Below are 72,089 nucleotides of genomic sequence, written 5' to 3'. Positions count from 1 at the left end.
TTATTATTCTGATCATATTATTCTAAAGAGACATAATCAAATTTTGTCTCTATGGCTCTCAAAATCACGTTTCTGCTCCATATATAGGATTGCAAATTGATGGTAAGATTTTTTTTTTTTTTAACCAAAACGGTGCCGTTTTTAGTCCCCGGGTCCTTGAAAACCGAAGGCAAAGTGGAGATTATTCCAAAAGGTAGAGGGTATGGTTGTCTTTTTGGCATGGCTGGATTCCAAAATGGAAAAATGGGAATTGGAAAAGCTCCTATTACCAGATTCTGCCTTTTATTTTAGAAACAAGAAAAAATCCATTTTACCCAAAACCCATTTTCCCTTTTCCTGCTAAACACCCAAAACCCAAAAATGAAAATTTGAAAATGTAAAAAAATGTAAAAAGGGGTCATCCAAACACCCCTGAGCTTTTTGCATTTTCCTCTTCTACTTCTCTTTTTGGTTGGAAATGAAAAGAGTCAAAAGATCAATTGCCCTTGACATATTGCGAAAATTATAACCACCGTACCGTTTCACCACTACGTTACACCAAATTGTTTTTCTTGTCGTTCAAAACTTTAGGGTGAATTAAATTATCTATTTTTTTTGTCCGTTGTACTATGATTGTTTATTATATGATCTTATGTAGCAATTTGATCTTTGCTGTAACGTTTCGAATTTCGGAAACGTTAAGTAAATACTAAAAGACCAATTTCTTAAAAGATAAATCCGATTTACTACGTCAGACGTTCCAAAAGCATACGTCATAATATTACAACCATATCGAATTTAGTTTAACGTTTTCAAACGAGTCAAGTTATTACACTTTCCAAATTTAAACATTTAAGCTTTCAAAATATGACCAAATGACTGTCAGAGCATCTAAGCGTACGGCAACCAAGGTTCCTCGCCTCCATTTGTAGCAAGGTTGAAGTCGGTCTGCTCGAATGGCTCTTCTGTTCCGTCTTTAGTACCTGGCGTTTGAGTTACCAGGGCAACATAGTACCGTAAGCGATGACGCTCAGCAGCCAAAACCCACCCGAACCCATAACTTACGAGCAATAAGATATATCAATGAAATGCATTAAGAATAACATAAAAAGAGAACAATTAACTTTTCTTTCGTTACTATCCTTCAACCTATGTGAGATCTCGGATCTTATCCACAGATCCGTTCCCACCCTTAACCTCTGGCACAAGCCACTGGTGTGGTCCGACTACCCTTTTCCAAATCCGGATGAAAAATACCTAAGTTATGTACTCGGGTATCCCATTCGCGACCATAAGTTCGAATAAAACTTCACCGGTAACACTCAAGCGCCGTCTAGCCCGAGTTGAACTTCACTGGCAATGCTCAAGCTCCATCTAGCCTGGGTTGTGACGCAAGCACAATGCCACCCTTATGTCCCGTCCCAGCATCTGAGAGCCGACCACCACCATGCTGTACCCAGGGTTTCGTAAACCAACAATACACAAATTCACTACCAATCAATCTCCAATCAATACATCACTACGGGTTCCAAACCCAGAATCCAAATCTCAGCCTCTCACTTTATTATCTTTTCCATTAATCCTACTTTTCACGTCTAACAAGTTAAATCCGCACATCGCAACCAACCCGAGAACCTATTTGTCCAATCTATCAATACAATAAAATATCACACAATTCCACATTTTTATGAAATATACTAACAGGCTAGCAACAATTAATCGTGCGATAAAACAATCATGCAATAAAATTAATTATTCGGTACAACTAATCAGGTGATAAAACTTAGAACCGGGACTAATTAGTTTCGGGGCATAAAATATCATTTTAACATTCTTAAGTTGAACTTATAACATGATCAAACTCTAGGGGCCAACTATGATTATTCCCACAATATTCCAAGCAAAATGCAGTAGCTACTACTTCCGAAATAAAACAGTGGGTCTCGGACCGAACTCGATCGGCGACGTCGGGTTCAAATACAATAAACGCGAAACAATCAATACGGAACATAATATATAATTCCAAAACCTTTCTTTTTTCGGTATGCCGCTCCGCCAGCAAGGAGAATTTTTCTATTGTTATTTTTTTTGGGCCTTTGATTGCGTATTCAATATAGATCCATGTCTTTCTTGTTCCACTAGCTAGGAAAAAATTCTCACATGTCCGTTTCGTTATTACAACCTTATTTTTTGATGTCAAAGACCAGAAGCTACGCGCAAATTCTCATTGGATCTCGGTTGTTCTTAACAGCGATGGCTATTCATTTAAGTCTTCGGGTAGCACCACTAGATCTTCAACAAGGTGGAAATTCTCGTATTCTCGTTTGGCAAAAAGATTTTCGGAGAGGTTCCGTGGCAGTTCGGAGCGACGGCGGCGGGCTCAGTCGGAAGGTGGTAGTGCTACAGCTATGGTGACCCGGCTGGTGCGGTGGAGAGAGGAGAAGAAGAAGGTGGCTACGGTGGTGATGGTTGTTGAAAAATGTATGCATTATAATTTGTGAAAATTTATATGCATCTCTATTAATTATTTTGATGATTAATTCAATGATATTTTTATTCGGCAAATACAAAATTATCGAAAAGTCGATTCCCGAACTAAATATTTTCGTGACCTTGAAATATAGCATAAAGTCTCTTGGATTCATGATTTATATTTACAAAGACTTTATTGAGCTCAATACATGCTTTAACGGATTTATTTAGATGAAATTGTGAGCCACAGGTTGACCAACCGGCTGACAAGCCGGCTGTCTGAACAGAAAGCCGTGACAACCGGAAACCACCGGACGACCACCCGGATGACCACTCTGCCAACGGCTAGTTTCCAACGGCTAGTTTCCAACGGCTAGTTCCAACGGCTAGTTTCCAACGGCTAGTTCCAACGGCTAGTTTCCAACGGCTAGTTTCCAACGGCTAGTTCCAACGGCTAGTTCCAACGGCTAGGAAGCATATGGATGGCTATATAAGGCATCAAGAACTCATTAATGAGTAGACACACAAGCTACAACATTCCATATTATTGCAAGAGCAATTTCTCAAAAGATCAAAGCCAAAAATTCTCATTGTTCTTCCACTTTCATATTTTTCTTGAGAGAAAATTTGTACAAGTCGTGAGCGATAATTTTCATACCCTCTTCACATACTTGTAATTCCTAAGCGAGTGTTTGAGTCAAACACTTGAAAGCTTAGAAGACCAAATTCGGGTTGGAATTTGGGTGTTATTGTTTTTGAGCGGTTTTCGGAGAAAACTCTTGCGGTTGTGCTAGCTCCTCGGGAAAGCTAGAGGCATTCGGTTTTTGTAAGCACCCGCAAGACTTACAAGTTGTAATCTTTTAAAGATTAGTGGAACCTTCAAGTAATTGCTTGAGGAGAAGTGGAGTAGGGCCGGACCGTGGACAAATCCGGACCGAACCACTATAAACGGGTTCTATCTCTCTATCTCTCTATTTTAATTGCATACTTATTGTTTGCATATATTGTTAGAGATAAATTTTTATCGGTGATTATTACTAGCAATCCTATTCACCCCCCCCTCTAGGTTGCATAATTTGGGTAACAATTGGTATCAGAGCCTCGGCTCTTGTTTGTAGATTTAACCATCTAAGAGTTAAGATCCATGGCAACCACTAGTAATGTTTCTTGTATCGAAGGTCAATCGTCCAATAGACCTCCCTTGTTCACCGGAGAAAATTACTCTCATTGGAAAAATAGAATGATGATCTTTATTCAATCCACGGATTATGATCTATGGAAAATTATCAAAAATGGTCCCATTATTCCTACTAAGAAAGTTGGGGAAGAGACTATGCCTAAATCAGATAATGAGTGGAGTCATTTGGAAAAGGCTTCAATAGAAAAGAACTATAGAGCTATGAACCTTCTTTTTTGTGCTATTACTCCCAACGAATATGATTGTGTTTCCGCATGTGAATCGGCTAAAGAAATATGGGATAAGTTAGAAATGTCACATGAAGGAGATAGTCAAGTTAAGGAGTCCAAAATTGATATTCTTGTGCATAGCTATGAGCTCTTCAAAATGAAACCGGATGAATCTATATCTCAAATGTTTGCTAGATTTGCTAGTATTACTAACGGTTTAAAAGCTCTTGGAAAGATTTACAGTCAGTCCGAAATGACAAGGAAAGTGCTCCGTTCCATGCCAACCAATTGGGACACTACCACCTCTATCATCCTACAATCCAAAGATTTCTCAAAATACACGATGGACAAGCTCATGGGATCTCTCATGACGGAGGAAATGCATCACAACCTCAAGGGTGAAAAAGAGAAGAAAGTTAAGGATCTTGCCTTCAAAAGTACAACAAGCAAATCAAAAAGCAAGGAGGATTCAAGCAACGAAAGTGAGGATGATGAAATGGCGCTCATCACAAAAACGTTCAAGAAACTCCTCAAAAATAGAGCATCTCGCAAAGGTAGAGGATTTTCAAGAAAAGATGGAGGCAAAGAAGAAAGTAGCAAAAAGGATCCAATCATTTGCTACGAGTGCAAGAAGCCCGGCCACATCAAAAGTGAATGTCCATATGCCAAAAAATATTCAAAGAAGGACAAAAAGAGAGCTATGATGGCCGCATGGGACAATAGTGACGATAGTAGCTCCGATGAGGACGATGAGCAACAAGAGGTCGCTAACTTGTGTTTCATGGCCATCGAAGAAAACGAGGTAGATCTCGACTCATCCTATTCCTTTGATGAATTGTTTATTGCCTATAAAGAGTTGAAAGTAGAATTTGAAAAGGTTGTTTCTAAAAACAAATTTCTTAAAAAGGTTGCTAAAGATCTCTCACTAGAAATGGATGATTTAATTGAAGAGAAAGATATTTTGGAGGAAGAAAATGAAAGTTTAAGAACCTCTTTGGCAAAAGAAAAAGAGTATTTGAATGATACTTCCAAAAACGAATCTTTAGAAAAACAAATTGATGATTTAACTAATTCTCTTTCAAAACTCACTAATGGAAAAGAAAGTTTAGACATTCTTCTTGGAAAACAAATGGTTTCTTTTCACAAGGCCGGAATTGGTTATAATCCCACTCAACACAAAAATCTTTTTGGAAAAGATGTTCCTCCTTCTAGCCATTCTAAATTGACATGTCATTATTGTGGTAAAATTGGTCATATTTCTCCTACATGTCCTATGAAAGGATACTCATCTTCTAATGCAAAAAAGGTTTGGGTTCTTAAGAACCGTATCAATGCTAACCTTCAAGGACCCAAGATGATTTGGGTACCAAAAGTCAAGAATTGATGTGCTATTGTAGGTATGCTTCAAAAGTTCTCTCAAGGAAGGTAGTTGGTACCTTGATAGTGGATGTTCAAGACACATGACCGGTGACAAGAGGGCTTTCAATTCTCTTTCACCTAAAGATGGTGGACATGTCACATTTGGAGACAACAACAAAGGCAAAATCATAGGAATCGGTGATATAGGTAATTCTCCTATTATTGAAGATGTTTTACTTGTTAGTGGTTTAAAACACAATCTTCTTAGCATAAGTCAATTATGTGATAGAGGAAATCGTGTTATCTTTGAAAAATCCAAATGTATCATTGAAAATGTCAAAAGCAACAAGACACTCTTCGTTGGACAAAGACTTGAAAATGTATATGTTTTTAATCTCAATGATTTAAGTAATTGTGATATAAAATGTTTTTCCGCTTTGAGTGAAAATAGTTGGCTTTGGCATAGGCGCCTAGGACATGCAAGTATGGATGCTATTTCAAAACTCTCTAGAAAAAATTTGGTAAAAGGTCTTCCTAAAATCAAATTTGAAAAAGATAGACTTTGTGGTCCTTGCCAACAAGGAAAACAAACCAAGGTTTCTTTTAAGTCCAAAAATGTTGTTTCAACTACTAGACCTTTGCAATTACTTCATATGGATTTGTTTGGACCAACTCGCTCTCCAAGTCTTTGTGGAAACTATTATTGTCTTGTTGTTGTTGATGATTTCTCTAGATATACATGGGTGATGTTCCTAGCTCATAAGAATGAGGCTTATCCTAATTTCACTAAACTTTGTAGAAGAGTTCAAAATGAAAAAGGATTTGTTATTTCTAACATTCGTACGGATCATGGAAAAGAACCGGACAATTCTTTATATGAAAAGTTTTGTGATGAACATGGTATTGGTCATAACTTTTCTGTACCTCGTACTCCTCAACAAAATGGAGTAGTTGAGAGAAAGAATCGTACTTTGGAAGAAATGGCCCGCACTATGCTTTGTGAAAACTCTTTGCCAAAATATTTTTGGGCGGAAGCCGTTAATACCTCATGCTATATTTTGAATCGAGTTTTAATTAGGCCTATCCTCAAGAAAACTCCTTATGAGCTTTGGAATGGTAGAATACCCAACATTAATTACTTTCATGCCTTCGGTTGTAAATGTTATGTATTAAACAATGGAAAAGATGACTTGGGTAAATTTGATTCAAAATCGGATGAAGGCATCTTTATTGGTTACTCTCTTACTAGCAAAGCATATAGAATTTATAATAAGCGCACTAATCTTGTTGAAGAATCTATTCACGTTTCCTTTGATGAATCTAATCCTTGTGCTACTAAGGATGTTGTTGATAATGATGACTTAGAAATTACACATGAGATTCATGACTTGACAATTCAAGAAAAAGTTGATGGTGATACTCAAGTAGAAAGCTCTCAAATCAAAGAAGATGAAGTTATTAATCAACCTCAAGATGCCATGGGAGACAACCAAGATCTTTCCAAGGATTGGAGATTCGTGCAAAACCATCCAAAGGACTTGATTCTTGGAGAAGTTTCGAAAGGGGTAACCACTCGCTCGTCTCATAGAAATTTTTGTGAAAATCAAGCTTTTGTTTCTCAAATTGAGCCTAAAAACTTTCCGGAAGCTCAAGATGATGAAAATTGGATTTTGGCCATGCAAGATGAGTTAAATCAATTTGAAAGGAATAAAGTTTGGGCATTAGTACCTAAGCCTCTTGATCACTCTATTATAGGTACTAAATGGGTTTTTCGTAACAAGCTAGATGAATCCGGAAATATTGTTAGGAATAAAGCTAGACTTGTTGCTCAAGGTTATAATCAAGGAGAAGGTATTGATTTTGAAGAAACTTTTGCACCGGTAGCTAGATTAGAGGCTATTCGCATATTACTTGCCTTTGCATCTTTCAAAAATTTCAAGCTTTATCAAATGGATGTGAAAAGTGCATTTTTGAATGGGTTCATAAATGAGGAAGTTTATGTCAAACAACCTCCCGGCTTTGAAGATCATGTATACCCCGATCATGTTTTTAAACTCTCAAAAGCTCTATATGGTTTGAAGCAAGCACCACGTGCATGGTATGATAGACTTAGCTCATTCTTGCTTGACAATGGCTTTACTCGTGGAAAAATTGATACTACTCTTTTCATTAAAGCCAAAGGTAAAGATATGCTCATTATTCAAATATATGTTGATGATATTGTCTTTGGTGCCACTAATGATAATATGTGCAAAGAGTTTGCTAAGTGTATGCAAGGTGAGTTTGAAATGAGTATGATGGGGGAGCTTAACTTCTTCCTCGGACTTCAAATCAAGCAAACTAATGAGGGGATCATAATCAACCAAGCCAAGTATGCGAAAGAACTTATTAAGAAGTTTGGCATGGAAGGATCAAAGCCAATGAGCACACCAATGAGCATATCAACTAAGCTAGACAAAGATGAGAATGGTAAGGCCGTCAATGAAAAGATGTATCGAGGTATGATCGGCTCATTACTTTATCTCACGGCAAGTAGACCTGATATAATGTTTAGTGTCTGCATGTGTGCTAGATTTCAATCATGTCCTAAAGAATCGCATTTAAAAGCTATTAAACGTATTTTTAAATATGTTGCCGGTTCTCATGACTTAGGATTGTTTTATCCACGTGGAGTTGCATTTGATTTAATTGGTTATTCGGATGCGGATTTTGGAGGTTTCAAAGTTGATCGTAAAAGTACAAGTGGGACTTGCCAATTTCTAGGGCACTCTCTAGTGTCTTGGCATAGCAAGAAACAAAATTCCGTAGCTCTATCTACCGCCGAGGCGGAATATGTAGCGGCCGGAAGTTGTTGTGCCCAAATATTGTGGATCAAACAACAAATGGAGGATTTCAATTTGCAATATGATCATATTCCTATTAAATGTGATAATACTAGTGCAATTAGCTTAACCAAGAATCCGATTCAACATTCTCGAACAAAACATATTGAGGTTAGACATCATTTTATAAGAGATCATGTTCAAAAAGGGGATATTGAACTTAACTTTATTAGTACCGACAAGCAATTGGCGGACATTTTCACAAAACCCCTTGGTGAAGAACAATTTTGTTTCATTCGACGAGAACTCGGCATGTCTAATCATTTATGAAAAAGTTTTGTGTTCTTGATGTCAAAAGTTTTTTTTTGGATTCAATGTTGAGTTGATTGAATTCGTAAATATCATACTTGATGGAGAGTACAAATGATCTTGATAAAGAAATCACCCTTCAAACATTTTATCATATGTTTCATTTTCCTGTGTTTGGTATGCAGAAAAACAGTTTTATGGTCTTTAATGCTACTCCTCTTAAACGTTTTCTGGACTTAACCTGCATTTGTCAGCCGGATGTCCGAACACAATTTTCTTCCCCTATTCTTGTCCTAATCGGCGCCGCATCCCCTATCCTCAATCTCAAATTTCAAACAATTCGGCCGCATCCCCTATTCTTATCTCTTTCGGCGCCGCATCTCTACCGCATCCCCTATCCTATCTCTATCTCTTCATCTATCTCTCTTTCGGCGCAGCATTTCAAACAATTCGGCAATCTCATACTCTATAAATTCAACAACACAATCTCTATCTCTTCATCTATCTATCTCTCCTTCTCTCTCGGCCTAAATCTCTCCAAATCTCTATCCTTCCAAATCGAGCAATGGCAAACTTACCGCAAGGGTTACCGTTTGAGTTTTACGAAAGAGATGCCGAACGAGCAGAGTTCAGGTTGTTTATCCAAACCATTTGGATGCAACTCTTTATCTTCATTCTGCTGTGTGCGTTACTTACAATAAGAATACCACCATGGTTCGGGTGGAATGTAAATGTGGATACTCTGTGGTATTGGATTGGCATTGTAGCTGCCGCTGTAGCAGCCATTATTCGAGAATACGAAAATCAAAGACGCCAAGCTCTCAATGAACGAAGATAGAGTGCTTCAGGGCAAGAGCGGCATGGTGCTGGAACCATGGCCCTATTGTTTTTCTCTTTTTAGTTTTTTTTTGATAATGTCACAGGGGGAGAAAAAGCCAAGTTTTAATTGATCTATCTTGCCATTTTTAACCGTTGTCCGTTGTGGGCTAATTTAAAAAATTGCTCGCTATGATCTGTTGATTTAAAAAATTGCTTGCTATGATCTGTTGATTATTGCTATTACTCGTTGATCATAGATAACTGCTTTGGTGCATGTATTAAGGGGGAGATTGGCATAACTCCTACTTGCATAAAAACTATCATTTTGTGTCATCATCAAAAAGGGGGAGATTGTTGAAAAATGTATGCATTATAATTTGTGAAAATTTATATGCATCTCTATTAATTATTTTGATGATTAATTCAATGATATTTTTATTCGGCAAATACAAAATTATCGAAAAGTCGATTCCCGAACTAAATATTTTCGTGACCTTGAAATATAGCATAAAGTCTCTTGGATTCATGATTTATATTTACAAAGACTTTATTGAGCTCAATACATGCTTTAACGGATTTATTTAGATGAAATTGTGAGCCACAGGTTGACCAACCGGCTGACAAGCCGGCTGTCTGAACAGAAAGCCGTGACAACCGGAAACCACCGGACGACCACCCGGATGACCACTCTGCCAACGGCTAGTTTCCAACGGCTAGTTTCCAACGGCTAGTTCCAACGGCTAGTTCCAACGGCTAGTTTCCAACGGCTAGTTCCAACGGCTAGGAAGCATATGGATGGCTATATAAGGCATCAAGAACTCATTAATGAGTAGACACACAAGCTACAACATTCCATATTATTGCAAGAGCAATTTCTCAAAAGATCAAAGCCAAAAATTCTCATTGTTCTTCCACTTTCATATTTTTCTTGAGAGAAAATTTGTACAAGTCGTGAGCGATAATTTTCATACCCTCTTCACATACTTGTAATTCCTAAGCGAGTGTTTGAGTCAAACACTTGAAAGCTTAGAAGACCAAATTCGGGTTGGAATTTGGGTGTTATTGTTTTTGAGCGGTTTTCGGAGAAAACTCTTGCGGTTGTGCTAGCTCCTCGGGAAAGCTAGAGGCATTCGGTTTTTGTAAGCACCCGCAAGACTTACAAGTTGTAATCTTTTAAAGATTAGTGGAACCTTCAAGTAATTGCTTGAGGAGAAGTGGAGTAGGGCCGGACCGTGGACAAATCCGGACCGAACCACTATAAACGGGTTCTATCTCTCTATCTCTCTATTTTAATTGCATACTTATTGTTTGCATATATTGTTAGAGATAAATTTTTATCGGTGATTATTACTAGCAATCCTATTCACCCCCCCCCTCTAGGTTGCATAATTTGGGTAACAATGGTGATGACCGGAGGTGGTCCAGGTGGAGGAATTCGGTGGGGGTGGTGAACGGAGGAGATGGCAATGGTTTTAAATGGGTTTTGGGTAAAACCTAAGGGGTATTATCATGTGGTTAATTTTGTGGTGTCGAATGGTGAGGGAATTGGGGAGTAAAAGGTGGGATTTTGTTCCTTCTCTCAGCCGAACCAATTTTAAAAAAATGGGATTGGTCCGGATCAACACACGCACACAAGGAAAAATATTTGTCGAGTACGCGCGCGCACGATCGATTACGGGAATAAAATTGGTGTGACGACATAAATAATTTTTCGAACAAAATAATTATTATTTTTGTTTTGATAATTATTATTATTTATTTTAAAAAATATTGGGTCTTTACATCCGCCCTCTATTATTTTATTTTAAATTCGATAACAAAATAATGAAGAAAAAACAAGGTAATTTTTTTTATTTTTGTGAGGTGGAAAGATCAAATGATATTTTAATTAGAGAATATCTAAAAAGAAGTATAAAATGGTTATTGATGCAATAAAAAATAATATAGGGCAACATGGTAAAATATCAATCCAATTATCTATTTTGATGATTATACTCTCAAACACTACTACGGTAGTAAAATATATTCTGCACATATTTCCCAAACACTCTACAGTTCCAAAATACATTTTGACCAAAATCTAAAAATGAAGCTCTTAAACGCCTTCATTCTTTTGGATAAAAAAACACCTTCATTCTACTTCATAGAAAATGGTTCTTTCGGTCCTTGCGTCTAAAAGTTCTTATTCTCCTTAGTTTTTTGGGAGCTTTTTGGGCTTCTGATTTGTCTTCATTAAAAAAAAATCGCTTTGTTTGTCTTATGCCAAACTTTTGTGGATTATTGGTTCGTTCCGTCAAGAAAAATTAAAAAATTAGGAATTTTCCCAAATATTTCCTGAAATATCCAGGACCTGCTTTTTTAGCTTTATTTTGGATATTTTTATAAATACTTATGTGTAAAAGTAAAAAAAAATTACTTTTTCGATTCCTCATGATCTCGTCAAGACCAATCAATAATCCACAGAAATTTGGTGCAAAACTAACAAACCCGAAATTTTTGTAATAAGGACGAAATAAGAAAAAACTTAAAAAAACTAAGGGGACGCTACTTTGTAATATTTGCACCATTAATAATTCTCCCTAGGGCGTGCACAAAAGATCAAGGCCCCGTTAACTTTGCATGGAAAAGATGAAAAATGATGAGAATTTTTTATTTTTTTTTAACTTTCTGTTTGTTAATTTATTTATCAAGAAAGTTTAATTTTTCTACTGAGAAACACTTTCCTGCAAATTAGGTCTTTCCAAAAAGAAGAAATTCTTGTTTTTCTGCAAATTTCTTGTCAAGAAAATACACAAGAAACTACATTTCATTTTCCTTTATTTTACCTCACTTCATTTTTCCTGGGAACCAATTTCTCGTATAACATTCCTGAAAATTAAACGGAACCCAAGAAAAAAGAGAACCCTTCGTGGGAGTACTGGCAAGATAAAGATTTCGTAGGACGTCGATTTTTCGGTGAAAAAAAAATATTAAACGACGCTGTCTTCATTCCTTAATTGGAACGCAGGCTCTCTTTGTTTGTGGTGAAAATATCTTCCCAAAAAGTATATTCCTAGTTTTTGGTGTTTATTAGCACATAAATGAAAAAATCTTTTTTCGCGGTAAAAGATTTTGGCCTAAAGCCCCAATTCGAATTAATTTTTTTTTAGAAATATCTAGTTGGCTAACTTTTCAATTTTCCATTACTAATCATTTTTGTATCTTCGTGTTTCTAACCATCCACTCTTTTTGATGAATCATCTGTTATGGTAGTACAGATAAACCAGCGTTAAAATTGCGTTTTCATTGTGGTCTTACAAAACGACAATTACTTAAATACGTTCATATCGCCGGAAAAGCCAAGGGGCCAACCGGTCAAGTTTTACAGTATTACAATTACTTGAAATGCGTTTGGATAACATCATTTTCCGATTGAGTATGGCTTTGACTATTCCCGGAGCCTGATAATTAATTTACGGCTGCAATCTTGGTAAGTCATTTTCCTGCCGAATCACCGATGATTCCACCATTGCAAATCAAGAGCACTTGGCAGGAACTGAATCCCATTCTCATTCTCTCTCTCTCTCTCTCTCTCTCTCTCTCTCTCTCTCTCTCTCTCTCTCTCTCTCTCATATTTCCTACCACGTGACATTCCTCTCTTCCCCTCCTTAATTTCTCTCTGCCCCCATGCATCAATTTCTCCAATCACCTTCGAAGTTCTATATCCGCATTGCATGCGACATAATTTTTATGATAAAATATTTTACGTCGAAATAAACAGAAATTCTTGAGTAAATTGTTAATTTATTGTTTACACATTTCCATGAGTTAGGGATTCATTTGAATGAGCCTAGACTTATTTTTAAGGTTCTGTTTGTTTTGATGTAAAATATTTTCCTGAAAAATGTTTTTCCCATTTTCTGATGTTTGGTTAGACAAAAGAAAGTTAAATATTTTCCGAAGCATGCAAAACATTTTTCATCATTAGAGCACAAATATTTTCATCCCAAATTCTTTGTAAGTCGTTTTCCCCAAGAGCACCATCCTTAGACGGAATTGGACTGAAGGATGTTTCGTGTTCGGTTTCGAAATCTCACATCGTGCCATACAAAAATAATGTTGGAGAGAGAGAGAGAGAGCAATTTGGAGTCTTACATTCAACCTGATTGAATTTCTGGAAGTTAAGTATATATACATAAAATAAGTAAAAAAAAAGACTGTCTTTTTTACTTATATATTTTTGTTTTTTGAATTATGGGTTTCGATCATAATTTTTTATTTTTCCGATTCCTCTCATTGAAACGAATAATAAAATCATAAAAGTTTGACACAAAACAAACAAATGCGGAAAAAAAGTCAACTTTACTTTGTAATCCAATTAAACCACCCTAAAACTTGATCAGCTAAATCGGCTCAAGCCATGAATTCTGACTACAATAGAAAAGCAGATTAATTTGTAATTCAAAGACAGGTTTAGTTGTATTTCGAAAAAGGAAAAAATACTACCGATAATTTTTCATTCAAACCACTACAAATTAATTGGGAACATGGGAGAACCCATAATTCAGAATCAAAAAAGCAGTCAGATTCAAACCCCAAACAAGGAGGATTTTTGCTAAATAATTCTTCCCAAATAGACTCTTGGGTCTGTTTAATTAAAAAGAAATTTGTGCTGGAAAGTAAAAATAAGAGAAAATAAAATAAATAAAGTGTAATTTTTTTTATTTTCTTACATGTATCGGTTAAATGAATTTTTTTTAAGAATATTGTAAGAAAAGAATGTAACTACTAGCTTACCCTTAACATAGATCATGGATCATGATAGAAAATAAAAGGTTATGAACATAATAGAAAGTGCTATAAAATGGGGCAACTTTCAAAAGAAAATAAAATTTCCTTGTGTTTTTCACAAGAAAGTGGAAGCTATATACTTTCATGCTTTAATGAGTTGTACAAAAAATTCACTTTCTTGCATTTTAATTTCATGCTAATCAAACAACAAAAGAGTGTTAGTATTTTCTCTTTCTTACATTTTCTATCACTTTGGCTCTATGCAAATGGACCCTTTAAGAAGCCATCATCTTGGCATTTCCAAGTCACCATTCAGTGGCGGAGGTATGTAGGGGCCAAGGGAGCCCCGGCCACCCGAATTCAAAATTTAATTTCAAAAATATATAGTATAATTAGTATTTACATATTAGTATACAAATCTCTGACAATTTATGTAATTTTAATTTGATCTAGTGAAAAATTAAAATTATTCTACATTCTTATGTAAAAATTTCTCAATTCTTTTCGTAGACGAAAATAGAAACACATGAGCATTGCAATTGTTGACCAAAAAACAAAACAACATCATATACAATACATTAATGCACTAAAAAAAGTTACACGATATGCTGAGTACATTTCTGAATGAAAATACTTTTCTTAAGTCGGCTTCCCTCGATCTAAACTTCTGGCTTCGCCACTATCACATTTTGCATCGGGCTCCTCTTCTCTATCATGGTGGGCAGTGTTCGTCTCGACCATCTCTCTGTTCTTTCCCCACACAACCGCATAGAGCCCAATAACAATCAGAACTGACCCTACAACACTTAACATCGGAAACAAATAGTTTAAATTTCTTTGTTATCAACCTACATGTATCAAACTATTTGCTCGAATTCAAAGGGAAAAATGAAATAGAAGAACTTATACGTATGTCCCAACATATAATTTCTCTTGCAGAACCATCCAACCGATAATCGCTGCAATGATCAGCAAGAGTGGGTGGAACGCTGAGACGAACAGAGGGTCTTTCTTTTTAATACCCCATGACATGAGATAATATGCAAGTGCACTTCACACAATTGCCTGAAATAATTTTTTTTGAAAGGCAAAAAAATTTCATTAATCTCTGAAATTGTTACAAAGATTAATAGAAACAAAGAATGATGGCATCAAACCCGAGACCGAAATGATTTACAATGCTACAAGTAATCCTATGCCCATCCGAGACCCAATCCCCAAGTTTGGCAAGGAACCAAATACGGAAAACCCATTGGAACGAAGCCCACACCTATTGGCCTAAAAATCCAGATAAATAAATGAAAGACCAAAGGTAATTAATAACTAATTAACTGATGTATAATAATTATTAAATAAAAAGATGGAGAGTTTGTACCGCATAAAGAGTTGAAATAACTCTGATGCTGGGACGTAGTGACCCTGCAGATAGGTCACGTTCGGCAATTAATGCAATGATTCCACTCTCTATGCACGCCATCAGGCATATTAATGTCGAGCTTGTAAATGGAGCGGAATAATTCACACTCATTATTGCCAGCAGGAATCAATAAAAGAAAACCTTTAAAACATAAACCAAACAAATCACTGTATTTTATACCCTTTAAAATTAGGTTATCTATGTACGTCCAAGCACAATATTTGGAGAGGAGATTCTAAAGACTTTGCCCACCCAATCCGAAAATAAAAACTTCAATCAATATTTCTATCTCCCAGTACACATTGCCTCACTCGAGCTTTGTGAAATCATAAATCTACCCTTCACGTTTGATTTCAAAGTGGGGACCAATGAAGTCACAAAAGTGACTGACCTTTAAAAGAAATTTGGGCCAAACTTGGATATGCTTTTAGGGTTTGGTTTGGGCTTTAATTGTTGGAGCTGGACAGTTTTGGCCCTTCGGTTTGTTTTTGGGCTTTGCCCACAGGTTTATTTGAGTTGTATTTGTTTGCTCCGGGCATTTGAGGCCCTTAGGTGTTTGGGGTTTTGTCCCCCTAGGTGTTTTTCCAATTTTTGATTGGATTCCCCTCCCCTCTCCCCCTCATTCGATGTATTCTTATTAAGTTTTTTAATAATATTTTGTTGTTTCAAAAAAATGGATTTTTAGAATCAATCCACTTGCATCCACATATTCTACAATAATGTCATGTTTTGAACATCAAATTTTCATTTCCCCGGTTTGTACTTTTTCCAATATTGTAAATTTGGACAAGGGAGTTTAGAATTTCAATATTCAAAATTTTTATCGTACCTCAATTATTTCTTCTTTTTTTATACTCAACAATGTTTTACGTAATTACTTTGTTATTCTTCGGAGTAGGACTATGTTTAGCACGGTAGTGCAAAACTCGATTGCATCATTATAGCAGACAATTCCAACAATGACAGTCTAAATAGTGTTTGATTACTCAGTTTGTGTAAAAAGGCGTAGAAAAATTGATCGATGAAAATTATGAATGTGTAAATGCGTGTAACGCATCACTTGAAATTCCGATTGAGATTGTAAATAATTTGCTTGCATCTCTGTAACCAAGATGTTCGTCAAGTAAAACTAATAATTAATTGGTCTTAATTATCTTTTTAATCTTAGCTAGCTAGCGCTATGGGTTTTATTAAACACAACAAAGAGCATGTAAACATATATAATTATAGTTGGTATTTTTTTAATTTGATTTAAATTTGGTGTTTGAGAATTACCAACCTATCTGGTTGGCCCTTCTTCTATAACTACTGTATATACGGGAAGAGTCCATCACAAATTAAGCTCAATAACGGAAACAAACTTTATTTTGTGAATCATAAGGAATATTTGTGTGTGTGTGAGTAAAGAGATCGATCGAACTTTGCAGATGTGAAAACAAATTGCATACATATCATTATTATTCCCTCCGTCCAAATTTTTTGTGTATGCTTTCGTTTTGGAAACTCTCAAAAAATTATCTTATATCTTTTGATCTATAATATTTTAAATTTTCAATATGAATTATTTGATAGATCTCAATTGATTTTGTTAAGCAAAGATTTCAAAATAATAGAAAAAACATTATAGATTGTGGAATATATATAGGTAAGTTTTTGAGAGGTCCCAAAAAAGACCTAGCTAGAACGACACTTTTAATTTTTACAAAAATCATAAGTAGGGTGAAGTAAAACGTCCCTTCAGGTCCTTTCTTCTTGGAGGTATAGGGGCAAGGACGGAACTAGGATTTTACCCTAGCAGTGGTGAAATATATACTAAAAAAATAAAAAGATGCATTACAATATTAATAGTCATCGGTTCCAGAAAAAAATTAAAATAACATAATAACAACTATAGTAAATGATGTTTTTCATTTGCATATAGAGTATGAAAAAAGACTAATTTTAATTTTGGGCATCGATAATGCCACTCCAACAACAACAGCAGCAACAGAACCCATGTAGTCCCCAATCATTGGGGGTATAAGCAGAGGAGGATTGGAGACAGACCTAACTTTTAACAATATGTATAAAATGGTTGATCTCAGAATACCACTTAAACAGTAGCCCCATTATACGTGTTTTGCTGTGGAACTATGCCCCAAATCAAAGCTAAATGACATCAAAGAGGGTAGACCTAGAGACCCAATTCAATTTATGTGCACATTACCATGCTTCCTTCATTGATAGTCTATAGCATCAGTCTGCACAAAGATAATGCCACTCTCCAAATTTATAATGTCACTCCCCAAATCCCTATATGGATTTCCCAAATTGATAACCGAACTCCCTTTTAGGAGTGACATTATAATTAAATTCCCTTAATTTTTTAGGTTAAGTTATTTTAGGGTTATAATTAATGTGGAGTTTTTTTTCTTAATTACACATCATCATTTATATTATTTCACTTTGGCCCATTGAATTTAGTTTTAGAATACTTTTTTGGGTCTCATTTCTTAAAAAAAAATAAAAAATAGATTTATGACTAATATATAATAAAAAATAAGAAAAAAAATCTAGCAGTGGCGAGACTATATAGGTTGGAAATACATTTTTTTTCACATATAATAATTGCGTTTTCTAAAATTCTTGTCATGGCGGCCGCCGCCACTAGACCCCCCCTGATCCCATCCTTGATAGGGGGGCCACTGTCTCAATAGTATTCTGAAAGCAGCTACAATATATGCAGTTACTTTGTGCATATATTGCCAAAAGTTAAGTCTATCTCCAAATTCCAATCCAGCCCGCCAATATAATTGTGGACGCATATATTGCCAAAAGTTAAGTTTATCTCCAAATTCCAATCCAGCCCGCCAATATAATTGTAGACTAGATGAATCTTGTTATTGTTTGTTCTATAAGTAAGGTGAAGTTGTGCTTAAATACCTGCATAATTAGCCATGCAGCTAGCCAAAGATATGGCGCTGGCTATGACGATCGAGAAAAGGCCCCAAAAACAAGTTGTTGCTTCGGGTACTTGAATTCCCTTCACCGGCCAATAATGTTTTTTACGTAGTTCCAGTGGATGCCGGATGCCCCCGTGAGCACATGTCCACGGTACAAGGACAACAACATTGCTCCACCCACGCTAACCAAAGTGGCTTGCATGACCCAGCTCCCCTGTTGATTCCCAGCAGTTTCCAGCCTACCAAACAGTGATTTATATCAAAACATCAAAATAAAATAAATGGTATGCTGCATGTCATGATCTTTATGCAGCCTACCAAACGGGGATTTATACCAAAACATCAAAATGAAAATAAATGGTATACATGTCATGATCTTTATGCAGCCTACCAAACAGTGATTTATAGGTCCAGTGTGTGAACCATCACGTAGAATAGGACCACATTGAATCGATCACGCGGTCAACAGATCCCATTGGATTAATGTACCGGCTGGCTAATCGAAGTCCCGGCCGATGTTCTTTCGCATTTTTTAGTTTGTCAAACTTTTTGTATTGATTCGTTTCAACGAGAGGAATCGGAAAAGTTCAAAAATTATGATAGAAACTCATAGTTTTTTAAATAAAGACAAAGATACCTAGAAAATACAAATTTTGTTTAATTCAACTCTATTCTCCTAATCATTTGTAAGATTGGAGGTTTTTGGATTTATTTTTTCTTTCAATTCTACTCTGACTAAGATATGATTTAGCAGAAACTTTGTTAAATTAGGTTCTTCAAAAGAATTATCCAAGTCTTGATTCATGATGAAATCCTCAAGTATGGTTGGAAATTGGAATATTAAAAGAAAAATAAAACCAAGCTACGGAAGAGAACATTTTAGCATTACAAATATTACTTGTTAGAGCATTCACAGTGGAATAATCAAAAGTTATCACATCATTTTTTGGTTATCCATTTAAGAGGTTATTAAGGTTAACAATGTAGATGTCCACAACGGCATAATCAAAATTGAATAATTAAAACTTGCCACATCACATTTTCAAACTATAAAAATCTAACAATTGTCACCATATAGAACAAATTTTTTTAAAATAGTTTTCAAACTAATAAAAACAGGTTATTAGAAATAGAAAATAATTTTTTGAAAATATTGAAAAAAACACTTTTCGGAAAAAGTTTTAAAAAAACAGTTTTTGAAAAAAATACTTTGGAAAAGAAAGTTTTTAAAAAAAAAAATTTAATAAAAACAAGTTTACTATTTTTGCAAAAAAAAAAAACACTTTTTTTTAAAAATATGAGAGAGAGAGAGAGAGAGAGAGAGAGAGAGTTTGGTTATTGGCAAAAGGTTGTTAAGTTTGGTTATGCCACTGTGAGCATTTTTTTGAAAAAACATTGCTAACTTTAGCAACTCTAAGTTTTTGGCTATTCCATTATGGATGCTCTTGCTAAGGTAAGCAACATTTGTTCGAAAAAGAGCTCATATTGGAATAATCAAACTTAGTAACATCTCAGCAACTCATCAAATTTTGGCCATTAGAGCTAGACCTGGGTAACAGGTCGTGTTCGGGTCGTGTTAGTTGGGTTCGTGTCACAAATCACCCAACCCAAACCCAACCCATTTAGAATTCGTGTTTCTCGAGTCGTGTCATTTTCGTGTTTCGTGTCAGAAATGCTTAACCCTAACCCGTTAATTTCGTGTCCGGTTCGTGTCGTGTTATCGTGCCTGTTGCCCAACTCTATATAGAATTACAGATATACCATATATTATGTATATACGTTTGTGTTAATGGGTGACACAGATTAGTAACCGTGTTAATCGTGTCAATTTCGTGTCTCGCGTGTTCAACCCGAACCCAACCCATTTAGAATTCGTGTTCTCGAGTCGTGTCATTTTCGTGTTTCATGTCAAAAATGTTCAATCTTAACCTGCTAACTTCGTGTCCGGTTCGTGTCGTGTTATCGTGTCTCGTGTCTGTTGCCCAGATCTAATTAGAGCATCCACAGTGGTATAATCAAAACAAAAACATTTATAAGGTTAGCAACATTTGCTCAAAAAGAGCTCACATTGGAATAACCAAAACCTAAAAACATCTTAGCAACTCATCAAATTTTGGCCTTTGGATAATCAAAACTATCAAATTTTTGCCAATAATCAAATTTAATTGTCTTCACATTTCCTGTAATGACCGACCCGTATTTTTACCATTAATAATATCGTTAATATATATATATATATATATATATATATATTATTCGTAATAATAAAAAAATTCCTTCCTTAATAAATACTAGTACTTGTCCGTGCCTACAGCACTACCCATCCCAATTGAAATTGGAATTACCCTTTGAATCTTGATAGCGTCTCAACTTGATGGTATTTTTGTAATATATTTGTAAGAGTGTGGATACTTTCTTAAGAGAGTTAGAGAGCACACATCGACCATTAGATCAAATCAATTTCAACCTTTGGATCAACTTGTCTTGTGTGGAGGCCCACACCTTTGTGTTTTATTATATAGATATACAAATATAATTATCTTATCCTATTTATCTTATTTTTATTTACAAATTGCATGCATGCATACATACAAATTTCTTTCATCTCTCCCTCTCCTACTCAGTTTCTACTTCCTCCCTGACCATATATTCATCCTTATCTCGTCCATCTCAAAGCCCAAAGAGATAAATTTTTTATTAATTCAATGTTATCACCCTCTTCAAAATTCTCCTATAAATATCCCACCACTCCGACCCTAGGGCATACCACGATACTCCCCACGCCCCATCAGTCCAGAAGAGAAAGAAAAATCGGAAAAAATCAAGCTCCAATCCATGGAGTTTTAGAAAGAGAAAGTGAGAGAGAGAAAAGTGAGTTTGTGTCCAAAAACCAACCGAAACCCAAATTGACAGTTCCAAACTTTTTTTCCAACCCCAAGCATCATCCAATTCGGATCCAAGGTCTCCCGATCGAAGAAATCGAAGTCACCGTCTCCAAAAATTCAAGTTTCGTTTTTGATTCAATTCAATCCAATCGAGGTATTATAATTCCATCCAAACACTTCTCTAAGTATATTAAGTGTTTATATGCTTAACCCTATACCCTGAACGGACCCATGCATCAAAACCATAGCAAAAAGATGAAAAAATCGAACCCAGCGTCCAACCTTGTGGCAGAAGGTCTAAACGCAAGGTTGACTAAGTCAAACCTTGCGGTTTGGGCAGTTTTGGTTCGAATGTGTTTTGCGACCTTTCGAACACCATTTTTGACACCCGAACTATTTTTTTTAGATTTTTCATACCTCAAAGATCATAACTTGTTAAGGTCATATATTTTTTATTTAATTACTTATTTATTAAATTATTTATTAGTTATTTTTCAAAGTTTACAAACGAAAATTTTTTGCGACCTTCCAAACAACGTTTTAACACCCAAATTATTTTTTTCTAAACTCCTTGCATCTCAAAGATGATATCTTGTTAATTTAATATTTTTTTGTTTAATTTACTATTTATTGTTATTTTATTAGTGTTTCCAATCAAAATTATCTTACGACCTTATAAACCATATTATTAATGCCCGAGTAATTTTATTTAGACTTCTTACATTCTAAAGATGAAACCTTGTTAACCTCAACATATTTTAATTATAAAATTATTTATTATCTATTTACTTCACTTTCGGCCACTTTATTTAACGTCTTCATGTAAAATAATTTCGCGACCCTCCGAACCCAACTTTTGACACTCAACTGGTTGCATAAGACCTTTAGAACTCTTATTAAAGTCATGTTAATTATTCTAATATTTTTACCTAATTAAGGTATTTAATTAGTTTTTAATCAATCTAATTACTTAGAAATAATTAATGAGAGTCTAGAAAAAAATATTTTTTTTAAATTCTTTTAAAAAGTTCTTACTCATTATCATCTTGGCCATACGAGATTAAGGGCAACGGCCCATTCATAAAAAGTTGCGTGATTGCATTGCTTACTAATTGTTTTGTTTATTATTTGATTAATTGTATGTTGCATCACTAATTGATTTGAATGCTAGATTGGACCCTAGAAACATGGGGTGGTATGCGAATAGAATTCACCTAAACGATGCTAGGTAATGGATGAATTGAAAATTTTTATTTTTAGATTGCCTGTAGGCGTGATTTTGAGATGTGATGAAATTTGTGATGAGATTGAAACTGGCGGGAGTCCAGTGATGATTGTGAAATAATTTGTGAAGCGGTATATAAGATAGGCGAACCCCAATTGCGATTTAGGCATGATAAGCTTTTCCCTTATTGTAGTTATTGGGGTGCACACTCGGTATATAACTTAGGTGTATCTGCGACAGTAAAGAGAAGTGATCTCATAGGACCGAGCATGGCTAGCGTTTGGGGAGAAAAGATCTCGCGGATGAGATCTTAAATCACACGATAAGTTAATGGATAGTAATGAACTGGCTTATGTGAAAAATATTTGTTTGACTACTTCGATTCAATATTATCTTGTTACCTGCTAGTTGTATAGTAGGAGGGGTGATTTGGTTGGATTATTCTACTGGGTGATTTATTACTCACGGATACGTCTGTATCTACTGGGTGATTTATTACTCACGGATACGTCTGTATCCTGGCAAATCGTTTGCTTCGGCGATCAATTTGCCAGAGGGCGCAGAATTCAATGGAGAATATTTAAAGATGGTGCAGTTCGACACAGAAAGAATATCAGGAACGAAGATCGAGTATGCTTCGGATTTGTATCAAGCCTAGAGTCAGATCTGAAGTTAATATATTTTGAATCAGTAAATTTATTTTGTGACTGTAATAGCTAAACTTTATTTTGAAAAATTGTATTTATTTAGCAAAATTTTTCTAAAGAATTATTTTATTTTGCTCCCGAAAAATCGGGGCGTTACATTTCCTCAATCAAGTACACCATCATTACATAAAAACTTTCTTTCTTCCATTTTCAACATGTTTATAACAAAAATACTTTAAAAACAGTTTTTTTACACGTTTTTTTTTATTAAAACTGTTATTCCTAAATTTTTTTGAAATAGTTTTATTTCAAAACATTTTTTTATTGAAACATTTTTTTAAAAAACTATTCTTTTGAAAAAAAAAACATTATCTATTCAAAAACTGTTTTTTTTAACTTTTTCCTGAAAACTGTTTTTTTTAATCAAAGTTTAAAAAAAAAAATTTCTCTTTTTCTAATAACCTATTTTTATTAGTTTGAAAACTATTTTTAAAAAATTATTTTCTATGTCAAAATTTCTAAATTTTTATAAGTTAAAAAGGTGATGTTGTTACGGCCTAACTTTTATTTATTTATTTAATTAACGACGTAGCCATTTATTATATGTGTGTTATGGTTGGGTTCCAAATAATTATTTTGCGAGCGCTATGGGTATTGTTGTCATGATTGTAATATTTGGAGTATGAGATTGATTTTAGGTAAAACAGTGGTACTTGATGGTAATTCTGTTAGTTCTTATTAGATTGAATCTGATCATTAGTAGATGTATTTTTGCTAGTTACTTACCTAAACTCTAATTAATTAGTTAGCTATAATTTAGGGTGCAGCGTGAGTAGTGGGTGGTTTTAAGAGTATCACTTAAAGCTATATGTTATACGTTGAGTAGGGTTCTACATTGGAGCTAACGTTCTGAGGAAAAAGAAAAGAAAAGAAAGAGCCCCACAGTTGAATCTAAGGAGATCTTCAAAGGTAATTGCTAAAGTCGTAATTTGTTTCTTTCTTTTCCGTTGGTCGGCTCGGTCATGGAAAACTTGGGTTGGAGAGTACTCTACGTGGCTTTGTGGTGGCACGTGGCGATCTAGTGTTGTGCGTGGGATTTTGAAGTTGTTTGATTGTTCCAAAATCGGTAGTCGTTGAAGTTTACCAAACGGCCGTCAAATTCAATTATTTATTAACCGGATTACAGCTAAAGATTTGCATAGTATAGTGAGGAAGTCCGAGTCTATCCACAGGGAGTTCGAATATAGCTTGTTTGGATTAGATGTAAGGGTTTGTGGCGTTTAGGCGGCCAACTTTTAGTTTTCCTTTGAAAGGTGAGAAATACCCTTATGAAAAAGACTAAAAAACGAGTTCGGACTAAGAATTAAAGGCGGCAAGGCAATGGAGTTTCTAACGCCCGTAACTTAAGCTATCTAACAATTCTCAACGAAAATACGGTTGAATCGCACGGCATAGGCTATCAACCGGAAGATTTAGCTATGAAAATGGTTAGACTTGATGTAGAGTTTGAACAACAAGCTTAACACAAGGCGTTACATAGCTCCCGAAACCATGTGAGCGAGTACATGATCACCGGAGATTAACAATGCCAAGACTTGCATTCAAACTAAATATCAAGGTCAAGAACTAGAAGCATGGTATGGAAAGCGAGCAAGTTTTTTGGTTCTTCTGGCAAACACGAGTCGAGACATAGCTCACGGGACCATATGAGCGAGCATATGATCACCGGAGGTTAACATCGACAAGTTTTGTTATATAAAAGGTGAACCACACACATTTACAAACCAAACCTCAAGTTCTAAGATTGAGAAAAACAAGATTAACTTAAGTCATGAAGCATTAATCACCCCGGTGCCAAGCCTAATCAACTACTCACACATAAGGAAAAGACTAGAAAATATGCTAGAATTGGAAAACATGATTAACCGATAAAAACGGAAATAAACTTGATTTAAAGAAGAATCTAGTCCGTAGCTATAACATTAATACACGACAAATTAAATGAAACCAAATACTTACTTGAGTTCTAAGGAAAATAAGCTTGAAAACTTGAGCAATAACAATGGAAAAAGACTATCCTAAGCTAACTACTCTTTCCTAGGAGAGAGGAGAGGGATATTTATACAAAAACCAACTTCCTCTCTCAAAATATCTTAAAAGGTTACTACAAGTAGCAAGTTTTCAAATATGGAAGGTTGAAAAACTGTGAAAAGCTGTCAGTAAGCAATCTGTATCCATACAACCAAAACGGTTGTATGGATACCGAGATGTTAAGCCTGTGTTGGAAATGCTCCATAGAAGAGCTGTATGGATACAACCAAAACGGTGTATGGATACACTGGAAGCTGTCCAAAAGATAAGGCCACTGTATCAATACAATCAAAATGGTTGTATGGATACAGCCTTGTTAACTGCAGAAATGGCCTCTAGCTTCCAAACTTGGCACTCGACGCTTCCGAACTTCACCCGATGCTTCGTATCTTGCTCATTAGAAAACGGTGGCACTTCGCCACTTGGTCTTGAAAGCTCGGACTCCCTTGAGGCATGTCTATGGTGTTCAAATACGCCTTATTTATACGAATTACCTGAAATACACAAAAACCTACTTTACGTACAGTATCAAATAAAAGCTAGATAAATGCCAGTTAAAACAACATAAAATGAGACTAGTCGCACCAAATATCTATAATATTGGGTACTCATCATTGTTTAAAGTATTGGGGAGAGTTCTTAGTTTACTACCAATTGCAATATTGATTTCGGAATAAATATTGGTTTTAGACTGATATGAGTATATGTTCTTTAGACATGATTTAATGGTGAACAAAGGTGAGTATTTTAAAGGGGTAACAGGTGGTGTCATGGTATTGTTCTTGGAAAGCAAAGAAACCCATGGAGTTTCCGTGGATGGATTTTGGTGGCTGTTGTAGGCATAGTAAATTAGGGTTTTGGGTTGTTAATTGTCTAGTGATTTGGGTAATTAGACTAGGTTAGTTAAATAATCTCTCAGGTGGTCTTTCATTGCTATTGATATGTTGACTCATGTTACTGATAATTATATTTCTATATGATTTTGTATTCAGGTTAGGCTCGTTTTGCGTTGTTCGATTGCTTTAGCTTTGGACCCAGGTGAGTGGTTAAGCATGTTACGTACTTTCGAACATCCCTGCGTCCCTTAAATTGTTGTTTTGGAAAATTTACTATTAAAATTGGAAACACATATTTGTTTATATTTGATTATATTAAATTGCCTTACGGTATCGGTGAAACCATTTGTTGTTCGAATAATCTTTTGATGAGAACTTTGTGGATATCGATGGGAACATATTTTGGAAGTCCAGGGAAATTAATCCTCTGTGTGCGGGTGACTCTGGCCATTAGGGAAGAAACTGGATTAGGCCGGTGACCCTAATGCTCAACGGTTGTTATTGACCGGATCGTTCTTTGGGAAAAGTTCCACGGGCTGCCTACTCGTGGTGACTCTAAGATTTGATATTGGATCCAATTATGAAATATTTATTCATTGGCACTTGGTACTATTGATTTTGGTTGTGGTTCCCCATTGTTGTTGGAGGTTGTATTGTGATCACCATTGAGACTTATTTCAGATGAATCGTTAATTGGATTAATTGATTATTTTGTTGTTCACCTGTATGCCAAATTTATATTGACATGGTAAATTATTTTGATCCATGTTTTAAAACTTTATTCTAATATACATGCTTTGCCATTCACTGAGCTCGTCAGGTGACGGATTTATTCCAACTTCTTTTTCAGGCAAGTTGGGGAGTTAGGAAAGGATTCTGGTGGCATATTGAGGATTTTCTTTTGTTGACCTCCTTAGGGTGTCTCATCCTTTTATTTTAATAATCGCTTCCGCATTTAAAACATTTGTCGGTTATTGAATTCTTTTTTATTATTGGTGGATCACTTGATATTATTTGGTTCGTGGGATGTTTTGGCCCTATGCTTTTGTCTGAACCTTTTTGGCTGATACTGTTTTGAATAAAATTTATTCAGTGATTCAAAGCTTTGGCATTTAATTTATTTTCTAATTAGGCTACGTGTTCCATGGATTAATCTCATGGTTCACGGCCGGTCACTTACCATTTTGGGGTGTGACAGATGTGGTAAGTTTTGATTATTCAATTTTGATTGTACCAATGTGGATCTCTACATTGCTAACCTTAATAATTTCTTAAATGGATAACCAAATGATGATGTGGCAACTTTTGATTATTCCACTGTGGATGCTCTTAGATAATCAAAACTAGCAATCTTTTGTCAATAACCAAATTTAGCTGTCTCCGTATTTCCTCAATCAAATATACCATCATTACACAAAAACTCTCTTTCATTTTCAACATGTTTCTAAGAAAAATACTTTTAAAACAGTAGTTATTTTTTTGCAAAAATTGTTTAATTTATTTCAAAACAGTTTTTTTTTTTGTAAAAAATATATATTTTTTCTTAACACTGTTTTTCCCAAAACTGTTTTTGCCGTGGTTTTTTTTTTTTTTTTTGCAAAAACAGTTTATTTCAAAACAGCTTTTTTATTAAAACTTTTTTTTTTCAAAAACTGTTCTTTTTAATTTTATTTTCAAAAACTGTTTTTATTTTAAATTTTTTCCCGAAACTTTTTTTTTTAAATCAAAGTTTTTATTCTTTCTTTTTCTAATAACCTATTTTTATTAGTTTGAAAATTATTTTAAAAAAAATTTCTATGTCACAATTTTTAGTTTTTTATAAGTTGGAGAGGTGATGTGGCAAGTTTTGGTTATTTAATTTCGATTGTACCATTGTGGACCTCTACGCTAACCTTAATAATATTTTAAATGAATAACCAAAAGATGATAGTGTCAACTTTTGATTATTATTCCACTACGGAGGCTCTTAGACCCGTAAAATCGAACCAAAGATGCAAATGAGGTTCAGACAATGCAGAAAATGTTATCAAGCAAAATCCCAGGAAAGATTTCAGTTCAAAAATAAAAACCCAGGAAGGATTACTTGTTACAAATGGCTGTATGATCAACATTTTAACACCCTTTCGAGGGTGGTTTTGCTGATCCTGTACTCCGGCCCCTTGGAGCAAAAGGCTGAAAATTCCTGTCGCAAAATAATCATTGGAGATAATGGTTGTTAGGATTTCGACTTATAGGATTCCAAAATCCGATAACTAGTTTGCGGCTACCCAATAAAAATGAAGCAAAAAAGAGAGAGAAGATGAGGAAGAATTAATCATAGCAGAACAAGAAACTAGAACTGGAAACTGGTTTGACTAGTAAAAAGCTGTTCTTAATACTTTGATGATGAACATAATCATTGGCAGACTGATCTCCAAGCACCATGGATAGGCAGCATTATTCCAGATTACACAATCAATTAAAGACTAACATCTTCTCCCTACATTTCGACGCGGTCCCACTCCGATGATCTGTCTTGAAACCCATTTTCAAGTGATTGAAGCCCATTCTGAGCCAATCTGCTCATCATAGCAAGACCTGAAAATGCCATTTTCATATCAGAATCTGTCGGGCCCGATCATATCAGGAATGCCATGTAAAACAAATTACGAGTGAAAAGTAAGTTCATCTCTGATTCCCTCGCCCATAAACTTGCATCGATCTAGGAATGAATCGCAAAGACTTAATTAAAAAAACCCGAAGACGATTATATGCATGTAGGTGTTCAGTCTAAGTACCTTCAACAACTCTGTAGAGAGTCGACCACCAGCTTTCTCCAGAGACGTGGTACTGGTTTAACGTACTTTCAATGCATTCGTCGTGTTTCCCCTCTAAAACTTCCTGGAGAGTGACGACAGCTTCCTTCGTTCTCTTTACCATATTGTTCTCCTCCCCCATTTCCCATGGTTGAAGATTTATGTGTGAAGAAGTGAGGTTAACGGCAAGAGCATACTGCGCAGCAGCAGCCCAGTGGGAAGAGGCTAACCACCTCCTTCCATCTACAGGAATGTTCTCTTGTCGCCCAGACTTGTTCTCTCCTCCTTCCCCGATCACCAAGCTCCGTAGATATTCAGCATTTGCAGCACCTGTACTTTGAACCATCTTAGAGAAAGCACTTGTTTCGTTCAACAATAGTTTCTCCGGGGTCTCATACTCGATGACCTGAAAACATATGTTGAAGGTTTCTTACTGACATTTCAAGATCGAAGAAACAAAAACCTCAAACTCAAAGACAGATCAGGATCCCCCTCCTCACTTGACTCTCATGTGAGGAGAAATGGGACCCGCCGCAGTCTTGTTTTGACGATTTGAGCCCTTCATTTCGTAGGTCTCAACATTCATATAACACTAATGCATAAGAAAGGTTTATGGGATGTCAGTAGGCATCCCAATGACTCATATTTATCTTGAGAGAAATGGATTCAAATTCAATTACGACCATCTATCTCTCTCCTCAATTGGAATCACATAAGGGATGGCAGACTACTATATATTACCGACATCTCAATGACTCATATTTATCTTGAGAGAAATGGATTCAAATTCAATTATGACCGTCTATCTCTCTCCTCAATTGGAATCACATAAGGGATGGCAGACTACTATATATGGAAATCTAATTAAGCTTATAATTTGTTAGCAGTTTACTGATTTCGAATGGCTTCCTATTGGCTTTTTGTTCACCAAATGTGACATCCATTGGTGAGAACAGAAAGTAGGGAATAGGAATAAGCAAAAAGATCTATAGTGAGGGCATACTTGACCAGCATCAAGCACCAGAATCCGGTCACTGTCTATAATGGTATTCAGCCGATGAGCAATGATGAGCATTGTGCAATATTTAAATTCTTCTCGAATGGTTCTCTGGATAAGCGAGTCAGTTCTAACATCAACAGCTGCTGTTGCTTCATCGAGAACAAGAATCTTTGATCTCCGTAACAACGCTCGAGCCAGACTCAAGAGTTGCCTCTGTCCAACACTGAAATTCTCCCCTCCCTCTGAAACCTTGACACAGACAAAGAAAAATCAAATTTTCAGGGCACACCTATCAATTCCCTATTTTTTGCGATAATTTGTTTCTTGGATGGAAAAAACTTTGGGAATAGGTCATGCATTGCTAGTACCATGTAATCAAATATTAGACTTCACCCAGAAATACACAAAAAAGCAGTTTAATTACAAGCGTCGAATTGTTTTTAGGTGTAAAAAAAAGTTGCTATGAGAACTGCTTGAGGTCGAAGCAAGCAGGTTTTTGCCTCTTGTTAACTGTATGATAAAAAACTATGTCGTGAAACAACCAAAATCTTCATTTGAATGAGGCAGTTTGAAAAATTCAGTGGTCTGTCCTATACTAGATTTATATCCATCCGCATACATACTAAGTCTCGACCAAAATATGAATGACATGTGATGATCTTACTGAGACTCTGACATGTTGACTTGACTGCATATGTGTAACAGAGTTTCCAAAGCCTCCAATCACACAAAAGTTTCATAATGCTGAGTGGAAATAATGGGAAAGAATCCGAATGCTGTGACAATCCAAAGTGGCATCATCTTGGACTGAACAGCCGTAATAGTATATTATAGCAGTACAGTTATGTCGTGCAAATATTTGTATTTGTCCCGAAAGAGAGAAGATTATATATAGGAGATAGAAATATTGTTCTATGCACACTTCAGTACTCTGGTTTTTCTTTAGCTAGTAGTTCGAAAAAACAATTGGAAACTATTAAGCAAAAAGAGCTTGTACCTCAGCATCAAGCCCCAAAGCATTCCTTCTGATGACATCCTTCAGATGAGCACGCTCTAAAGCCTCCCAAAGGTCAGCGTCATTGTGTTCACTGAAAGGATCAAGATTAAATCGAACAGTACCTATCCAAAGAAAACGATGGTCAGCCAATAATTATGTATGGTTGGGGGATGTGTTTTCGGAGCAAGGAACAAACGAATTAGTTAGATAACCCCAACAAACAAAACACTAAGGCATATCAGCCTTCTTTTCCACGTACTTGCTTTTACAAATATGCATGTGCAGCTGTTCAAAAAAAAAAAAAAACATTCAAAAAAAACAAATATGCATGCGCAGCACTAATGCCAGTCATCTGTGTTAGAAATGAGCATGCTTTTTTCTGTCATCGTATGAGAAAGTCCATGAAAGAATATTATCAGCCAGAAAACATGGATCAAAAGCATCGGTGGTAGGCTCCTAACGTACTTTGACGTCATTCTATCAGACAGTTGTGGGGAACTCCCACATATAGAAAAGGCTACTGGGAGAGTGCCACTTAGCACATAGAATAGTTACGAAAAAAATCAACCAGATTTTTGTGAGATTTTATTCTCCCCAACACAATTGAAATTAGCCCCCTAGATACTGACACAGTCCAACATGGACATTCTGACACAGTGGATTTCTTTTTTGTCCCATACTCCCCCACTAGTCCACTACTATCCATATCATGATATATCATTTTTGTATCCTTCTTCTTCCATCTAGGTTTTTTTAACCATGGGAAAGTCTCCATATATTCATATAAAGATATTATATGACAAGTAGGTCTTTTTATCGTAAAACTACGTCCTCTAGCTCGAGGTTTCAATTTCTTCACAGTAGTACCCTCTTACTTCGGCTTTACTAATTTTGATGATTTTTAAACTTTCCCTATAAAGAGATAGACTCGAAATGACATCTGTTATGTCAATGACACCCTTTCGATTTTTGATACATGTAGGACACGGCATAGCTAACCTAGTGCAAGTTTAGAGTTTGTATTTGAAACTTACACTGTATGCCTTATATAGTTATATGTGATTCCTTATTCCTAAGTAAAGAAACATATGAAAGTTAACAATAGTTAAATCAATAGGCCCATACTTTGGCAGTAGATGACAGACTCCTCAATGTTGACCACAAAGGGAAGCAACTTATTAGGTGATTCTACCCAAATAGAATGAAGTTGAGTATGAAAGTACAATCACATTTTTCAACTAACTCAAACTTCACAAACTTTTAAATTACGTTGGAGCTATAAATGCGCATTCTTAAAACAATATGAGGGAGCAAGAATAAAAGACAAAAAATAAAAATCCATGCATTTCTCAAAGCCCTATCTGGAAATACCTTTGTTCAGATATAAGTAACATCTAGTCATTTTTGTTGATAGTTTTTTAGTGGAATCTTTCACCGATGGAGTTATAAGTTGAACACTAAAACCAAGCTATATATCTTTTTATTGCGACAGAAAAAGGAGTGATTGGCTTCAAAAAAATAAAAATAAGTGCATAAGCATATATGTTACTGAAGAAATGAGTAGAGCTGCAACATTACCAAGAATAGCAGATAGTCAATGATCAGAGATTCAGAAGTGGAGCGTAAATCTCCATGTCCTACCATTTTATCAAGAAACAGTATTCTAGAAACGGGATCAAGGTTTCGGCTTTCTATGAACATTTATAGGAGAGGAATTATATGCATCCAACGCATGAATGTAACAACTTTTTGGAAACAAGGATGGATTAAGTACCTGAAGACTACTAAGAAGCACAGACGAAGGAATTAAAGCATGCCAGCTCAAGAGAGAAGAAAACAATAAAAAAGTAAATGTAAGAGAGCAGGGTGTACTTGGAACTTAAACTGTTTAGAACCTAGATAGGGATAATGCATACCTGACAAAAGAACTGGTGATTGTGGTATAATACTCAAAACCTTACGGAGATCTGTCAGCCCTATCTTCCCAGTATCACAATCATCAATCAGGATTTTTCCCTTTTCCAATTCAACTAGCCGAAATAAAGCATTGAGCATGCTAGATTTCCCTGCACCGGTCCTTCCAACTATGCCTACCTTCTGACATGGCGAGATTGTGAAGGACAGTCCATGCAAAACAGGAGGAAGCTCAGGCCTATAGCGTAACACAACATCTTGAAATTTAATCGATCCTAATGAGGGCCATCCAGGTGGCGGACGGTTGGTCTCAATGACAGCTGGAGCCTCAGATGGTAAATCTATGTATGTGCCAACACGCTCAACGGAATTTAGACTATTTTCGGCCCTACTTGCTTGTCTCAGAACATTACTCAGTAGATTTGTGATGTTTAGAGAATAACTAAGAAGCAAACCCATTGTAGCTGCAAATGCCACCTTGTTTTCTGCTCTTCCATTTTCCATGACAGCAAAAGTTGCGGTCATCCAAATCATGATGCCTCCTAATGTTTCTAACCTTATTGTAAGCCAGCGGTTGGAGCTTATGTTAGCGAGGGTGAATCTAATATTGTTGTCCATTGATTTTCCATTAATGTTGGACATCCGGTCGTATGCTTTGTAGGCACGAATTGAAGACAAACCATTTAGTGCTTCTCCAAATTGTGCATAAACTGGAGATCTAGTTATGGAATCTAAGCGCTTTACTTCCCGGCTTGTGCTCTGTCAAACAAATATGTATTGTTTAGTCAGGGAAACAACAACATAGGGATGTGGAATGTGCAATGAGAAAAATATTTCATGAGTTGCATGTTTTATAGGACAGCATTGCAGAAGCTGTGTAAATGTAAATAGAAGGGACAAAGCTTTTACAAGCGAAAAATATGTGATTAGCACAAAATACTCAGAACGACACGTGGGTGAAGAAAATAGGTAAAGGTGCCTAGTCAGTATGTTTTCCTTTTATCTAGGACCAGCCCTGAAAATTATATAAAAGAAGATGGAAAAAGGGAGAAGTTCTGTGGTCACGGTTATTTTTTTTAGTCTCAGGTCAGGAGTCTTCCTGTAACTTTCTAATGTGGGGTAATTAGGTAGTTTAGTATTCTTGGGTCTAGATTAGTGAATTTGACTATTGACACCCATTTCCCTTCTCAGTAAATTTGACTACTAAGATTATGGCTCGAAGCCAAACTACGAATGAGGACAAAAAAAGCATAATATTCAAAAATCAAACTCTGTCCGCACCCATCTTCCTCCCACGCACCATAGACCAACCACACACTTCCCTTCCAGCATAGCCCAGCCCCTCTCCCACCCTCCCTATAATGACCCGGCCACAATATTTTCAGCTGAGCCGACAAAGTACGTCTCCATATGGACCCGCCCTAACACATCACGTCATGGGATCCATCCAAGCACTTCTCCATAAGGGACCTGTCCAAGCACGTCTTAAGGTGGGACCCGGCCCATTGCTGCAAGCCTTGAAACCATTGGTCTGACTTAGCCCTGCATAACATAATAACTTTGGATTTGGGCTGCATGTTCACAACTTTAAAGTACGTTGCGCAAACTGAACTTTTACTCACCAAGCGATTGGGACGCATTCATGGACTGGGTTTTTTTTTTCCTTCCCGTACTTCACTTGCATGGCATCAAGCCACATAAATTGTGGGTTCTTAGACCTGGGACAACACATCCTAGCCTCCCAGAGTCCTCGGCCACGTCAGCCCCTCCCTAACTGTATGCCCCTTCCCCCAACCTCTCCCCCGTCACCATATGCCCTCTTCCTCTCTAGCCCCTCAGTTATGTCTTCTTTTTTTTGGTAAGTATGTCTTCTTCTTCTTTGACCACTTTCTTTGACCACCTTATCCACTCCATTCCATTCCAAACCCAAACGCAATCCGTAATCCCAGATCCTAGGGAGGGGATAGTGCGGAGCAGCCGGTAGTCGCGGGATGGTGGACAGCAGAGATCAAGAGGGTGAGTGTGAATTTTTGTTTCTATTTTTTTTTATTTTCTTGGTGGTGTAGAGTGAGAAAACATGGCTGAAAATGGAATTACCTATTAGTTCGGTGTTTGTTTGGAGATTACTTTTATGCTTAATATAAAATTTAATGGAAATACAAATACAACGGGGACGATGACTTGGATTACTAGTACCACAAAAGAAAGAATATATCCAGCTACAAATAAATTTCTTAGTTTATCCCTGCAGCATAGAATCTAAAAAGGGCTTAACATCCCCACCGTCAAGAACGGGTAATGAATTGATCTTGCTTTCCACTTGCAAATGTGACATTTGAAAGAGCAAAGTATCAAAGTAGAAAATAAAAAGAAAGAAAACTGACCTGATAATATAGGTAGGCTGCATAGAACAAAATCAGCAGTGGCATTATGGCCCAGAGGGAGATGGTGCTCGCAATACCAATCAGTGCAAAAGTTGACAGTAGCTGCCAAACTTGGCCAAGAAACATATTCGCAAAATTAGCAACATTGCGGTCTATATCACCCAGATCCTTTGCAAATCTGTTGATTACCCGCCCGATTGGGTTGGTCTGAAAGAATAACATAGGAGCTCTGAGTACGGACTGTAGCATGGTATCATGCAATCTTCTAGCTGCGTGAAGACTTGATGTGATTAACCAGAAAGAGTTTAACAGGGTTACCATCACCTGAATAATGCGCAGGCAGGGTAAGTCTCCAAAGTAAGCGATGAAAGGGACCTCAAAATGTTGCAATCTAAAACAGCATGTACCAGCACACAGTGAGTAACATTGGCTTGGTTGTTCAATGTCTTGAATCCTGATACTAACATATTGATGCATATAAATGTACATGTTTTCCAATGTTATACAAATGAGGACCAAGAATTTTGATTATGTGATTGAAAAGAATGAAAGTATTGAACCAAAGAGGACATACACAACCGCATTGAAATTTGGAAAAGCAATGTTAGGAGGATGAAGTAAGTTGCAAGATGAAGTTTCCAAGTACCTGACCGAATGACAAAAGTGCATAAATCAGAATGAAGAAACCCGGTCCTGAACTTGAACTGCTACGTTTTGTCCAAAAACTTAACCATGTGCTACTCGAAACTCGAAGGACTTCGGTCAAAATGTAGCACATAAATAGGACCATGACAACCCAAAAACCTCCTAAAGCATCTTTATACCTGAGCAGATAAGCAACAAAAAGTACTCAGTATATGGTACTTTTGGTAAAGGTACAGTGCACTACAAAACATTAGAAGCGACCTATGTTAGGAGAGAGATAGGTATATCCTGTCATATTTGACAGGAATCAACTAAATGCACCGATCAAGCCCTTACTGATATCAATGAGTTGATATTTTACGGGAGCTCTTAAAAACACGTTTTAAATAAATTGAACGGCTCTGATCAATTGCGTGGGAGTCATAAGCAAAACATGTGTCAAATGTTTTGTGAGCGGAACACAATGGAAGGCTGGAATTAAGTTCAAATTCTACTGATATCAGCATATCAGCAACCATTTTCTGCAGTTAAAATACAAGGGAATGAATACAGGCAGAACCGTAGTAGCCAAGTTTTGAGACATAAGTCACACAAACAGCTTTGTTACAGAATACTGGAAGCAATCAAGGAGTCAATGAACGGTTAGTAGCATCACAGTTTAACTTAAAAATAACGTAGAATACTACCTCGTTAAGACCTTCCAACTGACAACACCTGTCTCCCTTTCTTCTTGCTTGATAAGAACAGATTTTCCTACTTTCCTTGTACTTTTCGGGTTCCCACTTTCTGGTAATCCATTCTGCATTACACTATCAGCAGACTTCGAGGATTTATAATCACTATTATTGTCGTCCTCCTTTTCATCCACATGCTCTTCCATTTTCCCCGCATTCTCCATAAGCTTTTGGAACAGTACGCCACTTCTAGAAAGCTCCTCAAATGTTCCCTCCTCCATGACCATGCCTTCGTTTATAAGAATAATTTTATCCACCTGAGGAAGAAAATGCAGCTGGTTTGTGACAAGCACTCTGGTTTTCCCTTGCAACTCTTCTTTGATGCAGTTGTTAAAAACCTGGACAAATTTTTATAGGAGATTAGACAAGAAGAAAAATGAGGTACAAAGGGAGATTGAATTAAGAGTGTCCGAGTATATTTTGAACACCGGATGACATTCTGGAAATACATAAAGAAAAGATGAAAAGGAGAAAGCCTTATCAGCTTGATTATTCCACTGGGGAGGAAAGTTTAGCAGTTTCTGGGGATCTTTTATCTATATAGGGTAAAATTCCAATAAAAATGACCCTCTATGTCATAGAAAAGCATAGAAGACTAATGCTACATATGATGACTGTACACTGACGAATTTCTGGATCGCATTTCTGCATTTCTTTATTTAATTGGTTTAACATGATATGTTTACCTGTCGACCAACATGGGCATCTAGAGCACTTAAAGGGTCATCGAATATGTATACATCTGCATTGGAATACACAGCCCTGGCCATGGAAACCCTTTGCTTTTGCCCCCCACTAATATTCACACCTCTTTCACCAATCTCTGTAAGATCACGACCCTGAAAGAAATATTAAATAGACAAGGATTCAGGTCCATGATATTATTTAGCATGCTCAAAACATTTTATAAACAATCAAACTAATTAGAACTTGTTGACATCATACTGCCTCCGTCCTAATTGTTTGTTCATTCCAACTATCATCCCAAAATAACGTCTTCTAATCCACTTTATCACTATTAAGTGTATTGAAAAGCTTTGTCTAAAATAACTATTTGAGATCTTTTGAACAAGTTGTAATGACAAGAATGCCGTAAATGGACAAACATTATGGTTCGGAGAAACTAAAATTTACTTGTCAAAATCAAAAGATACTGTACTTAACAGGAAGTAGGTCGAGGTCGTGCTGCAATGCAGTTACATCAATTGCCTTCCAGTATCTAGAAGATTCAAAGTTAGAACCAAATAGTATGTTCTCCCGTACCTGTTAAGGATAAACGTAGCACATAAGATTCATGAATATCATGGGGTTTAATGGGCACCAGCATAGACCCTAGAATGTTCAATGTTGTAAATCTTCAGCTGTGAGACCTAGTTTTCATAAAAGATGAGCATGCTGTAACTCACAGTAGCATTGAAAATCCATGAAATTTGGGGCACATAAGCAACGGTTCCCCTGATGACAACAGTTGAATCTTCTACAGGCGGAAGCTCCCCAATCATTGCCGATATAAGCGACGTCTTTCCTTCGCCAGTGCCACCAACTACTGCAACTAGGCTGCCAACTGGTATGTCCAAATTGATATTTGACAATGTGGGTTTTTCTGCCTGGACATATATTAAAAAGATTTCAATTGACAATAAAGCATGAAAGTCCACATGATTCCCAAAGTTCTCAGTAGGTGGAAAGTTTGAACTATGTAGTTCGTACAACTAATGGCTGGAAAGGTAAAAGCTTCACTCGAGAGTTCTGCATATTGTGTTACACTTTAAGTTTGGCTGGCAACTATAATGTGTTCTCAGCTCACCGACACAAACCTTAACTATTGTACAACTAGGGTTGCCGCGTAAAGGCATTGGCTATAATGTTGTATTTTATCCTAGCTTCAACAAGAGAGCATTCACCATGCATCTCGTGAACTTTTTGTTATCAATTACAAATGAGAGTTTTTCCTTACATTTTCCATCAGTGGCCTTAGAAGGAAAATAGCTTACATTGCAAATGTTTCAAGCATAAACATAAATTTATTAAAGCATTGTCATGTCTTAATCTCCATCTAATATCGCTACCCTAAAGTCCCATGGCGTCCCATAAGTTCTATGCCATCACAATCAGAGCAAATACGGAATTTTATTGGTTCTGTATTGTACGCTTTCTATTTACTTAGACATTACTTAAGCAAGTTCTTGCTAAATAAACTAGTAACCCGAACTTCTCCATCTCTATACGCTTCCAAGCTTCTAAAAAAATTCCACCTGCTCTTCAAACATTTCCTTTTCTATATTGTCCTTCACCTCAGTTATCGTAATTTAAAGAAGAATTTGTTGTAGGTGTTAAATAATCTGCTCAATTGGCTTAAATGGTTTTCATTTGATAGTTTTCGAATACAGCTCTTGCTTTTTTCGGTTCGTCTCATCTTCCTCAACAAACACTCTCTCATCCTAACATACACGGCATGAAAACCATTTCCTTCTCATGCATAGTACCTATATATACACATTTGTATATTTATAATTCTCCTTCCTCCATTCTTTATCTGGACCTTAAGATGTCATCATAAACAGACCAATGTAAGCTTTACTTTTTTACTATCTTTGACCACTTTCTTAGTTTCGTATCCAAGGTATCTTTAAAAAATTTCAGAAATCCCTGTGTCTAGGTAAAGTTTTATGACAGGCATTTAATCTTTTAATTTCTTCTTTGAATCGTTTCATTTCATCAGCAAGTTTCTTCGATGATGTCTGAGTAGATTCCCCATGAACTTCTTATCTAACTCTTTTGATACAACCATGCTTGTTTCGAATGCTGATCATGAAACGCCTAATTATGAAACATCCTGATGTCAACTGGTGCCTTGGCAGTTGTGTTATGAGTTTAAAAGTGCTGCCAATTTTCAACCTTAACTTAATTGGTAAATGCAAAAATTGTCATAACACTACAACACATGCACACAGAACACATACACAGAGCGAGGAAACACAAAGCAGCACCACATGTTATACACAACCCAAATAGTTAAAGTTGAGCTAGACCTTAGAATCCCATGAAAAGTATCCATCCTTGATTGAGATGGCTGGAAGACCAGGTTCAGGAGGAGGGTTAGGTAAAAGAATTCTCTCTTCAGCTAAGAAAAGTTCCTCCAGTCGTTGTAACGACACATTTGCATTTACAACCTGTAAGAAATGTCATCTTCAAATCACAGAATATAAGGGAAAAAGTTGTAAACAAATATGCTGCATGTATATCTGTTTATAAAAGTACCATATGCCTCAATGACTTCGCAAAACAGTTTTCATTTAATTTCTCTGTGAGGTAAATGTCCATGTTTCTTCTAGCTAAACTTCGAAAAAGGATTCAAACAACTTTGCAGGTGTTAATGCCATTGTACCGTTTTAATTGTTCTAGCCTCTAGATTATATTTCTGGTAACAAACTTTGGTATCATTTTCAGATGGTGAGCACTGATTCAGTGGTCAGAATCTCAGCCTACTAACCTCTAGATTGTGGGTTTGAGATGACAGCAGTCGCTTGGTGCATCTAATACCAAAGGCCCCTCCCTGACACCCTTTAGTGGGTTCTGAAACTGTTCTAGACATGATTGAAGCTCCACTGGTGCATCAATTATCAGAAAAACATGATCTCTGTATAAATGTTTCATGGAATTGCTAAGACCAGTTAAATGACCTCTTTTTTGATCCCCTATCATTAATTGCTAAGATCAGTTAAATGACCTTACCATGATGCAGGAGTGCTAACAAGAGACGAAGAAAATTATGGCTAGAACCACATGTACTCCTGCCTTTGACTCAGAAATTTTAAGTAGGATCCAAAACTACTAAGTCTAAATTGTATGCTGAAAGGGCATTAACTGTAAAAGAGGTGAGGAGAACAAACCTGTGTTATTAAGTTTGGAAGCATGTTTAGTGGCATACGTAGCACTGCGAATAGAGACATGCATGTGAAAGCCCTTGAAGGAGTCAAATCCCCACCAAGCAACGTGAACAACCCAAATGATGTCACCGTTACGAGAACTGGAATGCTGTTTAGTATGAAATTGTTACACTGCAGGGAAAAGACAAAGTTAGTATGGTATATTCCATGGTCAACATACTTAGTTTTACATTCACTCTCAGAAACCATCAATGTCATGGATTGCTTACTGTCGACAAATGCCATTTAGAATGTTGTTTCATTGAGAGATTTTGAAAATTAAAATCAACTTGTATTACATGCACAACTGAACTATCCTCATGTCAAATAGTAGGTAGGAGGAAACTGGTTCATTAATGCCATTAAATATACTTCTGTAATGCACCTGTCGATTATAATTTGTACTTGATCAGTAAGCCATAGATAAAGCAATCATGATATGGTAGCATGCACCTATTTCCAGTCGTGCTCAGATATAAGATAAAAGCAGTCGGGAAAATGAATTGAGGACGGTATAATCCACGGCCAACATACACATTCTGCATTTACTAAGAAACTAGGGTAGTGATTTTTGCAGTCTTCTTTTGTATACCCACACTCCTTTTTTGTCTTTATCCTATTTGATTTACCACATTCTCTTTTATTTACTACATTTTCATGGATCAAGAGAAAAAGGAGTGTAGATGGTAAATAGAGGAAGGTGAAAATCAATTCGCGAGAAACTACTAATGTCATGAATTGCTTATAGCAAACAAATCGCGTTTCCCATTGTGATTCATTGAGAGATGTAAACATGATAGAAACCATCTTGTTTTCCAGTGTTCCACACTCAACTGAACAACTCCCTTCAACAAAATAGGTACTTGAGGGGATGCATCTTTTTAACAGTCTTTTTAACAGTCTTGGAGGTGAAGTGCACAAGAGCCACTGCACATGTAGATCTTGCCCCTCCCCTTACACTAATCCACCATGAGTTGGGACCAACAGAGATCTTTTGTACATCACACCTATTGAGTCTAGGATTCAATGGTAAATAATGAAATAGCATTACAATTGGGAAATTCTACACTGTGTTAAGTAAAGTAAGTCAATAACTAGTACATACAGAATTTTGCATCAACAAAACAGACATGGATATGACAGTAAAGAAAGCAATGTTTTGGTGGCGTCTCTGAAAGTGATAATGCCATGAGATGGTTTCCAAGATTATGATTATGTCATACCGCCGACAATAGTTGTGCTTTCTGAAACCATGAGAGTTCATCCTTCCTCATGCCGCGAACTTTGGATTGGAAACTCTCCTCCCATGCATAACATCTGAAATTGTTAAGCATTAAATCAGATAATCACTCCTGACATTCTAACTGTATATAAGATCGAGACAATCCAAGCAAAGATGGCAGTATACTTTACGGTGTCCATGGCAGCCAAAATTTCATTCATTAGCCCAACTCTCTTATCAGTACGTTGCAGTCCTTCCTTGGATAGTCTTCTCATTTTGCTAATGATAAATGTCTGTTCCCAAGAGATAAATTAAGAGTTTTGAGCAAAACAACAGAAAAAAAACAGAAAGTCTACACACACATACAATCTGTGCACAGATTGTGCACATATTTTGTTGTGGGGCCCACCACGGGTCCCACACAAATCATCCGAGCTGTTCATTAAATGTAAAACATTTTTTCAAGGGTCCCTGTAAAAAATAATCTCAATCCGATACCTATAGGTGCTCGATCCAATCATATAACTTTTCATTATCCGGAAATCTGAATGAAAAGTTAGATGGTTGGATGAAGCACCTATCTAAAACATTCACCACAAAGTTCCCACTGTACTGTAAACCATCACCGTTCAAAAGCATGACCAAAAGAAGTCTACAGTCTGAGGTCTAGACAAGATCCTTTCTTCTCCAGAATATCTTCTAAAGTAAAGAATCACACAGAAAAACTTAAACTACAAATTAAGGGCTCATCAGGTTTATATCACCAAAAATCATACTGGTAGGAAGTACTTTAAATCTTACTCTCTTGACTTGTCCTGCGAATTCGATATGTTAATGGGGATTGGCGTTTTGGTTTGCTTGAGTGTCTTACTCTTCTCCAGTAAATACTCTCCGTCTCATTTTGTTTGTCCATGTTTCAAATTTTGGGATGACCCAAAATGCATGTCCACTTTCGAAGGTAAATCATAAAAGTCGGTTTTCCGATACTATCCATTACAAATTATCCAAAGTACAGTTACCAATGGGGATAAGGCGGACATGTTTCCTAGGGATCATTTGCTTGAAAGGTTTGATTCCAGTAAGGAATGCGATCCTTTCTCTGCGGTAGAAAGGCTGTCTCAAAACTTTTACTTTTAATCGATGAAGTAAGTTTCTGAGCTGGTGTGTAACTGATTCCACCAGTAACTATGTCAATTGGACATCGATAATCAGACTTCAAGGCCAGCAACCCTTGCTTGAGGGACTTGAGTAAACTTACCCATGTCATATCCAGTGGATATGAATACATTGGGAAAAATAAGAGTCCATGTGAGACTATAGCCAGATGACCACAATCCCCAAGAAGGAGTAAAATACCAAAAGGCTAAACATGGTCAACCACTACCATTGGGAAAGGTTTTGTTTGGAATTCAGTATATGGAATCTAAAACTTTTCCGAAGAAACAAAAGGAATAAAGTCAAAGACAATAAGTCTTTAAGAAACCCATGCAAAATACATCACTAAGATAGAACCCAAATGAAGGTGTAGGGAAAGCACTGTTACCTGTATAGGGAACATTAGAACTAACATTAGTGAACCAAGAAGTGATGCCACACCAAGTTGCTGGTAAAGAAGGACCATAGCAATGGTGATTCGAAATGGAGCTGACCATAAACCATGAAGTTGTTGGCATATTTGCTGAAAGCAATGACATAATGTTACTATTCAATCCAGGCAACTGCAAGAAACAGAAAGAAGAGAAAAAATAGGGCAGACACAGTAGGAATCACTATCAGTTGCAGAAATCAGTCAAGCCACATGCTAGAAGATCTGTTGCTTTCCAATGAAAATTTCTTACTAAATCAAATCTTCACATCAGAGATTTTTTTAAATGTTAATAAGTTTTACTTGTGTCAAAACTTTCTTTTAGAAAAAGAAACCAGGATATTTTGTTTGAAACACGAACAAGATACCCAGTTTCCGTCTTAAAATAAGAAACCATTTAGTGAAAATTACCAAGTTGCATCCATAAAATTGAAAAAATACAAGTCCTTTATACTTGACAGGTAAACTCTAATAAAAGGGACAATTGCTATGCACTTTCTAAATAAGGCCCATACTTTTGGGTCATCCTTAGCATTCTTCATCGACATAGATAAGCCTCATGGAGAGTTCTGACAAGTTGGACTTAGCAATTTGCAGTCTCATAATGGTCAACATGGTATATATTTATCTTATGCAGCACAGAGAGCACAGGAAGAGCACAAACCATTTACTGACATTGCAAAATCGCCTACAAATTTAGCGCTTCTGGTTACCACAAATTTAGATGATATGAAATCTTTAAAAAAAAAAAAAACTTATTATCGGGCACAGTCATGTCTGTCTATTAGTGAGGTGGTGTGCATGAGCAAAAAAATTGAAGATAGCATGCCTGAAGTGCATTAGCATCTGTTGTCATCAAATTTGTTATCTTTCCTGATGGGAACTTCTTGCGACTCTCATGCGTGAGCCTTAAGGATTTGCGAAATACAGCTGCCACCTATAGACAGAGGAAAAGAATTAAGTCAATGCTTTCAAATTAGCAAGAAATCATAGCATTCCAGAGAAAGATTTTCATTTATCCTGGCCATTATTGCCAACCATCAGGGTTGACCAAAATTCCGTAGACTTTCGTAGACATCTGAAAGTGGGGGATAACACCACAACTAGTAAGATGGCTATATATTGATTACTACTGCTTCAGAAATTGGGAGGACAACAATTTCAGTGAAGTTCTTTTTTAAGTAAAAGAGGTGATTTACTTTTTTCAAGGGGGACCTTTCTCTTCTAATAAATAAGAAACCCTCCCCGCAGTAAGATTATATCAGTTGATTTTAACTCCTCATTCTTCATCTTTTCAACTTTTATTTCACTTCTTCTTGGTCATTGACTTTTCTATTGTATCATTCAGTTTCCTCCATGCAAAGTTTTTTCAGTCAAAATCAACATTTAAATTTGCAATAAGACATGCTTAAAAACCAGGTCAATTCCTATCAAAGTCTAGAAGAAAATCGATGAACAGGTGGACCAAAAGATGTAAATTGAATGAAGAGCATGATTCTGCCACAACTCCACCTAATCATTACGAATCCTCTAAGAAGCATGAACACGGATACAGGATACAGATATGACACAACATGGACACGCCGACATGTCATTTCTACAAAAATTAGGACTCGGACATGTCGGGACTCGTCAAACGTAAGTGTATTTGTATTTGTATTTGTATTATAGAGATATGTTATGATTTCATATAAACGTCGCAGAAATTTTAATGTGTCCTTAGCATGTTCCAAGAGTGTCGCCGACGTGTCCTAGAGTATATCCACAATGTGTCTAACTAAAAGAAATATGATAAATTCATTAGACAAGTAATTAGGCATGTCCAATATGTATCCGGAGAATGTCCTATCGTGTCCGTCATCCTCATGTGTCGTACACGGATAAGTGAGGCCGGTAGACGTGTTCGTGCTTCTTAGCGTATGCTAGAAGAAACATGTTGGAGTTTGTCCCACATCGGTTAGTTATCTCCTCCAAAGCTAGTATATGAGCCTAGGTGGCTTTTCCACTCATTGTCAATTGATTTTGAGTTGGATGCTTTAACGTGGTATCAGAGCTACGGTTTCGGAGAATTTCTTCCCCCTATTTGTGTCATAAGTGCACCATTGTCTGCTGTGATCTATGTGTTATGGATTGTTTGTTTACCTCTCCATGTGCGAGTCGAGGGTTGCACGTGACGGGTGACTGTTGGAGTTCATCCCACATCGGTGAATTATCTCCTCCAAAACTAGTAAATAAGCCTGGGTGGCCTCTCCACTAATTTCCAAATTGTTTTGAGTAGGATGCTTTAACAAAACACATAGCCCATTTTGCAAATTTATGCTGTGTTTATGTCCCCAAGTGATTGAGACTTAAGGCTCGATTTGGTTGGTTGGTATGCTGTGTTTAGAACCAAGAGAAGGAAAGGGAAATAAAAGTTATTCTTCCTTTCCTGTTTAGTTCATTTGAACTATCATATATTATCCTTTCCTGTTTAGTTCATTTGAACTATCATATATTATCCTTTCCTCTTTCCTTCCTCATTTCTTTGTTAAATTAGTTACTGTTTTATTTCTTTTCCCTTTAAACCGAACAACATAAATTTATTTTCTTTTCCTTTCCCCTTGAAAACCAAACAAAGAAAAGTTATTGCTTTGCCTTTAAAACTCTTCCTCTTTCTTCTATCTTCCTTTTCCTAAGTTCAAAACACAGAGGTAGGTTGAAGCCCGAAAGAAGGGGGAAAGGAAAAGAGAGAAAAAAGAAGCATCCCGAGTTTAGTGTTGGTTATGCATGCACTCTCAAGTCTATTATTAGAACAAGTAATGCTAGTGCAAAAAAGGTAACATGTTAGTTGAAAGAAAAAGCAAACAAAACTGAAAGAGATACGCAGAAACAACCCATATATATCTATAACACTGTAATTGGAGAGAGAATTTACCAAAGTTGATCTTAGCCTGAAACCAACACGCATAACATTCTGAAAATACTGAGATTCACATAGCACGCCAAGTGACTGGAAAAGGGAAAATCATCCTGTCAATGCCATTATTACAAACAACAAAAGCAGCCTCCATGATCATTGATCTCTTGGAGGAAATATCTTAGAAAAAGAATGCTTGAAAGGTAACTTCCTGAGTCTCCTTTGGACAAAAAAATGAAGTAATCGATCATTTCAAGCGTAAGGTAGATATAGCCAGAATCAATAAAGTGTGGAACATAATGCTCCGAAGAAACTTGAAGTCCTATTGGAATGATCTGATATTTGCTTGTTCAAGAAGCACACCTCAAATTCTTTTCAAAAAAAAAAGAAGAAGAAGAAGAAGCACCTTTAAATGTAATTGCAGCATTAGCATTTTAATGTACTTCTCTTTTTTCCCTATTCTATTTCCAGTAAAAGACGTGTTAGTTTGATACTCATTGGTGTCTCTTTGCCCTTTACTATACTTTCGAGACTGTATCTCCCATTTCAAAATGTAGGCTCTGTTTGTTTGGGTGAAAATGTTTTCCCCAAAAGTATATTCCTAACTTTTGGTGTATGGTAGCACATACATGGAAATCTTTTTCCGTGGTAAAAGATTTTGGCCCAAACTAGCGTAAAATGATTTACGGCTGAAATCTTGGTAAGTCATTTTCCCGCCAATGATTCCACCATTGCAAATCAATAGCACTTAGCAAGAACTGAATCCCATTCTCTCTGGATTCCCTTACCCAGTCACCTCTCTCTCTCTCTCTCTCTCTCTCTCTCTCTCTCTCCAAGGATTTGTAATTATCGCCCCAATCTATACTTCCTACCACATGACATTCGTCTCTCCCCCTCCTTAATTTCTCTTTGCCACGTGCGTCCGTATATACAGTGGAGGGCCCCTGCACCAATTTCACCAATCACCTTCGAAGTTCTATGTCCACACCGTATGGGACATTTTTTGCAACAAAGTTCAGAGCACCATTTTTAAGAACGTACCAACCACCTAAAAATAGAAGTTCAAAAATTATTTTTACAGTAAAATACTTTACGTCAAAACAAATGGAGCCGTAGAGAGCCTTTAAAAACTTAATTCATACTAGTAACACATTTTTTCTTTTATGGAAATATGTAAATATATTCCTTCAAGATGATAAGCCTGAAAGTTAATTAGCAATAACTAGACGCGTGTAACAATATGTCAAAGGTCCAACCCAAATTCATCCCAAAATCATAAAAGAACTTGGTAGCGGAGTACCACAAAAGCAATGGACGCGTTGAAAATTTAATAGGCATAGACTCATAGTTCAATATCACCTCAATATGACCATAGGAGGACACATTTAGATAAAAAGAATTAGAGGTAATTCATGAAATTCATATCCGGCAACAGAGGAAATAATAACACAAAATGCCATGAGGAGAGCCGAAAAGTAACTATTCGATGAGTATGCTAGATATTATATCTAACAAAAATGCTTTAAGACACTGACAAGGGTAGAAAACATACCACCCCAACGAAAATTAAGAAGGCGTAAATGTACCCAATCCATGCTGGATCACCTTGTTCCATTGACTGCAAGCAGTAGCAGGTTAATTGTTACTTTGTGGGCCAAATACAAACTATAATGCAAAGTAGCAATCCTTTGTGTACCTAAAACTTGAAATGTAAAGTAAGTATGCAGGTTCGAAAATTTGTGTTGTATATATGCTATAGAACTTATGAGATTCACACAGGGTATTTGCCATATAAATGCTTGTTGTCCGTACATATTGTTATTCATAAAGTCAAGCTATTTCTTTCCTATATTTACTTCTTGATGGTTGTGAAGGATTTAACTTCTATTTGAGAATGAAACTTTAGGAAGAGTTATTAACAAAACTTAGAAATAAAGGCGATGTGTAAGAACCTGAAAAGAAGGGGGTATTGACAAGATGATATAAATTGAAAGATCCATACTCTACCTTATAAGGCAAAGCTCATGACCTTCATACAGTGCTATTAACAATGCTTTACTTTAGAGTCAAGATAGACACTTTTCAGGTACGTGCAAGTACATCAAAAAGTTCTCACTTAAATTTCCAGAAGCACCAATAAAGACTAAACTGATTCTGACAAGTCTACGTTATCTGCGGCATAATTCACTGCCATAAGAACGTGGGTGTATTCATCATGTCCACTGTATGTAGAAAGAAGTCAAGGCCCCTTGGACAACAAAATAGGGAAGTGGCATACATTGTTTTCATCTGCACGAGAAGAGTCATAAGGCTAACCTTTAAGAGATGATTCAACAAAACTGGCCCCACAAATTGGGAAAGATCATTGCCAATCTGCAAGACCATCAAAGAAGGATGATTAGTGTCGGTATTCATAAGACTGAATAGGAAAAAATGTTTGAATAAAATATGTTAGAACTTGTCCCACATTGGTTAATTGTAACCTCCAAAACGAGTATATGAACTTGCCCCACGCACTTTGGTTAAAAACAGTTTCTTAGAGGTTGACTATACATCTAGCTAAACTGAAGAAATATTGTATGAGCTCAAGCTATGAGCACCAACATGCCTAGCTGCTAGTCATATAGGATGCGGATATGCACTTGCAGGGCATGAGTAGGACAGGCTATTTTGGTGTGTCCTATAAATGTCATCAATTTTGAGCACGGGACACACTAGGAACACAGGGACACGCGTGTTTCATATTGGACATGTCAATCCTTAACTTAAAAGTTGATTTCAGGATAACCTGATGATAAAAAACACAAGTTAGAAGTAACTCCATAGAAAACTCAACCCGATAAGATCCTCATTTCAAAATAATAAATAGCAAGTAAAAGGTAAGGATTATAATGTATACCATTAGTTTTGGTTATTTCTCAACATATGTTTGTACAACAACAAAATATATCTCAAATGCATATGTATTTTTTGCCATCACTCCCACTGTATGTGTGTCCTCGTCTCTTCATAATTCTTGTGCCCTGAGTTCGTATCTGTTTCTATGTTAGTGTTGTTTTTGTGCTTTTTAGAGCTAAAGCCGCATGTGCTATAAAAGGGCTCTAAAAGCTAATTTCATTGTTTTCAAATGTGTACCTAAAAGTGTGTGTTCATGCACATTAGGAGCCATTATTTCATATCTTGACCATAGCAAGGGGAAAAAGAAGGTATGAGAGAAAAACTGTTGTTTCTTATCATGTGCAAAAAACCAATTCATTCCCTTCATATATTTATGGTCTTTCTAAGGAGGTTTGTAGCATGGCTTACCTAATGCATTGAAAGTGGGTGGCCATAAGGATGATTGTATATAAAATTCTAATTCGCATTTTAATTCACTAATCATGAGATGGTCATGCTAAATATTAAGTACGGGGCATCGTTTATTTGCCTCTTTACAGTTACTTCTACTCTTTGTGGCTTTTTTGTCGCTTCACAAATTTTTTTTGTAGACGTTGCCCATCTGATATTTACTCTTTTTGAAAACTCACACAAGTTCTTTCCACCTCGCATTAGTGCTTTTTCAATAAGCCATTAGCTTGGGAGTTCCTTGGGGAATGGAAATTTACACCATTGGCACGTAAGGCTAAGCTGAAGAGCAAACTAACAGGGCTTGGTCAACAATGAGTTTATAAACTAACTAAAATGTAAAAAGCATGGTTGAAATGTTCATTCTACGATCTACGAAGACCCTGTTAAGACAAGATATGTGATGCAAGTATGCAACCGATACAAAGCTTTAAACAATTGATTGAATCCTCATGAACATGGCTATAAGTAAGTTTCCACAAATGGCAAGTAGCATAAGGTTATGTAAACCTAAACTGAAAGATCACAAAGGAGATCTATTGCCTAGGCCAATCAACTTGGCCGATATTTGTGGCACATGATGTTATTCGTTGTTATCTGAGGATACGAAAGTGTTCTCTACGAATTTTTAAAAAACAAAAAACAAAATAGGAGAACAGAGTAATTACTTTGAAAATGCCTCCAAACCAGAACCTGTAGAAAAGAAAATACAAAAAGAAAGCAGTGAGAGAAAATTGTTTATAGATAAATCTTTACTTTTTGAAATGTTAATGATTTCTTGAAACCTGAAAAATAAAATAAGGAGTTTATAGTAAGCATTTATTCGCTATACCTTCCTCCTAGGCTACCGTTTAAGGCACGTAAAAGCCAGGGTTTAGACCTTTTAGATTCTTCAGCCCAACAAATTTGGAACCTACAAAAGCCAAAAATCAATACACAGTCCATAGGACAATTGTAGATTGAGCAATGAGCGTGCAACTTTGCATGGGCAAAAAAATCAACAAATTGCGAACTTTTTAATTAATGTCTCTGTCTGATCCCATGTGTCTAGCTTCCAGACATCCTTCTCAATGATAGGCCTTTTATAGCCTTGCTGCATGAGTGGGGTCATCCATCCGAAACAAATCCCTATAGTAAACCAATGTACGAACTTAGATGTAAGCTAACCGATCTTTAATAGACCCAATCTGACTCAATTATCACAAAGAAGGTAAGAGAACAATTGTTTTCAAGGAAAATGTGTTGTTGAAGTCCACAAATAGGAACAGGAAAGTGGACTAAGTACAAAAGAAAGCATGCTAGAATAACGACATGAACTCATCCAGTGCGTTTCTCTGGATTAGTTAAGAACATGAGAGTGGACTAAGTACAAAACTTTCTCCGCATCCAAGGGGACCACATATTCTACGTTTTGTTTCAACTTTTGCAGCTAGGAAAACATGATTAGCTCAGAAAACGTGGTATGGACGTTACCTCCGTGAATTTTTGGTACTGTTAATACCATCGCTATTAACTAGACGAGATCACTTTTCCTACGGCACTCTATATTACTTCACAATTAGTCCAGTCAAACTAATGTGCCTATAGGTCAAGAAACCAATGCCTTGTTCTCTTTACAATTCAAAAAGAATTTTTCAAAAAATTCCCCCTAGATTTCCTCTACTTCCAACATTTCTCTCTCTATCTCTCTCCACTTATTACCCTTACTATTTTTCAAAAAAAAATTCAAACACCAATCCAAATATACCACAAGAGTTTTAAAGCACGTGCTGATTTGCTAACAGAAGTCTACTCCACCTAATGCAATTACGCAGCCAATGATTGATTCATTCTACTACTAGAACAAATTCATTTCACCATTTTGGTTTCTTTGTGTCTGGCAACAATTTTGGTATTCTTTGCGTTTGGTAACAAAACACCCCATGATATTGACTACTTACTGGAAAATGGGTTGGCGTGCCTCTCTGGACAGATATGCTCTCCCCCCAAAAGTGCTTCGTACTCCGTGTCATCAAGAGACTCATTCCGCAAAGGTATGTACCCAGGATATGGATCCAAATGAGGAATGTAAACGAGAAGAGACACCCCAAACAGTAGCTGCATTGGAAAAATATTATGTAGCAGTATGTGAGATAGAATTAACTGGGACTTAAAAATGAAAACCCATAAAGTAAGTGCAACTAAAATTGTGTTCACATCATAAGCTTCTACATTTGTTCATTCCCCTCATAAATCTAAGGAAAATGCTAATGACCACCCAATGGTTTGTTCATGGCCTTGATGGATGTGCAAGTGTATGCCAATGTTTGGAACGTGTATAGAAAATTGTTGTAAACATGTGAAATGTGCATTGGGGAAATAGCTATGTCGGCATCATCCTTACCTAATTATAGCCCTCCATGGTGGTGTTAGCATGACCCTATCCTTATAACAGCTTAAGCTTTTGGGACTACTGGTAACCTAACGTGGTATCATAGCTCAGATTGCAAGAGGTCTTGGGTTCTAGTATCTCTGTTTGCATTTCTTCCAGATTTGCATTTTTACTTGTCCCCTTCTTATTCTGTTTTGCTCTATCTATGAAATTTGCATCTCCATGTGCATGACAGAGTTGCACGCGAGGGAAGATGTTGAATAGCTTGATATACTTTGTTGGGCCCATTTCCTAATAGCTTAAGCTTTTCGGAGTACTGGTAACCTAATACTAATAACTACCAAACATTTAATTGTTTAGGAGTAAAAACCTCAAAATTTAAAAGTGCAAGACATTTTTTTGTCTTTCTTCCCTGATTATACAAATTTAGGACTTGAATCTACATTTCACCCTCTGAGGGTGGGAAGGAAAACATTTAGCTAACAGTCCATTGAACACATCATGGTGTTTAATTACCTTAAATTTACAGTAGTATTGGAATATGTCGTTACCAAAGTGCAGTTTGTTGCCAGCTCTATTTCATAACCAATAAGATGAACTAGGCAATCAAAGAGAAATGAACCCAATGGGCATAGAAGGATCAAAAAGGCACAAACAACAAACCTGAATAGCAAGTGTGATGATGTACAAATACAGCACTGATCTGCACAAGTAAAAACAAGCATAAGGATGCATAGCCCATTGAAATTACAAAGAAAAAATGGACATACTGCACCACTACATATATTTCTACTTGGGTGATCATCTCTGTCATTTCAGGAGGGAACAGCCACTAAATTAGATGCAAGTACGTACACTTTCAAGAAGTACAATGGTACATAATTGTGCATTTGAATATTTCCTTGAAGGTAGTAGCCAGTGGGAGTATATTGAGGCATATTCCTTTAATCTTTTGTTATTCTTCTTCTTTATAGACGCAGCAAGCAGATTCAAAATTGAATATTCTTCATGTAAATTTAGGTAACACGTTCAAAAAATGATACACAGGCCTTAAAGGACAAACTTTGGAGTATCTTTAAACATTAGACACCGAAATTACAGGTAAGTGAGTACACTTTGCAAACCTTTATTTACAAGGAGCACAGCCAAGAGTCTCTGTGGGCTCTAGCTCTGGTAAAAGTGAGCATGGCTCCACCAACGGGGGGTCAGGCCAGATAGATGAGACTACAGATGCCTTGAACCTTATTGGCGGGGGTTGGGGTACTTGAGAATCTGTTTCTACAACAAGGAAAGAACAAAACGTTTTCTTGTCTAATTATCTTCCAGTATTTCGAAAGTTACTGCTATATTTTCCAATGGAAAGAGTAGCATAGAAAGGTAACCTTGCAAGGTATTCAACCCCTAATTCCCTACCAAGTTCGTCTTCTTTGACTTCTACTCTGAATCACCCATCCACCCAGCAATGCTTTGGCGTTCCCCTACATTTTGTGGTTGCATTTTTCTGTATTTAGCTTATCATTTTCACCTAATTAAAATTTCCTAACTTTAGCACATGCTGCCTTCCTTCAATTTATCCCATACACACATATGTCAGCAAGAAGTTGAAAAGAATCGAAATTCTGTGAGAACAGAAAAGAATTTCACAGTATCCATGAATGAGTCAATAGCATTGATAAAGGATAGACAATGGACCTCGTGTAGAAATCTGTCATAGGAAGGATGAGATTGAGCATCACAGCTTCCCCCACCAAGACATAAGCTACTCCAAATCGGATATACCAGCGGAACTCTTTGATATAGATTCTTGTTTCTATACCAATCATAACCAACATGGAGCACCAGGCAAGAGCCTCAATGATCAATGAAAATATCTGCAAGAGAAAAGACATTACTTATTTTACCAAAACAAGCCGCATTAAACCGCAACATGCAATAACTGTTTAATAGTATACATAGCATTAAGCATAATATGGGACTGTCCTTCCAATGGACATTACGTTGGCCAATGAGTATTTTCCTTCACAGTCCTTATTATCCGTGTGAGCTTCATCTTCATTCGCGAAAAATGAAGCATTTTGTACCTCTCTTTTTCCCAAAAAATATGTGTATAAAAGATAGATTCATGAGATGCACATTCCATAACAAGAGGAAACAGAATCCATGTGCAATGAGCTTGGTGGTAGTTATTTAGAAGATCATGCTGCAAGAAAAGCCATTAAAGAAGTTCTTTTCAACAGAATGAAATGCAAAAAACTGCTTCTAAACTTCAAGATACTGTGTTCCTATTTCTCGAATGCTTGAGAGTAATGTAGAGAATTTCACCCCTGTAATTTTCGGCATTTAATACTCTAGGCTCACTGAAGCCTTCCACATACAAGCTCCCAATACAGAGGAAATTTGAGCTATGACTCAAATGTGAACATAAATAAAGAGAGGAAAGGATAAAACATCAGCAGCATTTTGTGTTCTTCCAGTTTTGTGAATTTTCAGGGGCGAAAATGCATGCTTTCACTGTTTGTAGATATTTTTTATTGGAAGTAAATTTATCTTAGTAGACATTAAAATAGTACCATATTAAACTTTATCTCAGTGAATTCGATTTAGAAAGAAGACTTCTAGAGTTGGTATTCATTTAAACTTCTGGGACAGTAACCACCGCATAAATATTGAGGGCAGTACCATTTTAAATAACGAATAAAGGTTACCTTAAGAAAATACTTCTTTCAAATACAACTTCTTGAATAACAAACCTGAAAAAATCTTGTTGTCATTTCCTACCATTTTACAGGCTCTTAATTTTGGTATGTAACGATTATCCATATAAAGGACAACCGAAATACTTGATTCCCGTTACATAGGCGACATGGAGAAACGATAGTGTATCAAAGTAAAGCCTACAAGCAAGCTTTGGTCCCAATTACATTTGTCAGCTAGGAGGATCCATTTTCTGTAGTTGCTCTATCACTCTCAGTAAGTCCTTTACCGTCCTAACAAAATACAAGAATAAAGAAAGCAACAAAAGTTTTTGTTAAGATTACGCAAACTGTAGGATTTCATCAAGGCCGTGAGCAAATCTGATTTATTGGGCTATAAACATGAGTCACATTATATGATGTATTATGCACATAGAAACAAATTTCACTGAACCTAATCGTACGACACATTTAACTATTGACATGAATTTAAAAGATGGAAAAAAAACTAACAATTTCAGATTGCATACTCGTAACAGAAATGAATGCTAGAACAGAAAGACAATTGAAATGTCTATTTTGGTAAAAATAGCATAATACAGAAAACAATAAAACGTGCACCTCAAAGGGAGGAAGACCAGTCTGTCCATCCAAATTAAATATTGAAATCCCCATAACCAGTCTAAACAAAGGCTCAGCAGTGCAATAACTAGCCAACAAACCCAACAAGTAACTGTAGTTATTTGATCTCAGGCGATACCTCCGGACTTTAGGACCCTTTTTAGTCAGCCAAATCCGATAGAAACACAAGCCTAGAAGCACCAAATGAGAAATACCAACCACAACAGAGTCAATCCCACATGGTGTATAATCTCCAAAAGTGCTATCTGTTATGCTTGCCCAAACCCCATTTGCAACCGGCCTACAATACCAAGTCAAAGCTGGAAACCCCATTTTCAGTTGCCAGCCACTAAAACTTCACCACTAAAAGCACATTAGGCACTCATAATTTCCTCCTCGAAATAAGAAAACTTTTCAGGTACTTGATCAAGTTCTGCGATCATCCAATTCTTCCTTCACAAAAAACCAGCACAATAGCATTTGTTAGCCCATAATAACTCCCCACATCCGTCACAAATAACACTCAGGCTAGAAATTTATTCGAACATGAAGAAGTCAATTTCATAAAATATCAGTCCGTGTAACAAGACTGACATACTCGAATTCTAGCAATGATTAAGATAACAATCATTGGTTCTAAAGACTAGGGTTTGCAATTCTGAAGACCTGGTTATCTAAAAAACGAGCAGAAGGATATCCATCCAGTCTCCATTTGATTTCAAGAAAGCAAAGAAATACGAGAGTAAATCTTTCAAAATATCAAATTGTTGTTCTTTGTATCAAAATGTTAAACATCCAAGCCAAAATTAATTGACAACAAACACAGAAGCAATGAATGTAAACCTTGGCTCATAAATTAGTTTTAAAGGTAGCATCTACCAATTACACCAGACAAGTTGTCACGATCCAAATCATAGATTAAGGCCCTCGACCAGCTGGTAATTCCATCCCAATCAAGCCTACTACTCATTCAGTTACGAAAATTGTTCGCAAATTTGCATAATTGAATGATGATAGGTGCAAATCACATCCTAGAGCTAACTAAGGCTCCGCTCATGCTTGAAAAGTCGATAAGTCAATTTTGTGACAGAGTGTGGAGCTCCGCATCTCATTTCTCGCTTTCTGTTTTAACAAATTTGCAATATTACATGAATTCACAATGCTAGCGTACAGAATTGTCAGATTAATCTCTCTCTCTCTCCGATCCTTCAATGCCCATCCCCAACTTCTTCACTCCTCACTATGCAATTTAGTTTTCTGATCAGCTTATGATGTGCTCAGTAAGCATGAATGAATATACCCTTTCCCATTATACATGCTCACACTAATGTCACAAACTTATGTATTTAGTTATGTATACATGGTTTCAATGCTTAAATCTTCTTCATTTAACTGAATCAAATAGTTGGATGTTGATTTTACCACCGCAAAAGTACACTTCCATTGACTACTTATGTAAAATACATAAGTACATATAAGTACAAGAAAACACTTTAGGACACCTCACTTTTGGACATTTCACTCTCACGCTAGAGTTTGTCTTCACTCTCAGGGCCCGATTGGATGCGGGATATTGGATGCGGGATAAGGATGTTTGTGTCTTCACTCTCAGGGCCCGATTGGATGCGGGATAAGGATTGAGGGTATTAGTTATGAAGGGCAAATAAGATAGTATGGAGTATTATGTAAGAAGGGTGGGCCCACATTGATGTGACGGGGATTAAATAATACTTGATTTGGATGAGGGATAAAATGTGGGGATAACATTATTTTGTAGTTGAAATGGAAGAGAGAGGGGGTATTATGTAATAACACCCCAAAACCTCCCTATAAATAATCCCCCACCGGGGGTATTAGGGGTACAAAAGAATCCGGGGCTTAGCAAATACCCCGGCAAAATGTGTTCCCAAACCATGGGCCCACGGTCTTAGGAGGGGTATTACCAATACCTCTTCGGTAGCCCCCATCCAAACAGGCCCTCATAGTCTAATTTAACACCTCACTCGCACTTGAGACATACTCCCTCACTTACAAACTTAATAATGAGTTCACATCCCCTATTTATAGAGAGCAAAGCAAGTTTTTAGCTAATGGCAACTCTTGAAGTTTCTAGAAACCCGGAGGATCTAGGGAATATTCTGCCAAAATCCAGAACATTCTAGTAGACCTCGAAATGTTGCAAAAGAGTTTGGAAGATTCTAGTGAAGCCTAGAACATTCAAGAAGCATCTGGAAAGTCAGTGGTGACTCCCTTATTGGAATGGTCGATCTCTTCAAAAATTGGAATATATAGTCCAAAATATCAATTGATTTTTTCTTGAATGCAGGATTCTAAAATATTGGGGATGTTCAATTCACCATTAATAATAGTTGAATTAATGAACTTGGGAATAAAAATTTCATCTGACCTTTTGTTTTGAAAAATATTTCCCAAGTGAACCAAAAACTGGAAAACCAAAGGGAAAAAAAAAAAAAAAAACTTTTTGCGAAATCCTCCGATACGACATGTATGTTACGTACATTGGAAACTATCTACCTCCAAACAAGCGTTATAGTGGAAAATATCAACATCGAAACAAACGAATCGTAAGTATATTATTTGAAGAAAAGTGTTGGCAGAGATTAGCTGTTACAGCAGTACTTATGCAAAAACAATGTTAACGAGCGGAGAGACCGCCCAGACTAATCTACCAGTAGTTTCTATGGCAGTCTTCAACCAATGTGGAAATCAGAAAACACACACTGACAAGAACCGAGAGCAATGATAAATCCAAAACCCACATTTTTTCCAGAACCACACAGAATCAAGAACCAAGTAAAGAGAACTAAACATTATCCCAACACGGATATATATATATATATATATATATATATATATATATATATATATATATATCCGAAATCCAAGATTTAACCCAGATGTTCAATTTGCCTTGTTCTAGCTACGTTAAACTTTGCCTGCGCGAACTATATAGCTAGACTAGAAGAAGAAGAAGAAGAAGAATGAGGGAGGGAGGGAGGGAGGGAGGGAGTGGGAAAATACCTGTGAACTGGAAGAAGCATGCAAACTTGGGAGAAGCTAGCTAGTAGTTCGGAACAGCAGTTCGTCTAAGGTGAGATATTATTGTTGCTGCATGTGGAGTACGAGATTGGCTTTAAACAGTAGTTGTCAGTAACTGTGGATGAATTTCCAGAAGTAGTAGTGAAACATATATATAGGAGTGAATGAATTAAAAACAAAAACAAACAAAAATGAGTTGACTAACACTGTATTGGCACTTGGCATTTGGCAATTCAAGCGTCACGGCTTACGACCCCCTCTCACTACCTTGGGAGGGAATAAGACATACGAGTGAGAATAATGCCACTATATACATTTTTTTTTTTGACATGCACTATATACATATATGTATGTATATCTATTTATATATATACCTCTGTAGATACTTAGATATGTGTGTGTATCTACCAGTACCGGCTCGTCTTTTGACTGTTTCCCTGAAAATCGTGATTTGAGAGAGAGAGAGACTCAAAAAGATTTTGTCAAAGTAATAATTAAAATTATTATTTTTAATGTAAAAAAATTAGTTAGCTCGAATGAAGCGAGAGATATGGCAATGTCAAAGTTGGTGTCAATTTTGATATCAAAGATAACTTTACCATAGCCCCTCTGCGATCAATCTAGTTATCTAGGTTTGAGATTTGTTCTCTTCTAAGATCTATATTATTTTTAAAATCTTTAAGATGTTATCAATTCTTTTGGGGCCAGACTATATGGAGTCTTGTTCTTACTTTAATTGGGTCGCCCACTAATGGACGTTGATGTTTAGTCTTTGATAACTAGTTCACGTACGTGTAAGCTGACTCACATATCTCTGAGTTATAAAAAACAAAAAGAAAAGATAACATTAGCCATTTTGTGATGACGTGGACGGTAATGGACGAACTTGTATTTTATTTTATCTTAAAAGAAAACTTAAAGTTACAACTTTGATAGTCTAAATTACTCATGAATAAATGTTATTACCGGGAGATGCTAAGGGCACATCAATTTGTCACACTTCTCTCACATACATGTGGGTTCCTTGCGGCTCCCTAACATTTATCGTGAATTCCTGCATATGCATGTGAAAGAGGTATGGTTGGGATGTGACACATTGATATGTCCATAACATTTTCCATATTATTTGGCTTAAAATCTCTATTATAAAACAAAAGGGTGCGGGGACAAGTTATTGGAATGGTTAAGATTCATTTGATCTAATGGCTCATGTATGCTTTCCAACTCTCTTAAGAAAAAACTCACACTCTCACAAATATGTTACAAAAATGCCATCAATTTGTTTTTCCCCCTACCAATCAGCTTCTGTTTTGATGAGAAAAAAAAAACCCAGTAGTCACCACCACATCTGTCTCTCTCTCTCATCAAAACCTCTCATTTGATTGTCCGGCCACAAACAGTTATCGCCCTTGCCGGTGAGTCACTCGGAACCCGGAATCCACTGTCCTCGGTAACATACTCTCTCAGTCTATTGCTCTTTCTCTGATATGTAGTAGTTTTTGGGTTTTGGTTATCCTTTTCTCTATTTTCCTTTGTCTTTTTCTAAAATTTTTATATAGCTACCTAAAAATTGAAATAATGTTTTGAGCCACTATCAAGATTCAAATGGTAATTTCAATTTCAATCAGCGGTAGTGCCATAGGCATGGATAAACACTAATTTATATTATAAAACAGAGCAGTTTTTTTTTTAAAATGTCTAGGTATACAAACATAGATGCATCTACAGTTGTTCGATCGCACTTAGTGATAAGGTTATAGTCGCTGGATCAAAGGAATGAAGCGCTCTCTCTCTCTCTCTCTCTCCCTATAAATTACTCCCATTAAGATATTGTATTCGAAAACCATCCATTAAGGCATTATTCAAATGAAAACCAAAATCATATATAACATTTGTACAAAACCGAAATCAAAGCCAACATTCATTTCCCTATTCGAAAACTCAATGGATACCGACCCGAGCACACTAACCATGGCCACCGACAGTACATGGGGTCCACTCCGGGCTCCGCATATGAATGATCCAACCCGTTCAATACTTTAAAAAAACAACGAGCTCGAGAAAAATCAGCTCCATCCGATATGTGCAAGTGTTTGATCAAATCTTTCCATTTTTGAAAATTGAAAAAAAATGGAAAGATTGGATGAAAAATGGGAAGATTGGATCGAGCACTTATACATATCGGATGGAGCTGATTTTTCACCTATCTATTTGATTTTTATTTTAAAATTATTGAACGGCTCGGATCATCCATGCGGGTCCAGAGTGGGCCCCGCGAATGGTCGGTACGTAAGATTTGTGTACTTGAGTTCAGTATTCGTAACATGCTCCTTTCCTATTTCTAGGCTATTAAACGTACATCATGGAAATCACCGAAAAATAGAATTTTCTATACATCGTTCATATGATTTTTACATTCTTCTTCTTTACTTTCTCTACATCTCCCCTCCTCTCTTGCTCTTGGGAAGTTCAATACCACCAAAATCTACTTCGCCGAAACTACCGAGGTGAGTTCTTCCATTATGTTTTTGTATATTTGCTACCAATTTTCTTTTCATTAAGATTATGATGTTAATCAATGAATATATTGCGTTATTGTTTATAGCATAGTTGAATTTGTTGGACACGAGTTGGTATATGACACGCAAGTTCAGTATTAATTTGCGTGTTTTGATTGTTTGAGCCGTTGCATACGAGTTCAGTATTTATTTGGGTTAAATACCTAGACACCCCTCGAACTATTGCACTTTGTCTCGCTCATCCCCTCTTGGAATTTCGCCTACGGTGAGGCCCTTCATTAAAGTTTTTTTGTCCCGTTCACCCCTTCCGTTAGGATTCCGTCTATAAATGTTAAAAATTTGGCTTAAATTATTTCAAAAATGATAAAATCTTCCTACATTGCCCCTAATATTTGCCCCACCCTTCCAACCTCCTCCACCGCCGACCTCCACCCTTCCAACCTCCTCTCACCTACGGCTCCACCCTCACTATCATCCGCTCCTTCTCCCTTCGACTCATCACCTCCCCCCCTCCCCCTCCTCTCTTTCTCTCCTCCCCCTGCCACATTTTCGCCGCCGGCGACCGCTACGGCCGCATCATCCTCCTCCCACCCCCTCATTAACAAATCCCCCATTCTTTTCCTTCACTTCGATAACAACTCCATGCCAAGTCCAGCGTCCAAGACCTCTGCTTCTGCAGTTCACATCATAATCCGACCAAATTGCATAAATCAAGCTCGATTCGACGCAAATTACCTGTTGGGAAACCGAATGCTAGGTTTAGGAATTCTAGCTGCAAGAAGTGCTTGGACTTTCAGGGATAAAAGGACGACGACGACGAAGGAGCAAGTGACTAGGAGAGAGAAAACGACTGTCGCCGAGGAGGAGGAGGAGGAGGATTTGCGAGAGGGATGGCACGGGTAAAGCCTCCCTTTTGCCGCCATCGGAAACCTAAAAATTAATTCGACTTCAATCGCTGACTAGAGACCCGACCCGACAACAACTCATTCAGAACCCTCGCCGCCCTCTCCAGACCTCCCTCCTCTCTCCCTACAACACCACCACCAATCGATGCTTCTTCAAATACGCCGCCACTCTGGAATACCTCTCATGCATCCGACGCGACCCATTCGACTCAAGAAGGTTTTGTGCCCTAGGACTCAAAAGATTCTTGCTATCTGTTGTCATTATGCACGAGGAAGAGTCGGAGAACGACTATTGTGTAATCGCAGCAAATACGGGTGTAATCTTTCCTCCAGTTTTTAGATCCTATTTCATGTGGTGGCGGGTGGCAATGGTGGTTGGGAAGAGGCATAGAAGTGGTGGAGGTGGGTGGCGTTAATGGTGGTGGGAATTTCAATTGAGAGAGAGAGAGAGAGAGGAGAATGACTGTTGTGATATGTATAAGGGCAAGATGGTCTTTTTATTATTTCCGTCCAACAGAGTCAGGTCCTCCAAATGAAAACATTAATGAGGGGGTCTGTCTGTAGGCAAAATTCTATGAGGGGGTGAGCGAGACAAAGTGCAATACTTCGAGGGGTGTCTAGGTATTTAACCCTATTTATTTTTGTGTGCTAATAATTCGAATCGTGCCTTCAGGCACGGATACACACTAGTGGCATTACAAATTCAAACATCTCGGCGATGATTTTGGAAGTTACCCTATTTTACTTGAACTACTAGAAACTCTCTCTCTCTCTCTCTCTCTCTCTCTCTCTCTCTCTCTCTCTCTCTCTCTCTCTCTCTCTCTCTCTCCGAGTGAGAACTAGTGGGGCCTGGATTTGAGGTCAGTTGGATTAGAGAGAGGAGAGCAGGACAGGACAAGACACGACAGGGTGTTTAATTCTTGTTGGGGTGTGGGGACATCTGAATAGGGTGGACCATAAAAATAAAGACTTTTTTGTGGTTGGAATTCTTGGGGGAACTCGTGGTGTAGTACGCATTAAAAAAATTCCGAAAATTGGGTGAAGTAGAACCTGTTTGGTGCTTTGCTTATTCTTATTTTTAGTGCAAGTAAAGTGATTAGCAAATCTCAAGACAAGAAAATGATTTATTAGGTTACACTTTGGTTATTGATGATTGGTTTCTGTTAACAATGAGATAACAGGCCAAGTGAGAAGCCAATTGTTTATTAATTATTTACAAGCAAGAAGTAGATTGGGAACCACACGGGCCATTATTGTTTATTTTGAACTTAACAAACATGTTAAACAACAACCAGTGCTCAAAGCATAGTGGCTTACGACTATAATTGCTCGTTTGATTCACGAATTAATTGTTTAGGACAAGACTAATTGTACTTGTCATAGTCTCGCCGTTACTTGTTAGGCATGCTAAGGGTCTCAGATAGGCAACTGTTGTCTTTCTTCTTGTCCTTTTAGTCTTTGTTTTTCTTCAAAGATTAATAAAAAAAATTCGCCATTCAAAAAAAAAAAACTCAGTAGGGTTTAAGCTCCTCTTCATACATGTATCCTTAAGACTCTTTCTTTGAGCCACTATGATCTGCCTAAAAAACAATCCCAACCCTTCATCTTGCACATACTATAACGAAAGAACATCTATGCAGAAACTTAACTTAATCTGATATTGATTGGCACGTGAACGATTTGTATGAAATAGATAGTTTAAGTTCCAAATTTACTTGTTGACATCCTTCTTTATAAAACAAAGGGCAAACTATTCGATTTTTTGCATGACTGTTCTTTTTTGCAGTATCTACGAAATGAAAAGTTTTTTTTGCTTCATTGTTGTGGGCTATAAATGGGCCCCAAAGAAAGAGTCTTGAGGGATATGTAGGATTGTGGAGGGAAGAGGACCTTAACTGCATGCAATATTCCGATTAGAAGGACATGAGGTCAAGTTTATTTAGTGACATTCACAATTCACAGTAGTGGTGGCTCCAAGAACTTTTAATAGGGTGTCAAGAATTACCTTAACTAAGAAGCCCTGATCAAGTCCAGAGAGGGTAGAGTGAGAAAGTTTAGGGTGGGTTCCCCTCCACAACACCTTCCCCCTTCCTGTTCCCCTTTCCCCCTTTCTCTTCCTTCCTCCCCTCCTCGCCATCCCCCATCTCCAGACTCTTTCTGCTCCTCCCCTCTCCTCTTTAGGCCCATGGTTGAGACTCTCTTTTTAAGGAGATGAGATCTCCCACTCTCCCCAACATTTTTGGACTCAGGAACCAGTTCTAGGGTTTTAGATCTGGGTCTTTGGAACCAACTCAGCGGCGACGGTGGCAGTGTCAGTCAGCGGCTTCGGCCCTTCCCGCCTGGAAGGAGCTCAAATTGGTGCGGTGGGTCTATCTCGAGAGTTGCTCTACCCTTGGCTACTCCACCCACCCTCACGATTGTAATCGATGGGTCTGGCTCCGACGTTTTAGTTCCAGACGGCTTTTTTGTTTTTTATTTTGTTTGTTATTTTGGTTTGTTGTTTTGTATTTTGGACCGGTAGTGTCCTTTTTATAATAATATATAATATGATATGTTTTTGAGTTGATCAAAAGAATTACCTTAACTATTCTAGTTCTATTAACCAGTCATATATACACAAAATTTCATATACTAGTGTGAATAGTGCAATAAAAAATATACGATTTTATAATTGTTCTTGATGATTTATAATATTTTGAGCCAAGCAAGATTAAATCGGCACATAAATTCACTAATATTCTCTAGGAAAAAATTGTGGCAAATACGTTTGGATCTTTTGGACAGATACTCTAGTTTCTTTTTTGGAGAGATAGAGTCGAGTGTCATTTGGAGATAAGTCAGAGCACGATATATATCGATACCAATAGATCCTTTTTCCTCTCCCTATTTTTAAAAATTTCTAATATAGCCTCGTGAATGTAAAAATGGGGCCATTTTTGTTGGACTATTATAAGGTGGACATACCAAAGTTGGACAATCGAGCCCCTAAAGTTTGTATATTTTTTTAGGATTTAAAGTCGCCGCACCTCAAGTTTTAGCTTGGGGCCTGCTCTACTCACATGCTAGATCTTTTTACTCTCTTATTAATTTCATACTCTCCCAATTTACTTGGTGCATTTCCTTATTTTGCATGTTATAATATTCTCAATGATTGTTGTATAATAATAAGTTTTTGAGTACCATTCTGACAAGAAGGCCCCTTTATCACAATTGTTGATAACTCATGGATGAGAAGTGTGATAAGCACCCAATAATGCATATTCTTGGTGTTTAAATCCTCTAGTATATTGTGTTTGTACATATATGTTGTCGTTTTTATGCGATATTGCACGTAAGGTAGGTTTTTGTATATTTCAGGTAATTCGTACAAATAAGGCGCGTTTGAATGCCAAGGAATGCTCCGGGTGCAACCAAGTAATCAAAGACATGTATCACTCTGTTGTGGTGCTCGAAAAGTCATGAAGAGATAGTTTGGAGGTTGCTCAGGTCGCCCAAGGGTCAAGGGAATTGAAGGAGAAGTGAGGATTTTACCAAAGCCACTCATCTTCCGACCAGCTGATGGTAGAATTATCATAACTTTTGATGTACAAACTACTTTTGATCCAAACTACTCGGGTTAGAAAGTAGACTCGACAAGCTTTCCAACGGTCCAAAGAACACCCAAATCTAAGTTCGGGAGTGTCCGGAGCAAGCCTGCGAAGTTTGCCCAAAAATCTGTCAAGCAGGTACTGGTATTGGCCAACTCCCAGTACCGGTACTGGGTGTCCAAAGATCATTTTTTCAAGCCCGTTGAAGCCTGGTACCGGTACTGAGAAATTTCCAGTACCGGTACTGCATGGAAAAATCTGCAGATTTTTGTTAACTTTTTCAACCTTCCATTTATGGAAAGTTTTCACTTTTAGAATATTTTTGGGATATTTTGGGGACTTTTTTGGTCCTTTGTAACTTAACTTTAGAGCCCTATAAATAGGCTTGTATGCCTTTTATAGAATGTATGGCCATTTCTAGTCTTTTTTAGGCCTAAGTCTTTCTTTTGCTTTCTAGGAACTCCATTGTTAGTCTTTCAAGTTTTTGAGTATATTTCCTTCAAGAACTCCTTAAGGTGTCTTATGTTATTTTCTTGCTTGTTAATGTTGTAGCTACTTGTTGGATCTTCTATAAAATCAAGTTTATTTCCGTTTTCATCAGTTAAATCTCATGTCTCTTTTTAGCTTTATGCCTATGTGGGCTCCCGACCGGTGCGCGCCCAAGAGAGTTGCCACCCGAATTTTTGAGATGGATGATCCGAGAAACCGATAACTTATTTTGAAAAAGGATTTTAGTCTAGCAAAAACGTTGAGACTTTGGGTCCGGGAGCCACATTACAAATAAGGAAGATTTTGTCGAAAAGCACCCCACTCGCCCGGTGAAACCGGTCTCTACTAAACATTTTCAAAAAGGAAACTCTTCATGGATCTTTTTGGAAAATAAAGCTCTTTTAATAAACAAGTAAGAGGGGAAGGGACATGGGAAAATATATCACATTGACGTGCGTGTGGTGCTGTCTGTACAGAGATGATAAAGATGATGCAGTGCATAAAAGAAAAGAGAAGCTTCTAAATAAACTACCTGAGTCACTGTGATCCCCTTCACGGCATACTGACGCACGACTTTACAGTACGCCGTGAGGGATTTCTGTTCTGTTATCAGATCGTCATCAGCTCTCAGAGTATAAATTTCACCACTTTTGACAGGCATCTAAAGATGCTTAGTCATTGGATCACTTTAGAACAGTACCATTTCATCAAGCCATGGACGTAAAACAATTCTTAGTGCGGTTAATCGCTTGAAATGATCGAAAAAGCTTCGTTTATAAACTGAACATGGCTTGTAGATATGGCCTCATTCTGAGAATGCTGACAACTGGTCTCTTCTTAACAGAAATAGGCCTTATGAAAGATGACTTGGATGCAGACAGTTTAAACAAGAAACATTGGTTGATGAAACGCTGTGCGTTTGAACACACTACGCCGTGCGACGCATTGAAACGCCGCACGGCGTTGTGCCTTCAGGTCAGTAGTTGCTTTGTTTTCTAAAAAATGATTTTTAAGTCAAAACTTTACCAAACGAGGGTTAAGTCTGACAGCAGAAGAAGTTCCCTCAGGGTCAGAACTAAGCCTAACCCAAGGAAACTTAGTTTTTACCTTTGATCTTGCGCTTGGACAAGGACGGATGATGGCGGATGAGCGTTGGTGGGGTTGGTTGAAAGAGGAGGGGGGTATGGATGTGTGTAATAAATGGGTGTATTGAGTGGTTGGGATCTTAAAGTGAGTAAAAGGACTCTCTTTTAATGATGAAGAGAAAAATGGGGACTTTGAGAAAGGAGAAACCCAGAGAATATTTTTAGAGCAAACCTTCTCAAGACTTGGAAGTGAGGAGTGGGTATGAAAGCATGATGAGAGAGAAAGAGAGTTCAAGGCCCCTTTCCCTTGAGTGGAGGGGTGTATTTATAGGCAAGAGCTAAGGATTTTGAATTCAAATGGTGGAGGTATTTTCTGGGCAGGCCAGAAGTGTCTTTTCAACTTAGCCAACTTGTAGCTGTGGCTCAAGTGGGCGTGGCCGACAACTAGCTGAGCCAGTCAGAACTTTATCCAAAATGTCGTGCGGTTTACCTCATGACCTCGTGCGGCATAATGAATTCTATTATGCCGTGTAGTGTAGAATTGTTCCGCGCGGTATTTTAGGTCTAGTCCAGGGCTTTTAGGCTTTTGGTTTGGGCTTTGAGGTTTTGGGCTGAAGGAGTCCTTTATCCAAGCTCGCAAATGTATCATTTCCTTTATTTCATCATCGGGATGTTTAAAGGCTCTCTGAGGTCCGGATTGGGGTGTCTACAGCCTTGCTCTTTTACTATGTTTGAGTAGTCGATTAGGCTTGGCATCGGGGTGATTAACACCTCGTGATTTAGGTTAATCTTGTCTTTCTCAACTCGAGATTTGAAGTTTGACTTGTAAAATGAGGAGAGTTCACCTTTTATGTAACAAAACTTGCCGATGTTAATCTCCGGTGATCATGTGCTTGCTCACATGGTTCCGGAGCAATGTATTGGTTCGTGTTTGCCAAAAGAACGAAAGAGCTCACTTGTTTTCCATTCTACACTTCTAGTCCTTTATTGGTTTCATAGTTAAATCTTCCGGTTGATAGCCTATGCCGTGTGATTCAACCGAGTTTTCGTTGAGCATGGTTAGATGACTTAAGTTAAGGGTGTTAGTAACTCCAACGCCTTGGCGCCTTTAATTCTTAGCTCAAACTCATTTTCTAGTCTTTTTCATAAGGGTATTTCTCACATTTCAAAGGAAAACTAAAAATTGGCAGTCTAAACGCCGGAAACTCTTACATCTACAATCCGAATTAGCTATAAAGATTATCTCTGTGGGTACGATCCCAAACTTTCCGGTATTTATGCTGACAACGACCTAGCCCTACGCTCAGGGTAATTCAACCTTTTTCAATGGTTAGGTTGTGACGAAGCAAAGTGTCACGCTCTCAATTTTCGACGTAAATAAATAATTCATTTCATTAAAAGATCTTCGCATCATATAGATAGTACCCAAAAGAGAGTTCCCAAATAATCAACATACAAACCAAGTTTCCAAGTTTAGATAAATACAACATTGGCACTCCAGCCCAAATTAAACCTAAGTACAAGTACGAACATGTTTAGAATATTACAAACGTTATAATCAAAAGGGTTAAGAAGATAAGTTACAAATACATCTTTGTCAAAAGAAAGTCATTACAAAGATGACTAAGTAACTCTCGGAGTTAGCTTCCAAAAAATGATTCTTCCATCCAAGCACACAATGCAAGCAAGCTATTGTCTAGCATTTGAACCTGAAAATGAAAATACGTTGAGTTACATCAGCCGAGTAGAATTTTTTTTACCAATTCTATGTGCATATATGATGACGAGTGCAAGGAATGAAGACAAGAGAACGCAACTCAAGAAGTAGATAAACAGTCACTTCACAAGTATGCCAACATTCATTACGTTCAATCTAAAGTGTGACATTATCTCAATTAGCCATATAGTACTTGAGATACAAGCAACCCTAACGATTTTGACGCGACGCTCTATCCCAAACCTCTGCCGACTGTATTTCTACCCTTTGCGTTATAGTATATCACCTCGAGAGTTACTATATTGCCATCCCTTGCATTACAGTGAACCCTAACAACTTGGGTCACCGTATTACCATCCCTTGCGTTGCGTGACCCACTCGAGTCTCTGTATTACCGCCCCTTGCGTTACGAGACTACCTACCCCAACTTTCGACTCACACACTTACTTTCTTATTCAATATGCAACCTAAGACTCTCCCTTATTCCCATTCACACACGTGTCACCCAACGATGTGCCAAAACAATATTAACATGCCACTAACGTTCCCATGTTTAGTCAATCACATAACATGCATTCCGATTTAGCTTTAATCAAGAAAATTACCATTCTTTCATTAATAACGGAAGGGCAACGGGATAATAATAACATCGATTAATCAAAGGAAGTCAATTAAGCATGCTTGAAATAGGTTAGGAGATGTCCAAAATGGTTTAGAAGGAAACGGGGTTCGAAATGATCAAGGAAACACAAAACAACAAAGTTGCTATCCAGAGAGGAGGGGGATCGATCCCGGCAACTGCTGGTCTAGAGAGAAAATGGGGGATCGATCCCCTATGCACGGAGATCGATCCCTACGCGATTTAGGGCGATTTCTGCAGATTTTTGACAAACTTCAATGATGCATAGGAGGACGAACCAAGCTTGATTTCTACACATAATCAACATATAAATACATAAAAGAGGCAAAGAAGTCCCTACCTTGAGTCAAGGAGCGAAACCCAAGAGATTCGAACGAGCCCTAGTTCCAAACTCTTTGAAATCAACCGAGATCTTCTCCCCGAGCCTCACCTAACATGATATGAGCCCGAGGTTGCGTTCTAGAGATGAAATAGAGATGGATCTTTGAGATTCTTGAGATTTTTGGTAGAGTTTTAAGTGAGAGAGAGAGAGAGAGAGAGAGAGAGAGAGAGAGAGAACTAAGAAGAGAAAATGATATCTCCTACTCACACACCCCACTATATATACTATCACATATTCAAATCACACACACACTCCCTCTAGATTCCATTCTTTAACCTTAAACCCCAATTCAATTAACCACCACATTACTCATATTTTTCCAACTAGGCATTAATAAAATATTTTCGATAATTAGAAATATACGGGTCTCCACAAGAAGCGTGCTGAGAGCACTGTATTAAGGCTAATATTCCTCTTATTGTGAAGGTTCAATCAAAGTGTACTAGCCCCAAGATTCAATTCTAAGCGCTCCTAAGCTTTTGTCGTATGATGTTTACAACTACCAAAAACATTTGAATGGGTCACAATCTGAGTTGTCCAATGAACATAGAAAGTAGATTTAGAACACTCACACAAATATGGTTGTATCTCTCTATAACATGATGGATGTGGACCTGGCCGAAATACAATATATATATGTAGTGGGGTACTCTATTAACCACAACTATGAAAATTTATTTTCCTAGTCAACCACAATGAGAAAATGCTACACTTTGACCGTGTTATTATCAACAAAAGTTTCATAAGCCATACTTCCTAGAAATGTACCTAAAACTTACAGATGGAAATATCGGACACGACAATTAATGCAACTCAAACCCAACACCAAATTAAAAGGTTTGGGTCAACTATTTATTTGACGCGAACACGAATACATACGACACAACTTGATGACACAAAAAAATGGGACGAAAAAGGATTGGAGTCTGTTAACTTGCCGAAGGACACAGATAACCGTTTAATCTTGTGGTCAATGCTTTAAAAAAGAGAAGTTTAACATTAATTTTGGCACATATATAAAAAAGTTATAGTCTAATTTTGTAAACTAAAACTTACATAATTATAAAATTTATAAAACCACTAGCATAATTAATTATGTAATTTTGAGTGGAGGCACGTGCCCTCATGTGCTCCATTGTAGGACTATTCCTGCTCGAACATGTGTCTATTCTCCCTTCTCATTTTCTCCACGCATTTCACTTGCATAAACCCCAATATATAGAGGTAATTTATCGTAATTCTCCTTAATTGCAATAATATATAGCAAATAGTTAATCAGGTATTAGGTTTTGCAACATAAATCATTTTATATATAATATGGTTTGTAACGATCAATTAATGACATTATGTAATATTTATTTTTGTATTAAAAAGTTCCAACACCTTTTAGAATAGTATTTAGCTTTAGAGGGAATGAAAGTGAAACAGCTCAATGAGGGCTTTTGGTTGATGTATAATACTCGTGTACCCGGGGAGCAACAGCTCAACGAGGGACTCGGGGAAGTAAAGAGAGGAGAGGGGTGCAGTTGGTTAGCGCCTGTGTGTGCCTACGATCATCATGGTGAGGAGAATCATTGCTTAATTGTTAGATTATTTAGAGGAACCATTACTATGTTTTATGTAAGTACCTAATATAAATGGAATCTTATTGAAATTCTGGGTTTGCGGACCTTGCATCATACCTGTCTAAACTAAAAACAAGAAAAGAAACAAAGAAGAAAGTGTCTGCAAAATAAAATAAATAAAACACTGATATGTTGCATGAATTGTTTAGTTAGATACTAGTATTGCGTTCTTATGAACTTAACTTAAACATAATTTAAATATGAAAATTGTCCTTATTTGAATTTTTTTTATATTTGTTAGTTTTGCATTAAACTTTTATGGGTTATTGATTCATCTCGAAGAGAAGAATCGGAAAAGTAAATTTTTTTTTTACTTTTACCCAAGTATTTTGATAAATAACTACTCCCTTCGTCCCAAGAAGGATGACAATTTTGAAACTTGTGTCATTTTTCATCGCTTATATCTTTCAATCTATAATGTTTTTCATGAGTTTGAAAATTTTGTATAATTGAACTGATCGAGAACTATCAAATAAGATTCATATTGCATATTTTTTAAGATTTATATTGAAAGATATAAGGAATTAAAATTGGTACGGATATAAAAAATTGACATCTAATTTGGGACGGAAGGAGTACTTTTTAGCGCTACAATGTCTTCTTTTTTTTTGCTAAAAAATGGTTATTTCTCAAAATACTTGGGTAAAAGTGCCAAAATTTTACTTTTTCGATTCCTCTCGTCGAGACGAATCAATAACCCATAAAAATTTGGTGCAAAATTAGTAAATGTGAAAAAAAAATTAAATAAAAACAAAATTTTCAGATTTAAGTTATGGAAAAAAACGCAACCTAATTGAGCGAAGCTATTCTTTTTTGCCTGATTGACTGAAGATTTGTCAGGGACAGGTATTTAAATCAAAGGAAATTCCTAATTGGTCAAAGACTCTACCAACCACAATAGGTGAGAGAGAGAGAGCGCTTACTTGTTCAACTTTCGAGATGCGGTAGGAGATGAGAAGTTTTTCAGTG

The 72,089-nt window shown here is 36.9% G+C and overlaps 1 protein-coding gene and 1 non-coding gene across 9 annotated transcripts; both read right to left on the bottom strand.

Annotated features, from left to right (window-relative positions):
- Window positions 1-17,469: 17,469 nt before the first annotated feature.
- On the bottom strand, window positions 17,470-17,576 carry LOC131315385 (small nucleolar RNA snoR100). Its single transcript, XR_009196719.1, has one exon. It is a non-coding gene; the product is annotated as a small nucleolar RNA snoR100 (small nucleolar RNA).
- Window positions 17,577-28,280: 10,704 nt separating this feature from the next.
- LOC131313177 (ABC transporter C family member 12-like) lies at window positions 28,281-58,314 on the bottom strand. 8 transcript variants are annotated; one of them, XM_058341333.1, is made up of 28 exons: window positions 58,154-58,314; window positions 55,112-55,564; window positions 53,490-53,668; window positions 52,461-52,500; window positions 51,367-51,523; window positions 50,440-50,554; window positions 50,259-50,339; window positions 50,095-50,119; window positions 48,398-48,454; window positions 47,634-47,699; window positions 46,100-46,174; window positions 44,015-44,122; window positions 43,144-43,278; window positions 41,787-41,893; window positions 41,602-41,695; window positions 40,343-40,510; window positions 39,482-39,622; window positions 37,856-38,056; window positions 37,614-37,712; window positions 37,136-37,288; window positions 36,402-36,787; window positions 35,717-35,894; window positions 35,071-35,394; window positions 32,689-33,445; window positions 30,773-30,894; window positions 29,779-30,024; window positions 28,758-29,181; window positions 28,281-28,557 (listed from the first exon to the last, which is right to left on the bottom strand). In XM_058341333.1, exons 2-28 carry the CDS (start codon window positions 55,442-55,444, stop codon window positions 28,460-28,462), a joined length of 4,869 nt encoding a protein of 1,622 aa, XP_058197316.1. In that variant the 5' UTR covers window positions 55,445-55,564; window positions 58,154-58,314; the 3' UTR covers window positions 28,281-28,459. The 8 variants fall into 8 exon arrangements, with proteins under 8 accessions (XP_058197316.1, XP_058197317.1, XP_058197318.1 ...); XM_058341334.1 differs by having other exon boundaries at window positions 55,112-55,560; window positions 58,154-58,289; XM_058341335.1 differs by lacking the exon at window positions 58,154-58,314 and adding an exon at window positions 57,752-57,936 and having other exon boundaries at window positions 55,112-55,560.
- Window positions 58,315-72,089: the final 13,775 nt, after the last annotated feature.

This window comes from Rhododendron vialii, chromosome 13a (genome assembly GCF_030253575.1).
Source record: "Rhododendron vialii isolate Sample 1 chromosome 13a, ASM3025357v1".
NCBI classification, from domain to species: Eukaryota; Viridiplantae; Streptophyta; class Magnoliopsida; order Ericales; family Ericaceae; genus Rhododendron; species Rhododendron vialii.
The sequence above is the reverse complement of the archived record's forward strand: the minus strand, read 5'-3'. Positions and strand labels throughout refer to the sequence as shown.

Excerpts from the sequence above, each read along its gene's own strand:
- LOC131313177 (XM_058341333.1), bottom strand. The coding sequence starts at position 55,444 with ATGGGGTTTCCAGCTTTGACTTGGTATTGTAGGCCGGTTGCAAATGGG. Across the intron at positions 37,289-37,613 it reads ACGACCTCGACCTACTTCCT|GGTCGTGATCTTACAGAGAT; the intron begins GTTAAGTACAGT and ends TATTTCTTTCAG. Across the intron at positions 35,395-35,716 it reads CACTTTTGTCATTCGGTCAG|GTGATGGTAACCCTGTTAAA; the intron begins GTACTTGGAAAC and ends CGCATTATTCAG.